This window comes from Triticum urartu, unplaced genomic scaffold, assembly GCF_003073215.2.
Source record: "Triticum urartu cultivar G1812 unplaced genomic scaffold, Tu2.1 TuUngrouped_contig_433, whole genome shotgun sequence".
In the NCBI taxonomy this organism is placed as follows: domain Eukaryota; kingdom Viridiplantae; phylum Streptophyta; class Magnoliopsida; order Poales; family Poaceae; genus Triticum; species Triticum urartu.
This window is the reverse complement of record NW_024114910.1, coordinates 10,986-80,182: the sequence shown is the minus strand read 5'-3', so window position 1 is coordinate 80,182 and position 69,197 is coordinate 10,986. Positions and strand designations below refer to the sequence as shown.

Genomic DNA, 69,197 nt, shown 5'->3' with positions numbered 1-69,197 from the left:
GTGATGAACTATAATATGCAAGGGATGAACAAGACTATTCCCGAGCTCTTCGCAATGCTGAAAGCTGCGGAGGTAGAAATCAAGAAGGAGCATCAAGTGTTGATGGTTAACAAGACCACTAGTTTCAAGAAAAAGGGCAAAGGGAAGAAGAAGGGGAACTTCAAGAAGAACAGCAAGCAAGTTGCTGCTCAGGAGAAGAAACCCAAGTCTGGACCTAAGCCTGAAACTGAGTGCTTCTACTGCAAGCAGACTGGTCACTGGAAGCGGAACTGCCCCAAGTATTTGGCGGATAAGAAGGATGGCAAGGTGAACAAAGGTATATGTGATATACATGTTATTGATGTGTACCTTACTAGAGCTCGCAGTAGCACCTGGGTATTTGATACTGGTTCTATTGCTAATATTTGCAACTCGAAACAGGGACTACGGAATAAGCGGGCACTGGCAAAGGACGAGGTGACGATGCGCGTGGGAAACGGTTCCAAAGTCGATGTGATCGCGGTCGGCACGCTACCTCTACATCTACCTTCGGGATTAATATTAGACCTAAATAATTGTTATTTGGTGCCAGCGTTGAGCATGAACATTATATCTGGATCTTATTTAATGTGAAACGGTTATTCATTTAAATCAGAGAATAATGGTTGTTCTATTTATATGAGTAATATCTTTTATGGTCATGCACCCTTGAAGAGTGGTCTATTCTTGTTGAATCTCGATAGTAGTGACACACATATTTCATAATGTTGAAGCCAAAAGATGCAGAGTTGATAATGAGAGTGCAACTTATTTGTGGCACTGTCGTTTAGGTCATATCGGTATAAAGCGCATGAAGAAACTCCATACTGATGGACTTTTGGAACCACTTGATTATGAATCACTTGGTACTTGTGAACCGTGCCTCATGGGCAAGATGACTAAAACACCGTTCTCCGGTACTATGGAGAGAGCAACAGATTTGTTGGAAATCATACATACCGATGTATGTGGTCCGATGAATATTGAGGCTCGTGGCGGATATCGTTATTTTCTCACCTTCACAGATGACTTAAGCAGATATGGGTATATCTACTTAATGAAACATAAATCTGAAACATTTGAAAAGTTCAAAGAATTTTAGAGTGAAGTTGAAAATCATCGTAACAAGAAAATAAAATTTCTACGATCTGATCGTGGAGGAGAATATTTGAGTTACGATTTTGGTGTACATTTGAAAAATTGTGGAATAGTTTCGCAACTCACGCCACCCGGAACACCACAGCGTAATGGTGTGTCCGAACATCGTAATCATACTTTACTAGATATGGTGCGATCTATGATGTCTCTTACTGATTTACCGCTATCGTTTTGGGGTTATGCTTTAGAGACGGCCGCATTCACGTTAAATAGGGCACCATCAAAATCCGTTGAGACGACGCCTTATGAACTGTGGTTTGGCAAGAAACCAAAGTTGTCATTTCTTAAAGTTTGGGGCTGCGATGCTTATGTGAAAAAGCTTCAACCTGATAAGCTCGAACCCAAATCAGAGAAATGTGTCTTCATAGGATACCCAAAGGAGACTGTTGGGTACACCTTCTATCACAGATCCGAAGGCAAGACATTCGTTGCTAAGAGTGGATCCTTTCTAGAGAAGGAGTTTCTCTTGAAAGAAGTGAGTGGGAGGAAAGTAGAACTTGACGAGGTAACTGTACCTGCTCCTTTATTGGAGAGTAGTACATCACAGAAATCTGTTTCTGCGACACCTACACCAATAAGTGAGGAAGCTAATGATGATGATCATGAAATTTCAGATCAAGATATTACTGAACCTCGTAGATCAACCAGAGTAAGATCCGCGCCAGAGTGGTACGGTAATCCTGTTCTGGAAATCATGCTACTAGATCATGATGAACCTACGAACTATGAAGAAGCGATGGTGAGCCCAGATTCCGCAAAGTGGCTTGAAGCCATGAAATCTGAGATGGGATCCATGTATGAGAACAAAGTATGGACTTTGGTTGACTTGCCCAATGATCGGCAAGCAATTGAGAATAAATGGATCTTCAAAAAGAAGACTGACGCTGATGGTAATGTTACTGTCTACAAAGCTCGACTTGTCGCAAAAGGTTTTCGACAAGTTCCAGGGGTTGACTACGATGAGACCTTCTCACCCGTAGCGATGCTTAAGTCTGTCCGAATCATGTTAGCAATTGCCGCATTTTATGATTATGAAATTTGGCAGATGGATGTCAAAACTGCATTCCTGAATGGATTTCTGGAAGAAGAGATGTATATGATGCAACCGGAAGGTTTTGTCGATCCAAAGGGAGCTAACAAAGTGTGCAAGCTCCAGCGATCCATTTATGGACTGGTGCAAGCCTCTCGGAGTTGGAATAAACGTTTTGATAGTGTGATCAAAGCATTTGGTTTTATACAGACTTTCGAAGGAGCCTGTATTTACAAGAAAGTGAGTGGGAGCTCTGTAGCATTTCTGATATTATATGTGGATGACATATTGCTGATTGGAAATGATATAGAATTTCTGGATAGCATAAAGGGATACTTGAATAAGAGTTTTTCAATGAAAGACCTCGGTGAAGCTGCTTACATATTAGGCATAAAGATCTATAGAGATAGATCAAGACGCTTAATTGGACTTTCACAAAGCAGATACCTTGACAAGATTTTGAAGAAGTTCAAAATGGATCAAGCAAAGAAAGGGTTCTTGCCTATGTTACAAGGTGTGAAGTTGAGTCAGACTCAATGCCCGACCACTTCAGAAGAAAGAGAGAAAATGAAAGATGTTCCCTATGCTTCAGCCATAGGCTCTATCATGTATGCAATGCTGTGTACCAGACCTGATGTGTGCCTTGCTATAAGTTTAGCAGGGAGGTACCAAACTAATCCAGGAGTGGATCACTGGACAGCGGTCAAGAACATCCTGAAATACCTGAAAAGGACTAAGGATATGTTTCTCGTATATGGAGGTGACAAAGAGCTCACCGTAAAAGGTTACGTTGATGCAAGCTTTGACACTGATCCGGACGATTCTAAATCGCAAACCGGATACGTGTTTACATTAAACGGTGGAGCTGTCAGTTGGTGCAGTTCTAAACAAAGCGTCGTAGCGGGATCTACATGTGAAGCGGAGTACATAGCTGCTTCGGAAGCAGCGAACGAAGGAGTCTGGATGAAGGAGTTCATATCCGATCTAGGTGTCATACCTAGTGCATCGGGTCCAATGAAAATCTTTTGTGACAATACTGGTGCAATTGCCTTGGCAAAGGAATCCAGATTTCACAAAAGGACCAAACACATCAAGAGACGCTTCAATTCCATCTGGGATCTAGTCCAGGTGGGAGACATAGAAATTTGCAAGATACATACGGATCTGAATGTTGCAGACCCGTTGACTAAGCCTCTTCCACGAGCAAAACATGATCAGCACCAAAGCTCCATGGGTGTTAGAATCATTACAGTGTAATCTAGATTATTGACTCTAGTGCAAGTGGGAGAGTGAAGAAAATATGCCCTAGAGGCAATAATAAAGTTATTATTTATTTCCTTATATCATGATAAATGTTTATTATTCATGCTAGAATTGTATTAACCGGAAACATAATACATGTGTGAATACATAGACAAACAGAATGTCACTAGTATGCCTCTACTTGACTAGCTCGTTAATCAAAGATGGTTATGTTTCCTAACCATGAACGAAGAGTTGTTATTTGATTAACGAGGTCACATCATTAGTTGAATGATCTGATTGACATGACCCATTCCATTAGCTTAGCACCCGATTGTTTAGTATGTTGCTATTGCTTTTCTTCATGACTTATACATGTTCCTATGACTATGAGATTATGCAACTCCCGTTTACCGGAGGAACACTTTGTGTGCTACCAAACGTCACAACATAAATGGGTGATTATAAAGGAGCTCTACAGGTGTCTCCAATGGTAGATGTTGGGTTGGCGTATTTCGAGATTAGGATTTGTCACTCCGATTGTCGGAGAGGTATCTCTAGGCCCTCTCGGTAATGCACATCACATAAGTCTTGCAAGCATTACAACTAATATGTTAGTTGTGAGATGATGTATTACGGAACGAGTAAAGAGACTTGCCGGTAACGAGATTGAGCTAGGTATTGGATACCGACGATCGAATCTCGGGCAAGTAACATACCGATGACAAGGGGAACAACGTATGTTGTTATGCAGTCTGACCGATAAAGATCTTCGTAGAATATGTAGGATCCCATATGGGCATCCAGGTCCCGCTATTGGTTATTGACCGGAGACGTGTCTCGGTCATGTCTACATTGTTCTCGAACCCGTAGGGTCCGCACACTTAAGGTTACGATGACAGTAATATTATGAGTTTATGCATTTTGATGTACCGAAGGTTGATCGGAGTCCCGGATGTGATCACGGACATGACAAGGAGTCTCGAAATGGTCGAGACGTAAATATTGATATATTGGAAGCCTATGTTTGGATATCGGAAGTGTTCCGGGTGAAATCGGGATTTTACCGGAGTACGGGGAGGTTACCGGAACCCCCCCGGGAGCTATATGGGCCTTAGTGGGCTTTAGTGGAAAGGAGAAAGGGGCAGCCCAAGGTGGCTGTGCGCCTCCCCCCTTCCCCTAGTCCTATTAGGACTAGGAGAGGTGGCCGGCCCCCTCTCTCTCTTTCCCCCCTCAAGGAATCCTATTCCAACTAGGATTGGGGGGGAATCCTACTCCCAGAGGGAGTAGGACTCTCCTGGCGCGCCCTCCCTTGGCCGGCCAGCCTCCCCCCCTCTAGTCCTTTATATACTGAGGTAGAGGCACCCTAGAACACACAAGTTGATCCACGTGATCTATTCCTTAGCCGTGTGCGGTGCCCCCAGCCACCATATTCCTCGATAATACTGTAGCGGAGTTTAGGCGAAGCCCTGCTGCTGTAGTGCATCAAGATCGTCACCACGCCGTCGTGCTGACGGAACTCTTCCCCGACACTTTGCTGGATCGGAATCCGGGGATCGTCATCGAGCTGAACGTGTGCTCGAACTCGGAGGTGCCGTAGTTTCGGTGCTTGATCGGTTGGATCGTGAAGACGTACGACTACTTCCTCTACGTTGCGTCAACGCTTCCGCAGTCGGTCTGCGTGGGTACGTAGACAACACTCTCCCCTCTCGTTGCTATGCATCACATGATCTTGCGTGTGCGTAGGAATTTTTTTGAAATTACTACGAAACCCAACATCCTCATCCATGTCACCACCACCATCCCACGCTCCAACTTTTTCAAATTTGAACTGGGCTGGGCCTCCTCACGGCCCTGCGGCGACATCATCAACCAAATTTGGGCCTCTCTACCCTCACCACCCTCCAACGCTACCGCTTCCCTTGTCTCCGCGCTCAAAAAATCACGTTCCCGCCTCAAAAAATGGGCGCGCTCGCGCATCCCCATCCCCCTCCGCGAAGCACGCTGCCACGCTGCCATCTCTGCCCTAGATCTCATGGAGGAAAACAGACCTCTATCTCCCTCAGAGTCTCTCACACGCAAAATCATCGTATCCTTACTCAAATGCACCATCCAGGAAAAAATGTCATACTGGCGCTGGCGTGCAAAGGTTTCACATGCCATACACGGTGGTGAGAACACTAAGTTCTTCCACATGTCCACCTCTCAACGCCTACGCAAAAACAAAATCCTTACCCTCTCTCGAGATGGTTCTGAATACTCTGCTCACCAACAAAAGGCTGAAATCCTACGTGACTTCTTCGTGTCACTAATTGGCACCGCCGTTCCAACATCCTGGGCCTTTGACCTAAATTCTATATACCCACCGGTGGCCGGACTGCACACCTTAGATGAGCCCTTCTCCGAAGAGGAAATCAAACTCGCCTTCTTCACAATGAACCCTCAAGCCAGCCCTGGACCAGACGGGTTCGGACCCTCTTTCTACATATCTTTCTGGCCTCTAGTCAAAAATCCAGTCCTATCCTTCTTCTCACTATTCCATCAAGGCCTAGCAGACACTGAACGCCTAAATCATGCCCACATCGTCCTCCTCCCCAAAAAGGAGGTGCCAACCATGCCGGATGCCTTTAGGCCCATCTCACTACAAAACTGCACGATCAAAGCGGTCGCTAAAGTGATCACTTCTCGTATAAAACCGCTCATCCCTCTGCTGGTTCATGGCAACTAGACTGGTTTCATCTCTGGAAGAAACATCGCCGAAAACTTTGTGTTTGCAGCAGACCTTATTAGCTCTTGTCACACGCGAAAAAAACCAACGATGGTCTTCAAGTTAGACTTCAAAAAAGCCTTCGATTCAGTAGCATGGCCTGCCCTCGACACAATTCTAGAAGTTCGTGGGCTTTCACTTCTCTTCCGCAGTTGGATACAAAATCTTCTCCACACAGGAAAAATGGCAGTACTTTTGAACGGGATCCCAGGCAATGGGATTCAATGCAAAAATGGGTTGAGGCAAGGAGACCCTGTCTCCCCCTACCTCTTCCTCATTGTAGGCGACCTTCTCCAATAGCTCACCATCCAGAACTCTGATCCGTCCCTCCACCACCCCATCTTCTCCCACCTGCCCCCCACTGTCCTCCAATACGCCGACGACACACTCATCGTCGCAGCTGCATCCCCCTCAGCCGCCTCAACCCTTAAAATTCTCCTAAACAATTTCGCTCACGCCACGGGCCTAGCCATCAACTTCTCCAAAACAACCCTAGCAACTCTGCATACACACGATGATACCACTGCTTCCATCGCCCTTGCCATGGGGTGTTCATGCGCCTCCTTCCCACAAATATACCTCGGCCTCCCTCTCGCTCCGACCAAACCTCTCACCAATGTTTTCAACCCCCTAGTAGAGCGTGCTAGGAAACTTCTTACCGGCTGGCGGGCCAAACTTCTCGACAAAGGCGATCGTCTCATACTCATTTCCGCGGTTCTCGACTCAATCCTCACCTACTTCATGTCTGTCTTTCGAATCCCAAAGAAAACAATCAAAACTTTGGACTCGCTGAGAAGAAGTTTTTTTTGGGCACGAGAGGATGCCTACTCAGGTGCTCAATGTCTTATTGCTTGGAAAAATGTCTGTTTACCAAAAAAATTCGGTGGTCTAGGGCTTAAAAACTTGCATGTTCAAAACAACTGCCTTCTCATGAAATTTGCAGCTAAAGCTCTCTCCACCGCCCAAACACCATGGCTTGAGTGGCTTGATCTTCAACATCCGAACGCCTTAGTATCCCCTCCACCACAAACCTCCTTCCTATGTCGCACCATTTCTCAGCAAATAACTACTCTCCAAAACATTTCCTTCGTGCTCACTAATAGCGGCTCACATACTTATTTTTGGTTAGACACGTGGCTCACCCCTCAACCGCTCGCCATCACCTTCCCCCACCTATTCTCACACTCCACCTTACAGCTGGTTAAAGTGGCTAACATTTTGCGTTTTGGTATTGAAGTTAACCTCCGTAATCGCCTCTCTCTAACGGCAGAACAAGAGCTTGTGTCGCTTCTGGCTATTTTGCAGGACTTCGTGCCGTCAGCGGAGGAAGATCAACGTTTCCTACGACATGGCATTTGCTTCTCCACCAAGCATGCATACGGTGTCCTCATGGCTCGGCCTGAGACCGATCTCATGGCCCCTCTCATATGGAGTGCCAAGGTTCCTCGGAAGCTCAAAGTTTTCGCATGGTTACTCTTCAAAGACTGCCTCAGCACTAGAGTTAACCTTGCACGCAAGCATGTCATCGACTCAGACATATGCCCTCGATGTGCTACGACAACCGAAGACTCCAACCACCTCTTCATCACATGCCCTCTTGCCAATAGAATTTGGCAACGGTTCGGGCTCCTACCAACTTCCAGTGACATCATAGATATATGGGACATCCCTACCCCTCCTCACCTCCCAACCCCAGCATGGCCTTCGATCCTACTGGCCTTGCTTTGGATGACTTGGACAACACGCAATGACATGGTTTTTAGATCAATAGATCAAAGCTCTGTAATAACCTTGAGGAACCTCATTGCTACCTTGGACCTTTGGTCACATCAGTCTTGTGAATCTCGTCTTGTGAGTTCACAAGACAAGGAGGACGTCTTCTCGTGGCGTTCCTACCTCTCTGCACGTTGCACCGTGCCTATGTAAATCTGTACTCACTGCCACGGCAGTCCTTTGAGTAATATATTCAGGTGGGGGAGCTCCCCCCCCCCCAGTGATTCTCAAAAAGAAAAAATACCCACAAAATAAGTAGCACTAGTACTGGTAGAGTGTACGATTCCATTATTTGATTATTCAACCATCAACGCTATCTGCCCCTAATTACTAGTATCATTTTTTTAAGACATAACTTACTAGTACTAGTAGAGTGCCCGTGCGTTGCCATGGGCTTTTGAAATAGTTTACAAGAGTTACATGTTAAATTCCACACGTACAAACAATAAAACACAAACACAATTATTTAATAACTAAAGTTCATTTTTCAATGTAAATTGATAACATGAAGAAAAATTAACGACATGTCCATGTAACAAACCAAGCGATGTTCCAACTAAACATCTATTACAAAACTATTAATATCTAGATGATGCGCTTAAGTAATTCTTTCACAATATCAAGAAAGTTTCCTTTAGCTTCATTCCCACGATGTTTTAGCAAGTGTAATAAAAATTGCTTCCTCAATTCATACCCATCCTGCACAAACAATACATTTAGTTAGTATGAAAATTTCACGCCGAAGGTCTTAAAACATGTAACTGACAATACTCACCCTGCAAATCGGCTTGACCAATTCTTTACCGTTCCACCAGAGCATAAAATGAAAAACAAAATAGCCAGGCACATTCCTGCAAACTTTAGATTAATAATATATAGAATATAGTGATAACAAAAGTAAATATTTTTGTTATGAATTCATTATCTGTCTATACTCGTGGGAACACCGAACGTAAATAAACGTTGCCATTTAGATATATCATAATTCCAACCAGGCAGCTTTATTTCGAGTGCTTCTTTGAAATCCCTTGCAAAACTTTTTAATTTCAGTGCATGCCTCAATTCTTTTCCTCTAACGATTGTGATGTTTGAATAGGATCCAGAATATATAGACGACGTGCCTCTTTCTCGATGACGTACAAGATGTATCGGCCGATGGATGCATAGGGAAGATAAATCTACAAGTGGAGCTATTAGAAACAACAATAAACCATGATAACAATGGACAAAATACTTTACTTACCTTGTTGCACGATGAGATGTCGTTGTCCATCCCAGGCCAGCTATCAAATAATGTTGCCAACGTCTGGATAGTTTCCTTCTCGCAAAACTTCTGACCTCGTGTTGACTCTAGCATCATGGACTAAGTAAAAAAAGAAATATTTCTTCAACATGTTGATGCTAATGACACATAGAATGAAGAGTTACAATAACTTACACAAAATCGTAGATCCATGTAGTGCACAGGAGGGTATGTGAACAATACTCCCTCGTCACATGCCAGCATACGCACGGCTGTGTTGAAGCAATCATTGTCCATGGGCTGCTCTATGTTAAGTATGCACTGAAGTTTATTAAGACTTAAGCCCATTGGATCGGGTGTCGAGCTCCGGACCCATACCTTCCTATAAATTGGATGGTAAGAAGAACAATAATATACAACCTCACATTAAATATTGATACCTGATACTTACTCCAAACAACCGGCATCATCGATCGACATGATGTAGTTGCAGAGGCCGGCAAGTAATTCACGTTGGTCCGTGGGTATGATAGTGATTGGTGCAGGACGTTTGTCTTTAACTACGTCAGATGGATTGTCCAATATATTGAGATCAGAATTAGCTAAAGTTTCTTGATCGTCAGGTTGATGGTATATGGGACCTCCTTTTAGCTTATTCAGCTCTGAATTGAGCAAAATGACAGCTAATTTTTGTCGAAAATGTTTCATATCCTCCTACAAGATATATATAAAAACAATTTATATATTATTTTGAGATAAAATAACGAGATAATGTATAAAAACGAAATACCTGGGTGAATTGGTCTGACAGTGCATGTGATGTCCAGTATTCCATATAATTTAGCATAAACAGTCCACATGATACGCTATAGTATTATAAAATAATGCTTTAGAATACCACACAGATGAATCAAATAAACAAACAATTGTAACAAGTGCTTACCCATCGGTTTGTATTGCCTCATGAAACTGCTCTACAACTGTCCATTTTGTAACATTCAGATCGGGCCACTTATGACCTCTGATAAAATCCGGTTTATGCTCTACAAGTTTCAGACACTTCTCGAGTCCTAGTAACTATTTTATATATAAGAAATAGTAGGGATCAAGGCAAACAAAAACATATGTTAAGATGAATAAAAATAATAGATAGTTACCGTAGTAGCAAGGTCATTGCGTTTGACCCGAGAACCAAGTGAGTCCAAAATACTTGAATCTCACGTTTTTTGGCATTGAAGACTGCTAGATACCAATGGTAGCCCGGTATGTTAATCGGAATGAATAACTGGTGTAAATATCATACAAGTCACGGTCGCAATTAGATATAAATATTAATAAATCATTATACATATGAATTAATAAAAACAATATATAATTATATGCATGGATAACGAGACAAAAACTAACCATGTCTTGCTGTAGATAAGTATTAACATGATGCACGATGTGGTGATATTTTGATGGGTCTATGTCTCTTTCCCCGTCTTCTTTTATCTGGCCAGATACAAACGTGCTAACAATGTGTACCTTTTCACCCGCTCTGTCTTGTAGATGGTCGTGAGCAAGCATGCAATATATGTAAGCATTTATCACCTGTAATCAACATTTAGATTATGTGTACATTTTATGATATTAAATATTGTTCATATTATTAATTACAAAGTTTGTGCAATTGGTCTTACACCGTCATGTAAGAACATATCATCTTTCATAAGGCATTCCAAATCGTCGGTTGATAACAAGGCATCTCCAATGTCCACGAACTGGGTATTCTTGGGGGCAGACTTGATTGATTCGATGACTGTAATATCCCTAGGGGTACAAACATAGTCTGCCGAATTCATAAATAAATGAGCCAATTTAGCAATCAAACTGAGCAAAAATAGTTGAATACAAGAGGCAATATCACAAAAATAAGATTGATAGTAATATTAAAAAAATACCTTGTGAGATAACATGTAAATTAGCATCCTTTTTTGGTTTGTTATGAGATATAACCTCTTCGACATTTTTATGTTGTGAATTTTTGTCCCCTTGCAGCAACATCGCATATGAACCCTCAATGGATTCTTTCCGTGCATCTCCAAAGTCCATATCCATGTCTCCTATATTCTAAAAAAACAAAAATATAAAAATAGACCTTTCGTGTTTTCATGTATAATATACATACAGAGGAAGGTTAGCTATATGCACCTCTTCTCGTGGTGTTTCAGTGCGGTCTGTCATCATTACATCAGTGCATATGTCGGAACCCATCACTTTGTATCTACGATGAAATATATATGATGAAATATAAATGATGTTTTCTACTGCATAATATAATCATATATAATATCTAAAAAAATAGTAATGATAATAACACACTATTTTCTCTATAAAAACATATTTGACATTATTAGGAAAAAATGTTGATTAAATAATTTAAATAATTGTACTAACACAAAATTAGGGGAAAACAACAAACTGTAATGTTCATATATAATGAGTAGTCATATGAAAATTATTTAAATTATTTATATAGGCCATGGAAATTTGTCAAACAAAAGAAAAAAAACATGCAAACAAACCTTCTTCAACCAAGTAGATTTATTTATACATCAACCAAGTTTTGTTGTGGTACCCTTAGTATATGAAAGATAAATATAAAAAATATTTATTTTTATGAACAATATTTAATGAATATATATACTTTTATTGTTTCTGTTTAATAAATAAATATAAATTACCTTATCCACATTATATTTTTTTCTGAGGGACTACATTATAACTGGACAAATGGGCCAGCACTTACCGGCCAGGAACGCGTGGTGGCCTCCACGGCCCATGCACTATAAAGTTGCCTAACGGGCCGGCTCGACGGCCCACCTGGCACGCTGGCGTCTGGGCCCAAACCCTAACACCATTCACTCACCACACTCCCCTCCACTCACTCATTTACTCTCGCCCTCTCCCCTTCCCCGCCGCGTGCCTCGACGACCCGGCGCCCGCGCGACTCCGCCCGCCGACCGCCGGATCCCATGCCGCGGCAAATCTTGGGGTGGCCTCACCGGCCCTCTCCACACCCACCAGCAGCTCGGCCCTCTCCCCTCCCCCCGCCGCATGGCCGCGCGCCTCGACGAGCCGGTGCCCGCGCGACTCCACCCGCCGGATCCATCCCATGTCGCGACAGATATTGGAGCACGTGTTTTTACCCCTCGCTACTACTAAGTTGATAGTAACCCGCGCTACTACTAAGCAGTCTCTATCGTGCCCCCCCCCCCCCCGGGACATGTCATAGTAGTAGCGAGGGGTATGAACCCGCGCTACTACTAAGTTGATAGTGGTAGAGCGGGTTTATACCCCTCGCTACTATTAAGTAAAAGGTAGGTGAAGTCCCCATATCCTCGGTTGAATCCCTCCTCTCTCCCACACTCTCCCATTCCCCTTCTCCTCCTACCCGTGATTCCCATCCTCGCCCACCGCCGCCGCCGATCTCACACCTCGGCGCCTTCCCCAAATTCGGTGACCTCTCCCATCGCAGCCCCCTCCCCGGCCCCTCCTTTCTCCTCCGTTGTTGGAAGGAGAGGGAAACCAGCAGAACATCGTCCATGGCGGCGACCAGATCCACCATGGATGCAACCACTTGCACCTCCTCGCTGGGACAAGGCCTCCTGAGGACATGCGAGCACCATGGTCAAGGGTCCTACAACAAGCAGTAGCAGGTCACCGGGCTTCATCTAGGTTTCAAGCGTCGGCTCCAACTTCGGCGGCCACCAGTGAGTCCTCCTCCTACTCCTCTCTATCTCTCTCTCTTCCTCATTCAAATAATTTTCTCTTCTTTTGTAGCAGATGAGAGGTGCGGGAACGAGTTGGGTGGGGAGCCACCATCACCATGGACAACTTCATCCCCTCCAGGACCAGCAACAACCATGGTTGGAGAGGACGATGACGCCCAGCAGCAACCATGGATGAAATTTATTTATTTTAATTCCCAATTAGTTTGTAGTAGCGCGGGGCCCTAACAATCTTCTTAATAATCAAGAAAACATGAAAGCTTTTGCCTTGTGTTTGAATTTATTTACTCATACTCATTTCCTCAACTAAAATTCAGATATATCAAATGTGTTTTTTACCGGTATTTTTTTCAACTTTTATAGATATTATTTATACAGGAAACCTTTTAAAGCATCAAATGATTAGGACTATAAAAATAATGGATTTTATTAGAACAATGTGAGGTAAATCAGACACGGCCGATAAAAAGAAGACAATCTCTCCCCCATCACTGCCTAGTACAGTAGTCTACGTAGTAGTATTAAGAAAAAACGTTAGATTTCTCAAAAAAAACGTCAGTCATCCTCTCCACTGCTGCCTCACATTCTTCTCTGGATAGTTCCCCACCACTGCCTCACAATCTCCTCCGTTCCCCATTCTCTCCACAACCAGCGCTCCCTAGTCAGGCCGCCCCCTCCCCTTCGTCACCACCGCCGGCGCTCCCTGGTCAGGCTGCCCTCCCCTTCGTCACCAGCGTCGCCGCTCCCTAGCAGGCCGCCCCTCCCCTTCGAATCAGATCACAAAAGTGGCCGGGGAGATCCTCGAGCTCGGCATGCTCGCGCCAGTGGTAGGCGCCGTTGGATGCGGACGCGGAGGCTCGGGACTTGCACGCCCTACTCTACCCTGTTCCTTCCAATCCGGCCCCGAAGTGCTCGAGGAGGCGCTCGAGGTCGGCATGCTCACCGGCGACGCTGGGTCCCTCCATTCTCCTGGTTCCCTCACCGTCGCCAACATGAGCCTCTCCACCCTCTCCCGCGCGATCGTCCAGGTCTAGGTAATCTCTCTCTCCCTGACCCTGCCGTATGCTCCTCCCCATCAATTCGGTTAGTCGCCAGGTGCATCGCCTCACTGAGATATCACAATGAATATTCCTTTTCAAGACTGTCCATATTTTGTTCTGTTAAAGGGCTTTGTTAAAAAATCTGATTTAACTGAGTATTATTCTGCTCTAAATTGCAGCCCCTTCTGGTTGTGAGTGGATCCAAGAGTTCACATGATGCAGTATCTTTTTGAAAGATGATACATTATCTTCATAAAAGAAAGGAAGTTGGAGAAGTTATTACTGAAGAGGAATTCAGTGGTATGTGCTTCTCAAGAGCTAAACTGGAACAAGAAGTGCATGACTCTCATGCCTACACTAACTAATCAGGTAGCATATGCAAAATTTTAACCATACTACATCCAGATATGACATTTGAATATAAAAACTGGCAATTCATATTATAAAATGGAACAAAAATGGGTGTCGCGTTTATTCTTTAGAGAGTGTGTTTTCTATTATAATGGTTCCTTTCAAGAATGTAATATGAGAAATCATCTGCTTAGTTGGTGGTTGTATTGATGATTCGGGCCTTAATGGTTCAGACTTCCCGAAGGAGAAGAAGGAGGTGCGGAAAGAGGATGGGAGCAACAAATCTGAATCAAAGAGTATGTTTTGTTGTGGATCTTCTATGGAATGTTGTTGCTAGTAACCAAGCATGCTTTCTCTTTAGTTCCTCTATGAAAGTAGCATCAAATTGGGATTTTGTTGATGATTTGCAAAGCTTAATTGAGACATAATTCTCTCAGTTCCCACTTTTGCAAATCGTGATTGTTAGTTGAAGTTAGTTGGTTCTCCCGATCCCAGTTGCTTCTAATGCAGGTCTGTAGTCCTGAGTTTAGTGGGTGATTCTGTACGATCTTGCGATGATTATAACTGCAACACTTGAGGGTTGGTAGTAGCACATGCCCAAGGCTTGATGAACTCGTATGGCTTTTGTTCTCTTTCTTTTGGAGGGGAGAACTCTTCCACTTGCTTCTGCCTTTTCATCAGCTTCCATGCTGCAGTTTGACAATTTTTATTTCGGTGTTATTTTTTGGGTTCCCTTTTCCCATCTTTTATGTTTGTCGATGGGTCATTAAAACAGAAAACGGTGATGTATGAACCATTTTGACCAATGATTTATTCATTGTGTCCACCAGTGATCTTTTGAGATACTGACGCTTGTTTTTTTTGGAATTAGGGGTGAGAATTACTTATCGATGACTCGGGCATCAACTCTTGATTTTCGGCGGAAGACACAGGGTCAGAACAACTGGTCTGGGCCGTTGCGCCCAGTAAATGCCATCAAAAATAAATTCCCTACCTACAAGAATGGTACGAATGGGATAGTCATCAAATTTGCTGATGAGCCAGAAACGCCATGACTTAAGGAGTCTGTTGCCAAAGAGACAGCAGATCTGCTTGATCGGCGTCAGCGTCTTTCAGTCCGCGAGCTCGCAATGAAATTTGAGAAGGGCCTCAGTACTGCCACATTATTATCTAACGAGGTATGGGTCTTCCTGATTCCTGAACACTCATTTAGCAATTGGTTCAGTTATTACAGACCTTAAGTTATAGCATTGGCTTCAACTCTCAGGTTAAATGTAAACAAGTGGCTTTATTGGAGCGAGACATCCTTCTGAAGAATCTAAAGAGTGTATTGGAGTCGCTGAGAGGTCAAGTAGCTGGCAAATATAAGGATGAAATTGAGGAATCGGTATCTATGGTTGGTTTTTCTTCTTTTGAACCATATTTACAGCCACGTGAAGGATTATTGTTCCTCAGTGCATTTTTAGAGTATCTTTAATGACGCTGCAAGTGTTCTAAACTAACCAATATGGTTTCTTAAAAGAAGTCTCCAGCTAATTATATATGCCTAAATCATCCCTTTGTTTGCGAGCACTTTAATAGTTTGACACTTTCTATAGGTGGATATTTTAGCAGTTCAGCTGTCCAAAACAGAAAATGAGTTGCTTCAGCAGAAAACCGAGGTCATGAGAATAGCGACTTCACTAAAACTGGTGAGTTGATCCTTGTACTTTGGAAGTATCTTTATTCTATGGACCTTTGTAAGCACATTTTAGTACCATGATCCATTCTGTGTTCTCTGTTTACAATGTACTATCAAATGTCATGTGTATTTTCCCTGCTTGCTACTGGCTTTGGAGGAAAACTTAGTTCCGTCGTTTTTAAATGTAAATTATCTGCCATGATTAAGCAAGCCAAGCTGAAGTTTTGCCTTTGTTGGGACTTCTGAAACAGACTATCAAACAGTACTACAAATTTGAAATGGTGTTCTTTTCTTGCAAATGCACAACAAATTTTCAGGGACCTGCCGATGGTTTGTTGAACAGCAAATTTTTAGGAGTTCTTCCTGATTTTCTTACCATGGTTAAGAAAATAACATGCTGGCAATGATTTGTGCGTAAAGCATGTTCCAATTCCTCTTGGATTGGCGCGTCGTTTTAGTATTTTTTATAAACATCATTTATCCATATCAAGTATGCTTAATCTTGGTATATTCCCATTTTTTCATTTTGACAAATCACTCTTTCTATATCGTTCACAGGCTTCTGAAGATGCTAGGAGAATTGTTGACGAAGAACGAACTAATGCACGCATGGAGATTGAAAATGCTAGAGCTGCTGTACAAAGAGTTCAAAAAGTACTTAAAGAGAAAGAGAACAGTTCACAAAGAATTAGAAAGCAGGTAAATTGTATATAATTTTATGAGCAGCATATTATCTTGTTTTCTGTACTTTAGTACCAAGCTTACCTGGAACTTATGCCTGAATCTGTATTCCTTATATATTCTTTTATTTATGTCATATACAATTACTCCCCTTGACTTCTGTACAGTTTTTCTGTTCAAAACCAGTGGTAGTTTATTTTAATTTGACTATGCAACCTTCTACGTACTGCATCATACAGCAACAGATCTTCCTGCCCAACTTTGCTTTTATTGCTTGCTTGTCCAGATGCTGTGCTTTGACACTGTCCTCAATTTGTTATACTCATTGTATTACTTGCTCTATCTTGAGAATGTAGATTCATTCGGTTGGGATATAGTTGGTATTAGAGTATTACATATCCATTGTGAATAATTTTAGACTATTCCATCGAAGCATTTTGTCCTCATGCAATTTCTATTACATGTAATGACTTAATATTATGACTCTGATGATATATATCTTCAAGCAGTCCTATTATATTTGTTTGTTTTCTGGCATGTTGAAACACTTAATAAGTTATTTGTTTGTTTTTCTGGCTCAAATATATATATATGAGATTTCATTAAAAAGTTAGGCAGTCAACTATGGTCATGACTTAAAAAGTTAGGTGTATGACACACATGCGATGTCCAGAATAGACTGTTAGCCTATAATATCTGAAAGAACTGTTTGTATTCAGTTGCAGCCCACCTAATAGGACTGCTTGATTCCGTCGAGTATGGAAAAAGCGAAAGGTATTTTACGGTCTCTTTTGCGTTCTTCTTCTGTTACTTGCATATTTTCTGTGGTATCATTCAAGTCATCTACTGATGTCTTCCTTGGGTTTCTCTCAAAAGCGAAAGGTAAAAACAACATGATAGCAAACGAGTATGGAAAAAGCACAATCATTTTACCTTCTATATTTTTATCTGCAATTACATCAGACGTGCCCGTAGCTTTAGGAGGATATGTTGATTCATTATGCGAGATTGATGTATCAACCGAGCTAGCTGGGTCATCTAATATAACATGCTTGGTTAGTATTTATTAAAATGGCTGAACCATGAATGCTAGGATCTAACATAAAATAATCTTACTTGAATTACAAAGGGGACAAAGATCAACTTTCCTGTGCTTATCATCTCACGTGGGTTTGATTAGCTGCCCCAACATATGATCTGCCCCAACATTAGTTCCTATTGTAATCCAGCATGGGCGTTCAGAAAGCAAAGAGAAGTTAAACATAATCACAAATAGTATGATTGACAAATACGCACATATAACTAACGACATTGTAAATCCACCAAATATGTACCATTGTAAATCCACCAAATATGTACCAGGGATCACATATGAAGATTGTTGAACATTTGTGATATCACATAGAGTACGGCGGTGAACAATCGGCCCATCGTCTAGATGGTTTATAAAACCATCTGACTTCTTAGTGCGATAAGATGCCCGCCTCCACGCGTTGATAAGATCCCTATGGTCTACCATTTTTACAACAGGTATGAGAGTTAGAGAACAAAAAAAGTATGTACAAATCACTTAGATAGATGTTTATACAACATCTATGAAACCAACACGGGGAACATCTATGAAGTCAGGTTACTATAACGATTAATTTGCATACTATAGGTATTCAGAAAAACCCAAGAGTAGTCAGCAAAATCACGCTTAAATACTTACCAGTCTTTGAAAGGGATGGCTGATTATCCTCTTGTAACCTGACCATATCCTCCTCTTTTTTCTTCCGATAAGATTCACGCCTCTATGCGTTGAACTGCTCCCTTGTTTTGCCAACGTTTTTTTCTTCATTACATACAGCTACTGTTGCATGCTGCTCGGAAGTTTTGTCATCTGCATTACGTTAAGCGTAAAAACCACAAAGCCCATTAAGCTCATCTGGGAAAATGGACTAAACCTCTCTGATCCGCTACCGGAGATGTCGATTTGGAAGCTGTATAAGCATGCCTGTGAATACCTTGACTATCACCTCGTAGCTTAGTCATACCATCCTTATTATTCTCAGAATACGACGGAATCCCGTCGTTTGAAGGTTCCCGCCCTACATCTTAGCAATCAACAAAATATACGCTATGCACGAAACATTAGCAGCAATCTTGACACACTCTTATACCTGCTCCCGTCGTGTAAATATCGTGAATATTTGCATGTAAGGGTATGAAGTTTGCATTGTAGTCTCCAACATTTATCCCGCTCGTAAGGACTGCAACACATAAAATGCATTCTGCCACTTTCAGAAATGCACGTGAGGCAACATTTATAACCAATCTTCGCACAGTATTATACCTGATTCCGTCGTGTAAACGTTATCAACAATTTCAGCTACGGGTATGATGCTCGCATTGTGTTCTGCATCACTTCTCCCGCTTGTAAGACCTGGAAGACATTATGCATACAGTCTGTCACTGTCAGATATTCAGGTCTCGCAACTAAACAAAAACATGGTAGACTGCATCATACCTATAGTTACGTCATCTTCTGGTTGATGTTCGCGTGCCGTGCTTTTTGAATTCCCCATATGCAACTATTGAATGGCAAAAATCATGAAGACAGAAATGGTAGTTCTTTGATGATCTTCACCAACATGGTAATTTCTTCTACATCTTTGACATTCTGCAAGGGTTATTGTTCTACATATATACTGCAACATGTTGCTAGCATATACTGCAATTGTATTTTATTCTACATATATACTGCAATGGCACTTTCATCTACATCTTCTACATCTCTGTACTTTATTAGAATGCAAGTGTTTTTGTTCTATCTTTAGTTCAGCACAAGTGGAAACATACTCTTGGGTCCTGTATGGTTTATGTTTTCTTTTTTGCCATATTCACTCAAGTGCAGGATGCAGGATACTCCTTGGTACAAAAAATGCCAATTGCCAACTGTAAACATGTGTACTTGAGTCTATTTTTAACATGAAAAAAACCTAAACTGTGTGCAACAGAAATCAATCTCGCAGGCGGATCCATCCCTGTGAAAGCACTTGCCATGGCTGTATGACATGCGATGGATGTATGGGCTGTGAGATGTATGAGATGCGATTGTATGGCATTTGAGATGTATGAGATGCGATTGACGTATGAGATGGTTTGTATACCTATTTTTCGGATCCAGGACGTGTTCTGGCCGGATCCTGGACGTGTCCGCATATACTCGTCTAGGATCAGCGCCGGATCCTGGATCAAGGGCGAGGAGTTCAGCGCAGCGGCGAAGTGATGGAGGGCGGCGGCGACCTGATCCAGGACCAGCGCCGGATCGTCGAGGTGTTCAGCGCGGCGGCGAAGTGATGGAGGGCCGCGGCGACCTTGTCCAGGATCGACGCGGATGGAGGACGGCGAGTGAAGCGGGGGCGGCGACCTCGACCACGATGGAGGGCGATGACGATGGAGGGTAGCGACTGAAGCGCGGCGGCGCAGGGATGTAGGGCGGCCACGAAGGGAGACCTCGCTCGATAACAGGACTCATCGCTCCTACGTGCGTCCGCATGGTTTTTCTGTCGCTGGTTAACCGTCGTAGGTTTTTTTTGTCGCAGGTTAACCTTCGTACGTCTATTGAGGGTCACATGTGGATAGGTGCGGGTTCGGGCCTCAGGAGGAGGTTTTTTTGGTTTGTGGTGGCTTAGTCAGAGGTGGGAGGAGGTACCAAAATAAACCATGAGAGGTGAGACTAAAAAAAATCTGGAAGCGAGACTACCAACTGCTCTCTTAGTAGAGATCAGTTAATTAGTAATACCCAATATATGAAAATTTAGGGCCCCAATGATTTCGGGGCCCTGTGCATGCACACACCCGGCACATGTGTGTGGTACGGGCCTGAACAGTACCATCAGAATGCAACCTTACATATACATGTGAATTGTTGGACAAAGATAAAGAGTCTTCATCTTCGTCAATATCCATCCAGCTCGGGAAAGTGTCAGAATAAGTGGTCGTAATAGAACTGCTGTAATAAGAAGGGCGGGGATAATAGCCGTAATAATAAGTGCGGGGAGCCGGGGATAATAGCCGTAATAAGTGGAGATAGTAAACCTTCTTGTTTGGTCTGTATTCCTCTCCAGTTGAGAAACCAAGAAACAAGAAACATTATTGGTAGCCTCGTTAGTAATGATCATATTATTATATCCTAGCCGTGCTCCAGGTAGCAGTGTACCACATGGTTCATCGAAGCTTTGCCAGAACAAGGATGAACTATTCACTTGGTCTCTTATTACCAAATTTCCGTTGTCAAGAACTTCAATTCGTATCGTGCACAAGTTGAGAGTCCTGGGCTTCTGCAACAAATTCACTCGTGGTTGTATGATTCATGTTATGGAACCAGTTAGCTGGTTGCCACGCAATACCAAACGTGTAAGGTTGGCAAACTTGCTCATGTCGGCCGGTAGCTCGCCAGAGAGAAGGTTGTTTGCCGCCCTGAACACCTGCAGCCCAGTTGCCGATGTTGGCAGGGGCCCAGAAAACTTGTTGTTCCCCATATCAATCCACCTGATGTTATCAGGTATCTTGGCCGGTAAGACCCCAGTGAAACCATTGCTCTCTATCACCAACGTGGTCAACTTCGGTAATGACCAAATTTTCTCGGGAAACTTGCCGTGGAAGCTGTTGTTGGAGATCATGAGGTTGTTCAGTCTTCAGTGAGACGCAGTCAATGAGGTTTTTCGGGAGCTCACCAGACAAGCTGTTGTTGGAGACCACGATGTCTTGGAGCATCCCGTTGGCGCAAAGTGATTTTGGGAGCGGGCCAGACAGGTTGTTGCTTGAAACCTCAAGGTTTGTAAGTGGCGAGTGCTTCCCGAGCTCTGGCGGGAGCTCACCGGAGAGCCTGTTTTCAAATAGCCTGAGGTCCCTGAGATTTGGGAGCATCGCTATGCTTGCTGGAATGATGGCGGTGAGCTGGTTGGTGTACATGAACAATATGCTCAGCTTCTTGAGGTTACCAAAGTCTTCCAGTATTTCTCCGGTGAGCAGGCTGTTGGACAGATCAAGCTCTATCAAATTCACCGCGGTTGTTTTGGGCGGCAGCTCGCCCGTGAGTCCGTTGTCGTACAGGTACAAGTACTCGAGCTTTTCATACTGCCATACCCACGCCGGGATCTGGCCGGTGAGCTCGTTATGGTACATGGCAAACACCGTGAGTTTCGCTAGGCTCGAGTAGGCCTTCGGGATCTCCCCGATCATGTTCATGCCAGACATCCATAGGTAGCTCAGGCCGGTCAGCTTGGCGAACTCCAGCGGCGCTGGCGCCAGGTCAAACGTGTTCGAGGCAAGCGCGAGCTGCTCGAGCCCGGCGAGCTTGCTTATCTCGGCAGCAGGGTACGCTCCGGTGAACTGGTTGGTCCCACGACACAAGCTGGCGTGGATTTCCCCACTGTTTCTTGATAGCTAGGAGGGTCAGGGTGGTTTGGTCGCCGGAGGTGGGCTGCGAGCTTGATTTGCAGGCCAGCAGGAGTAGGAGGACGGGGATGAGTAGAAGGTGGAGGCGATAGGGGCTCGACATTATTTTTGTCGGAAGCTAGTGAGCTTTGGTGAGGTGGGGACTGACGAGTCGAGCACTCATGTATAAAAAGGGTTGGAGCTCGCCGAGTCAAGTCGTCGGTCATCAGTCGTCGGTCATAGCAATTTCGATAAAAGTAGAGAGCGTGTCTAATGCATCAGTCCGCAGATGCTGATGCCATGTCGAAAAAGAGTCGATTTCTCTGAGTGCACTGTGATCCGGGATGAGAAAGTGACGCGTGGATGTGATGTATTCGCTTGTCCGGTGCATTGGTACTGGCGTGTAGAAAGTGATGAGCGGCCGGATTGGAAGAGTGTTCCAGTTTCTGAACTTCCTGTATTGACTGTTTACTTTGAACATTTTATATTTTGATAAAGGGTGTATGTTATTGACTAAAAGTAAAAGAAGCACAATGCATCGTTGCTGCACTGATCTCCTTCTTCACCGACAGAAATTCTTCTCTTGAAGGCCTATCCGTCCTCTTCTTTGGTCCAACTAGATCCCCTTCATATTTACGAGCACAACTCTTTCTCCTAAATGGGTATCGGATTGAGGAAAAGAAACGGTTCAATTCGTTATCAGATTGAGAGGCAAAGGCCGTGGGGACCGAGGACAAAGTGGTTACCGCCGCTACTCCTCACCTCACCGATCCCCTATGTTACGCCGCTGTTGGTCCTCACCTCAACGAGCATGTCTTGTTCGCTACGCTCGAGTGACGAGGTGATGGGAGGCAACAGAAACCGACGACCAGTGAGCAGTACTCTTGAGGCTAAATTTCATGTTCTGACCTTTTTTCGGAACTTGATCGAGATCTGACCCCACCTTGCAAAAAAATTGGGATCTGACCCTTTTTTTACTGCCAAGGTACATGGCGGTAGCGTACAACAGCCTACTGCCAAGGTTACTGGCGGTAGGGTTGCACACCCTACCGGAAAAATTTCCTAAGTATGAAATACAGTGCATACTCACACCTTGACGGTAGGGTTGTACAAGTTACCGCCAGCCTGCTTGGCAGTAAGGGTGTTTCCTACCATCAAGATCCCTGGTGGTAGGCTATACAACCCTACAGCGAAAGTGTCCGGCGGTGGCAAAAGGATTAGATCTTGAATTTTTTTTAAATTAAGGTTAGATCTCGATTAACTTTCAGAAAAGGGTCAAAACACGAAATTTTGCCGACGCTCGACATACACCCATGGGAGCCATGGATCGACGCCCGTGTGATCCTTGCATGTTGGCCCTATGCACATACATGCAACAAGCTTACGGCGATGGTGATGTATTGATGGTGATGTACTGAAACTTCGGAGCTGGATCAATTACTTTCCGAGACGGTGAATCTTCGGAGTTTACTCAGCGATGGATTGATTGATTCACTGCAAAGCTAGCTGTGCAACACATGCACGCGAGATACCAAAGCGATATATGGCCGCCGTTCTATATTTCTCAAAATCACGGGTGATTACACCAAAGTGATCTATGGCTGTTCTATTTTTTCTGGCTGCTTTTCTGAAAACAACTGGTGGTTCAGTTCATAGGGGAGCTTGATATGGATGTGTATTTTGATGACAGTGCACTCAAGAACTCACATGTTCGTGGATGAATTTACCTCCACAGGTATTGATAATTTTTGGTGTTTTTTTCCTCCTTAAGGGAGTTGGTATACTTCATCTTGCTCATATTGTTTTCAGGATGCATTTTTTTGTTCACGGTTGTTTCAAGATGGCAAAATTTTCCCAATGTGTGCCACAATATCTTTGAAATTAAAAACGACTTTGGGAAATTATGATTCTACTCTCAGACGTTCCGCTTGGAGCTCAGTCAAGACTCAAGAGATGCCATTGGTTGTTGGTGAGAATGCAAGCTCACCATAATGTTTATTTGATCACGATGTGTTTATGACGTGTCAACTATCCCCTGTCACTATATCGACATTCTTGCAAGTGGTTCAGATTCAAAATAATTTTACTCAGTGTATCATTGACAATTTCGTGATATAGTGCACATGTAAAGGATGTTGCACTGAACCTTCTCATATTCTTTTTCTAGACCAATTGAGAATATCACTAGACTTTTTCTGCACAACTTACACCCCTTCAGAATGAAATGCTAATCAGGGTGAATTGTAAAAAAAAAATCATTCACGTGAATTTTTGTTTGCTTATCTTATTTATTCCTAATGTTCAGGGCTTCAAGCTACCATGGTACAAAATGCAGGTCAGTTTTGGGGTCTGTAGATAGCAAATGCTTTCATATGTTGTTATTTTCTATTTTTAGGTCCTATGGGTCTTTAGATATTTTTTTTTAGAAAAGGAGGATGACCCCCGGCCTCTGCATCTGGGAGATGCATACAGCCACTTTATTGATTATTCTCGAGGACCTTACAAAGTATTACAACAATGTGCCTGAATCCACCATCTTGGCAACATATGCCGCTACTCCTATCCAAAATCATGAAGGGGTGCTAGCTGGGCCACTACCCAAACCACTCACCTAAGCCTAACATCAAAAGCCGGAAGCCGAAACTCATTCGGAAGCCCCAGCCGAGCCACATACCGGGTCTGGGGCACAATCCGGTCAGACACACTCGTGTGTCGTCGCCGCCATCTTCCATAGGTCTTCAGATCATATTGAGGCTTCTACCTTGTCTGGCCACTCTGCCATCGATGTCACCATGACGCCAGACAGCAACCTCCTCCTGCGCAAGCCCATCTCCGCGCATCGGACGCCGAGTCTCCACAGCGCCATGCCATCGATCTCCGCCGCCATCAATGTGTGAGATGAAACACCGCTCCACCATCCCTCCAGCCAGCACTTGCTCCAAGACGATGCCCCCAGAAGGGAAAGCGATAGAACGCCATCATCATCCGATCCGGAAGACCCAGATCTAGGGTTTCCCCCTGAGCATCCCGAACCTGATGGCGCAGACTGCCGACGATGTATCGGCAGTAGCTCCACCAGACGAGCGTCGCCTACGTCGCCGCCGCCTCCAAGATGAAGCTGACCAGAATGCATATGTCGACACCGAACCGCCGCCACTTCCACCGCCGCTTGAGTAGCCCCCGAGCAACGCCTTCAGGAAGGAGCACGCCACCGTGGTGTCGTCGTTGCTTGAACAGGGGGGTCTAAGGTTTTCACCTGAGCTCTTGGGAGGGGTGGAAGGAAGGAGGTCCTCTCCGAAGCCTCCAACGAGGGAAGCAACACCCAAAGGCACTGTCATCGGAGTGGCCGCCACGCCGGCCAAGAGATTCCCCCGGAACCCTTCCAGCCACCGGATCTGCAAGGCCAGCACCCAGAACGGTGACCGAAGCCACCAAGGGCCGGATCCGCTGCAGATCGGAGTAGATCGGGGTCAAGGACGAACATCACCATGGCCACCAACATCCAGCGAGGAACCGCCGCCGCAGCCGAAGCCCACCACCTCCCCGCCATCCACATGGCCAGGGAAGTGGCCCACCTGTCCACGCCGACGCCGCCCGCCGCCAAGCTGCGCCGCGTGCCACCAGCCATGGCCGCCGCCATGGATCCAAGCCGCAGGCGGGCCGCCAGCCGCGGGGCCCCGCGGGAGAGGAGAACCACGCCACGGGGGGAAGGCCCCGCCGCCGCCGCCACGACGCGGGCTTCGCCCGGTGGTGGCCTCCGGCGGCGGCGAGGGGATTAGCTGGAGAAGGGAGGCCCGGCGGCGGCGCGGTTGGGGGCTGCCGCCCGTGTCGCCTACCCTAGACTCATAGTTCCCCGGCCTCACGGTTGAGGACGTGAAGCAAGAATTAAGAAGGAAATCCCTTCCCTCTTGCCCGGCCGTGGGCAAAAAAGCCCCCGCGTCCCCCGCATCGCCCTCCCTGGCGGCGACGGGGGAACCCAGATCCGGCGCCTTACACCCTTCCCACCTCCCTCCCCACCTCGCCGCCACCGGAGGAATGGCCGGCGAAGCCGGCGCCGGCTCCCGGGATGGTGGCGGCGGGGCGAGACCGCTCCCTTTCGGTGGTGAAGGTCCGGTCTTTAGATATTGTATACTTTAATATGTTGTTATTAACATATACTCCCTCGGTTCCTAAATATAAGTCTTTTACAAATTCCAATATAGCCTACATAATGAGCAAAATGAGTGAATCTACACTCGTGTAGTCCATATTGGAATCTCTAAAAAAAACCTTGTATTTAGAAACGGAGGGAGTAGTTTTTATCGCACAATGACAAACACGACTTTTCTTTTTGACACAATGAGAAAAGAGACGAGCAAAGCTATAATTTCTCTCCGTTTGTTCATCTTTATAATTACACGTCCCTGAGAATTCATGATAGTCCCCGTCTATGATATGTCGGATCAGAATTGAAGATGTGGCATTGGCTTGCAAATGAACTATAAGTAAAAGATGTTTTCTTTGAAAATATATTTATTTATTGGGGGAATTAGAGAACACATGCGGTAAATTCTTCTCCCGTTTTAATGCACGGACATTTTTTGCTAGTAGATAAATAATGATTCTGGAGATTTAGTTGCAATCAAGACTATGCGATGGACACCAAGAATTCAGGTTGAACGCCCTCATCATCTTGGTTCGAGCTCTGTGAGGGACAAGTCGTTGGGCGACATCGCCTTTGGCCTGCTATCCCCAGTGAACCGGAACTGTGACGAGTAACCCTCCATGGCATCGATGCAGAACGTTGGCCTCGACGGCGCCTGCATAGACGACGTTGTGTTGCTGCTGAGCATGACGTGCACTGCCGACATGGTTGGCCGATCCGCGGGGTTGTCTTGGACGCAGAGCAGCCCGATGTTGACCAGCTTCAGCATCTGGCCTCCCGGAGAAGGGCCGCGCATGGACGGATCCACCAGCTTCTCGACTGTGCTAGAAGTCCAGTGCTCCCATACCTGCATGCATGTGCCAATATTGAATGTTTTATACTCACTCCGTCCGAAAAAACTTGTCCAAAACTTGTTTCTCAAATGGATGTAGGAGTATTTAGCAATAACTTGGTACTAGATACACCCATTTAAGGGATAAGCTTTTTCAAACGGATGTATATTGGTTAACACAGTTTTTGTGTTGGCTCCATGCTCATGTGATGAGGAGAGGAGCTTTTTAGTACTCACGAGGCTCAGGAGGTCAATGGATTGCTCCGAGTTAACGAAGCTGTTGCTCTTCCTTCCCGTGACGATCTCCAGGACCAGAACGCCGAAGCTGAATGCGTCCGACTTGACGGAATACTGCCCGCGCATCGCGTACTCCGGTGACATGTATCCGCTGCGTACGTCGTGTAAATAATACGTAAATAAATAAATGTTGTACTCTAATGGAGTAGAGTATTAACACATAACAGCCATCGTGCCAGCGAAATTCAGGCCGGATGTACTTACTATGTTCCGGCGATGTGGCTAGTGATGGCCTGCGACTGATCCCAACCGAACAGTTTCGCCAATCCGAAGTCCGAAATCTTAGGATTGCAGTCCGAGTCCAGGAGCACATTGCTGGCCTTGAGGTCCCGGTGCACGATCCTCGGCTGGGAGTCTTCGTGGAGGTACTGCAAGCCTCGAGCGATCCCGTTCACGATCTTCAGCCTCTTCCCCAAGTCCAGGTCTCTGCGTTTCTCATCATCTGCCAGCGAAGCAACCATCAAAATTCACTTCCCAAAACAGCTAGCTACGCTAGAGAGAGAGAGAGATAACTGATGCGATGGACGTAACGTACCAAAGAGAAGGGTGTCCAGGCTCCCATTCGGCATGTATTCATAGACGAGTAGCTTCTCCGGTTCTTCCAAGCAAACGCCAACCAGCCTGACAAGATTCCTGTGCTGAAGCTTAGCGAGTAGAACCAACTCCGTTTTCAGCTCTTCTATTCCTTGCGTGGAGCTCTGTGAGAGCCTCTTCACTGCTATTTCTTCACCTTCATGAAGGACTCCCTGTGCGATCCAACACACTTACTCCCCAATAAAGATGTTCAATTTGCATAATTCCCATGTTACTAAGAATGTATGATCGGCACCTTGTAAACCGCCCCGAACCCTCCTTCCCCAAGCTTGTTTCTTTCAGCGAAGTTATCTGTTGCAGCCCGTAGCATCGATAGGTCAAGGAGGAGGGAATCGATGCTTTGGATGTCATCTTGGTTAATTGAATCTGTTTCAAGAGGACAAGTGCACAATGATCAATATAGTTTTGGAGTAGAATCCACTGGCTCATCAAATATGTGTGCATATTTTTTCCTTGTATATAACACACTAACACACCTAATTTTTCAATGCTGGCAGGCCAAAGTAGAAATACTAGGAACTATGGGGAGCTTTTGTTGGGTAAAATAACAGTGTGCAAATAAAAGGACATTTGCATGCTTAAGAGAATCTACAACCATCTATAGCCATAGCCCCCATGTCTGCCCCAAACGTCTGAGCGGCCTGCCCGGTCACTGCCCGAACAAAAAAACGCCACCTAACCCGATGGGGCACATCCAGCCCAAACGTCTGGGCTGACCGACAACCCCCATACCCGATTCATATGTGAGGCGGATATGGGGACACCCAGACGCATCCGGACGGGTCCGTCACGTAGGACTGACCACAAGGGCCCGCACCAATTCGCTTGAAGATGTTCCCCTACTTGCCTGACCTGCCATGTTCCTGTTCTCTTTTTTGCCTCATCGACACAACTGCCACCGTAATTTCGCTGCCATTAGTGCTCCACCATTGGCCCCAACCCACAACACCGTCAACCGTGCCACCATCGGACAAGGTCGCCGCCACCGGACGCGCACCGGTATGTCCAACTCCCTCGGATATACACCTCACACTCTATGTGTCTGATGAAATGTCTGAGCAGTTTTTTGATTCTTTTGGTAATTTGTAGGTCACCGATGGATTCGTCGTAGAGTGATGGCTATGGGAACACAGACCTTGATGAATTCAGATTCAGCGAGTTCATCGGTTCGTCGTATGCAGACGAGGAAGATGCTCAAGTGATGATGATGACGAGCATCCAAACGGAAATGGAGAAGGTAGAGGAGCGTGTAATGAACTTCAATGGTTCCATAAAGGGCCGGAGAGTTATTCTCCAGGATAGGATTGCCGGTGCATGTCTTATGTACATGGAAAACTTCACGCTGGACTCAATATACTATGAAGGTTTCTTTCGACATCACTTCTGGATGAGTAGAGATTTCTTCTTCGGCGTAGTGACTATTGTGGAAAAGGCTGATGACAACTTCAAGCTGAGAAAGGATTGTTGTGGAAAACTTTCTCTCCCTCCCCTTAAGAAATGCACGGGTGCTCTCAGAATGCCTGCTTATGGTAAGGCCGCCACTGCCATTGATACTGAAATCTGGAAGGGAAAGACCACGGTCTTGAGCACCACGCTGCAATTTGCATGCATGGTGAAGATGTTTGACGCAGAGTACCTAAGAGGCCAATTGTGTAGGACACAGAAAAATTGCCCAAAAGGTTTCCAGGGTATGGATGGTTGAATTGGTTTCATGCATTGGCAATGGAAGAATTTCCCAAATGTTTTCATGGGCACTACCAAGGTCACATCAAAGAAGACACCGTCATACTTGAAGTAGCGGCATCAATGGACTTGTGGAATTGGCATGCTTTGTTTGGCATGGCTGGTTCTCACAATGATATCAATGTGCTCTAGCAATCTCTTTTGTTTAAGAGACTTTGTGATGGGGAAGCTCCGCCGTGCAACTACACCTCAAAGGCCACAACTACAATATGAGATACTACCTTGCCGATGGTAGCTGCTATGGAGCTACGATAGAGCATCATTGGACCGCCAAGGCTGCATTGGAGCATCAAAACTGGCTGCCAGATGTTGTGTGGGAGCATCGTCCATGGTACATACAAAGGTGAGGGCCGCTGAGACCAAAAGGACAGTCCGGTGAACGACGACACTACACTACCGGACACTGCCGGCCGAGGAGGAGCTTCTGTGACCAAAAGGACACTCCCGCGAACAACGACACTGCATTATCGGTCGAGGAGTAGTTCCTGCTTGAACGACTGGGCACTGCGATACAAGGTTGGAGGGAGCCTTCATCGCGCCTGCTGAGATGTGACGCGAGAGGATGATGTGAAGAGAGACAAGGAAGACGCGCTGGTGCTAGCACTAGTAGAAAAAGGGCCTTCAGTCCCAGTTCATAAGGGCCTTTAGTCCCGGTTCTGGAACCGGGACTAAAGGGTCGGTACTAATGCCTATCTCTTTAGTCCCGGTTCAATTCAGAACCGGGACTAAAGGGCGCGGCCATGTGGAGCTCCAACTTTAGTCCCGGTTGGTAACACCAACCGGGACTAAAGGAAATTTTATGATTTTTTTTTTGAAAATTTTTTTTGAATTTTTTTTTGAATTTCAAATTTCTGAATTATTTTAACCTCTAGTCTGTAATCATCACCCCCTCATCACTTCTCAATTTATCCTCTAATCACCCCTCATCATTCCAAATCATCTAACTTCCCGAACGGTCATCCATCCTTTCACTCCCCCAGCCTGAGCACGCTTAACTTCCGGGTTCTATTCTCCCTCGCTCCAAGTCTGCACTTGTTGTTTTCCTGACAATATTAAGATGTCAATCCTATTAACCTTCAGGAATTTTGCTTGAGCATGAAGTTACACATTTCATAGTTTTATTTTGAAACTATTGTTTTAAAAAACAATAATTATTTAGTAACACTAATATTTCTTGAATAATTAGTTTGACCATTGTTTGACCACAGTTTGACCACAGTTTGACCAGATTTGACCAAAATTGAAATAACAGAAATAATTATTTAGTAACACTAATATTCTAGAATAATTAGTTTGACAATTGTTTGACCACAGTTTGCCCACTGTTTGAATTTTTTTCGATTTTTTTCACTCTAGATCTTAAAAGCCCCGTAACTTTTTTTCGGTTTTCGAGTAGATGATTTTTCATATAATTTTTTTTCATCCGAGTTAGTATGCAAAAGTTATGCCCATTTTTACAAATTTCAGAGAGATTTTTCAAATAAAGTCAAAATTCATATTTGCAAATTTTCCCAACAACTAGACCACATATCAGATGGGAAACTTATTTTCTATTATTTTTTTGACATTTCCATCATTTTCTTTTATTTTTTTTAAAACTGAAAAGGCGATCCACGGGGGGGGGGGGGGGGGGGGGGGGGGGGGGGGGGGGGGGGGGGGGGGGGGGGGGGGGGGGGGGTAGAGTTTGAAAATGGGACCTTTAGTACCGGTTCGTGGCACGAACCGGGACTAAAGGTCTCAACCCCATTAGTCCCGGTTCGTGCCTCAAACCGGGACTAAAGGTCTAATCTTTAGTCTCGGTTTGAGGCACGAACCGGGACCAATGGTTGTGGGCCAGGAGCGAGGCCCATTGGTCCCGGTTCATCCCACCAACCGGGACCAAAAGGTCCAGATGAACCGGGACCAATGGCCCACGTGAAGGAAATATGCCCTAGAGGCAATAATAAAGTTATTATTTATTTCCTTATATCATGATAAAAGTTTATTATTCATGCTAGAATTGTATTAACCGGAAACATAATACATGTGTGAATACATAGACAAACAGAGTGTCACTAGTATGCCTCTACTTGACTAGCTCGTTAATCAAAGATGGTTATGTTTCCTAACCATGGACAAAGGGTTGTCATTTGATTAACGGGATCACATCATTAGTTGAATGATCTGATTGACATGACCCATTCCATTAGCTTAGCACCCGATCGTTTAGTATGTTGCTATTGCTTTCTTCATGACTTATACATGTTCCTATGACTATGAGATTATGTAACTCCCGTGTGCCGGAGGAACACTTTGTGTGCAACCAAACGTCACAACGTAACTGGGTGATTATAAAGGTGCTCTACAGGTGTCTCCAAAGGTACATGTTGGGTTGACGTATTTCGAGATTAGGATTTGTCACTCCGATCGTCGGAGAGGTATCTCAGGGCCCTCTCGGTAATGCACATCACTTAAGCCTTGCAAGCATTGCAACTAATGAGTTAGTTGCGGGATGATGTATTACAGAACGAGTAAAGAGACTTGCCGGTAACGAGATTGAACTAGGTATTGGATACCGACGATCGAATCTCGGGCAAGCAACATACCAATGACAAAGGGAACAACGTATGTTGTTATGCGGTCTGACTGATAAAGATCTTCGTAGAATATGTAGGAGCCAATATGGGCATCCAGGTCCCGCTATTGGTTATTGACCGGAGACGTATCTCGGTCATGTCTACATTGTTCTCGAACCCGTAGGGTCCGCACGCTTAAGGTTTCGATGACAGTTATATTATGAGTTTATACGTTTTGATGTACCGAAGGTTGTTCGGAGTCCTGGATGAGATGACGGACATGACGAGGAGTCTCGAAATGGTCGAGACATAAAGATTGATATATTGGAAGCCTATGTTTGGATATCGAAAGTGTTTCGGGTGAAATCGGGATTTTACCGGAGTACCAGGAGGTTACCGGAAACCCCCAGGAGCTATATGGGCCTTAGTGGGCCTTAGTGGAAGAAGAGGAGAGATGGCCAGGGCTGGGCCGCGCGCCCCTCCCCCCTAGTCCGAATAGGACAAGGAGAGAGGGGGCCGGCGCCCCCCTCCTTCTCTCTCTCTCTCTTTTCCACCTCGCGAATCCTATTCCAACTAGGATTGGGGGAGAAGTCCTACTCCCGGAGGGAGTAGTACTCCTCCTGGCGCGCCCTATGATGGTCGGCCGGCCTCCCCCTCTTGAACCTTTATATACGGAGGCAGGGGCACCCTAGAGACACACAAGTTGATCCACGTGATCAAATTCTTAGCCGTGTGCGGCGCCCCCTTCCACCATAGTCCTCGATAATATTGTAGCGGTGCTTAGGCGAAGCCCTGCGACGGTAGTACATCAAGATCGTCACCACGCCGTCGTGCTGACGGAACTCTTCCCCGACACTTTGCTGGATCGGAGTCCGGGGATCGTCATCGAGCTGAACGTGTGCTAGAACTCGGAGGTGCCGTAGTTTCGGTGCTTGATCGGTCGGGCCATGGAGACGTACGACTACATCAACCAAACGCTTCCGTTGTCGATCTACAAGGGTACGTAGATCACACTCTCCCCTCTCGTTGCTATACATCACCATGATCTTGCGTGTGCGTAGGAATTTTTTTTGAAATTACTACGTTCCCCAACACCACGTGGCTCGGCCGGCCCCCTGGGCTCACGAACCGGGACCAATGCCCCCACTGGTCCCGGTTCTGGACTGAACCGGGACTAATGGGCTGACCCGGCCTGGACCAAAGCCCTGTTTTCTACTAGTGTACACACACTTGTATTAGATGGCAGCGCAGGTGGCTGATCTTTCCAAAAATCAGCCGGCTAACGCATAGGAGCTGCCAAAAATAAATGTTCAAATAAGTGAAGTTTCTTCCAATTCACAGGAATGATAAGCTGGCCTGTTGGCGTCTTTCCTATCGACCCCGGTTCGAATCCGGTAGTTAACAAATAATTTTTTACTCACTTTAATATGAATAGCGGGTTATTACCTAAAAACAGAGAGGGTTTCTGTAAATATGCTAACAGTGAATGGGCAGAAGCAATTCATACTTTATTAATAGGTATAGATTAGGAGATCAACGTCAAATTTTTGTAAATTTAGGTAATCACTAGCTATGCCCGTTGCAAATGGAGAATTAATTGACATGTTCACAAAAATGTATATCAATGCAACATGACAACATTAGGACGGTTCCACTTGACGGAAGCAGTGATACGCATGTCGAGGTTGAAATCTACTCCCTCCTTTATTGTGGTTATCTCACGAAAGTATTAAAAAATGAAATATTAACACAAGATTTGTGGACTCCGGAAGGATTAATACATTAATTTTAGTGTCTCCTCATAGCAATAATCCTGAAATCCGGTCTTACTCACAAACCCGCTTAATTTATATTGACATAACCGTGCATGCAAATCCAACAATTTTATTTATATAGATCCAATCAGTCATGGTAGCCCGAATCCATTTAATTCCTTCGCTCCCTCTGTTCCTAGGTTCTTGAAGTGGCTTCCCGGTTTCCATACAATTTGCAAATGTATATAAATTGATGTATTCTTGTGCAAACAGTCGAAGCGAGACTTTTTAATTAAATAATAAACCTATTTTTTAGCATAAGCACATGCTAGGTCAGCTGAGTTCTAATCTCATAAAGCACAGACTTTTTGCTACTCCTTGCAGAAAAAGGGTGCAGTGCATGCTCCCCTAACATATTATATATATATATATATATATATATATATATATATATATATATATATCAAATTTAAATGGGGTAAACACACACACACACACATTGCTACTCCTTAGTCTTTAGAAAAAAAGAGGTGCACTGTAGGCCCTTCTGACATACTTTATTTAACATATGTAGCCAATTTAAATGAGGTAGAAAACATTTAATATTTGAATGCAATTAATTAGGTTAAATGAGGTCATGCCATAAAAATAATTTTATATTAGTTTACAGGAGAACTAATAGCATGGTTGGAACTAAGCATTTTTCTGGTCAAACGACATATATAAATTATTTTAATCCGAGGTACGGTTGCAAAGTGATAGCATTGATCATCTTAACATATTATCTGTAAATAATAAAGAGCAGAGACCTAAACGGGCTGAAAATAGAGTGAACTGGGCCTACGATAGCCGAATTGAAATACTAACCAGCGCCAAGATGCTCGCGATAGTGGATACAGAAGTTGTGCCGAAACCCAACAGATAGAGAGAAAGAAGAGGAACTTAATACTGGACCGCGGGTTATTTAAAAAACATCAGGAGCCTTTTATAAAACTAGGATGGCTGAAGTGTAGAAATACCCGGTACTTTATTAGTTATTAACTGTTGATTTTGGTAAATATTTTTCATATAAGGGTTACCTTAGCTTGCAATTCAATTGAATAAAAATAAACTCAGCTTACATTGTACTGACGGCTTTCTCTTTGCCAGTTTTCTCCTCCAAATGCAAACGCACGTTGCAATGAGAAGGAGTAGTGCAGGAGCTATAGGCAGTGTAATGGCCAAGACCAAATCTGTCCTCCTATGTCTAGTTTCTCCTGCAAACAAATACAGTAATATGTGGATTTCAGACGAGGCCCATCTTAATCATAGCCACCAATCATGCATGAAGGAACAACCATAAGTGCCAGCGGGAGGGGTCACTTGTGTTTCTGAAACTCACCTTCCCCGGTCACCGCGGGCGCCGGTGCCGGCGCCGGCGAAGGTGGCAACACGGCCGGGAGTTGTAGCAGTGGGTGCCCAGAGAAGAAAGAATACGTCTCGAACCGGAAGTTGCAGCGCACACCGAAGACTCTCCCGCCTGGCTTCCCGACAAAATACTCGGCGGTAAATTCCCCAATTATGTCCCGGTGGCAGGTCCGGCAGTCGGCCGCCGTCATGTCCGGCGTGCACTGCGCCAGCGAGTAAATCTTGGGGTAAGCCTTATCGTACCCCTCCCCCTCCTCCCCTGTGCCGAACCGCCGGGTCGGGTCCTTGGCCGCATAGTCGGCGGTGGCGTTGACGAGCCGGCCGGAGGCGGCGTCAAACGCCGCCGCAGCCCCCACGCTGACGTTGTTATAGTTAAACGCGATGAACACCTCCGCGCCGTCGTCCTCGTTGGCACTGGCGAGGAAGTCGTGGTTGGAGTAGTGGAGGATGCAGGGGTTGTCGAACATGGTGGCGCGCATGTTGAAGGCGCAGAGCTGCTGCGCGTTCTGGAAGGCGGCGGCGACGCACGCCGCGCAGGAGGAGGCGTTGGTGTCCCCGCGGCAGAGCGCGAGAGCGTAGACGACGTCTGGTGCCGTACCGGCGGAGCCCTTGCCGAAAAGGGCCGGGGACGCCGAGGCGTTCCTGGGGAAGCCGCTGGCGAGGACGCGTATGTTGGCTTGGTAGGCGCTGCCCTCCGTGTAGTTCCCGGCGGTGGTGTCGCAGAGCTGCCATGGCAGAGGCTGTGCTACGGTGAGCGGCGCGAGGAGGAGGAGAAGGGCGGCGAGGTAGCCGAAAAGAGCAAGGGGGCGTCGCTTGCGCATGAGCATGGCCACCATCGTCATGGAGCCGATGGGAGGTTATGGAAGAGCGAACAAAAAGGTATCCTCCAGTAACTAAATAGAAGAGCGACAACTGTGGGTTGACGTCCGACAGACAGCGAAGAACGAACTGTTGCTGCCTTGGCGCAGCAGGCGAAAAAAGTAGGATGAGTGCAGTGATCAGGAGAAAATGAGCGGACGCGGTTAGGCACATGGAATCGGTCAAGTGAGGTGGCTTCTGAATTTATTTCTTTGTATTCTGGTATAGCGTACTGATGATGGTACGGTGATGGATAGCTACGGCCTAACCTGACGGTCATGAATCATGATCCATCACAAAGAAAACTTGGAGACAAGGCAAATAACCAGGATGATTCACAATTTATCTCACTAGCACAGTGGCCCGCTCGATGCGCGGGCTGGAATTTTATGAAGTTTATATGTGTGGGCATTTGTGGGGCACCTCCTTTACTGTTCTGAAAATGTTAGGAAGTTAATGTTTTTATATTCCATTGTCTCTGCTAAATTGAATATCATTAGAATGCAAACTTATTAAAGGCCTCTTGGGTATGCATGATTTTAAAAGATAATTTTGTATGCAAGTTTAATATAGAGGACCGGTAAGCATAATATTTTTGTAAATATTTTTCTCGCCTACATGACATAAACCTAAGCCTACACCCACCCTATAGCACTGGTAGAAAGAGGGCCTATAGTCCCGGTTCGTAAGGGTCTTTAGTCCCGGTTCCTGAACCGGGACTAAAGTGTCGGTACTAATGCCCCGACCCTTTAGTCCCGGTTCAATCCAGAACCGGGACTGATGGGCCTTCATGTGGGCAGTGCGCAGAGCCCAGTCAGGAGACCCTTTGGTCCCGGTTGGTGGCACCAACCGGGACCAATAGGCATCCACGTGTCAGCATTTCTGTGGTTGGGGTTTTTGTTTTTTTTTGAAAGGGGGGGTTGGGGGTTTTGGGGGGGTTAATTTAGGTGTTTCATATATTGTGTTAGCTAGCTATAATTAATAGAGAGAAGTGTCCTCTCTTATGTCCGTGCTTGGTCGACGCTACGTACTATACATACGTATAGAGAGGACTAGACACGCTGGCTAGCTAGTAAGCAAACGAAGGAAACAGAAGATCGTCATGAACATATATGCATACAGAGAGAAGTGATATCGACCACCTCTCCTTCTCCGAGAGATTTGTCGAACAACAAGTTCTCGTATATCTATCTGACACTACCGGCTACATATATACAATAATTATCTCTTACAAATATAATCATACGGACTCAGGGTCCACATAGAATTCTCCGTCTTCAGGGATCACGTGGTCAAGAAAGAATGCCGCCAATTCCTCTTGAATTGCTCGCATGCGAGCTGGTGCTAGGAGTTCATCCCGCTTCCGAAACATCTAATTTGAAGAAGGGGGTCAATACATATATATATATATATATATATATATAAATGAATGAAACTCAACACAAATGATGGTAATAAAATAAAATTGTGAATGTTGTTATTTACGTACTTCATATTGTTCGTTAGAGTACCCGCCCCGCTCACAGGTCGTGTGGCGGATGGACTCGCAGATGTAGTATCCACAGAAATCATTCCCTTATTCCTGCCACAACCACTTTACAAGAAATAGAGGTCAATCAAACTGATAAGGAAGAATGCTAAATGGTATTGATGAAACTAGCGCTTGAATCACTAGGAGATGCACGGAACATGCTACTATAGTACTTACTTTCGGGTGTCTAAATTCCAACTCCTTCGGCAGTCCCGGAACTGTTTTGGTGAATTTTCTCCAAACCGTGCCGGACAAAGAAAACAATTACTTGATATCAGGAAATGAACAAAGTTGCTGATATGGTGGATAATGATCGATTTAACTTACTTCTGGAGTATTTGAGTCATGTCTGCATAGTCCTGGGGATCTTTTCGTTTTGAGTCTAAGACGGTTACTAGTCCCTGCTCAAGCTTAATCTCTAGGAGAATATAGTGGAAACTGCACACACATGCATAACTCATGAATTACATTACTATAACCTTGACTAATATATAAGGGAAACCGAATACGCACAAGACAGTAACACTCACCTGAAGTTGTAAGGAAAGAGTATTATATCTTTGTTTTGATTTATTACGAACGATCGTAGCAAGTTGGCCTCGGTAGCTGCGGCATGAAGTTTAACCTGAGTTGCATCTATGAGATATGTGTTAATGAACCCAATATCACCGACTTGTCTTTTCTTCAATTCGGCGATCTTCAATCTGCATAATATAGTGAGGATGATTATAAATACATGCAATGAAAGAGCTAAGCTATATAGAGAAACTTAATGACAGAAGTAGTACTACTTACAGATAGTAGCAGGCGACCGTTGTTTTATCGAGGCCAATTGATTGAAGAACTGATAGAACTCCTCAAATGGAACAGGCAACAGATCAATTCCAACGAGGTCATGCTCCTTTTTAACTTTCACATACAAAGTACTCCTCCCCCCAGAGTCTCTGCAGATTTTCAAGTACCAATCATGCAATCTTCGCATCATCGTTGATAGAGATCTTTCATCTTTGACGAGAGGCTTCCCGTACTCGTATCTTTGTATCTGCACGTCCATGGGTTCATAATGTACTTCGTCGGGCAGGTAATCTGCAAGATTGCTATAACCGGGCACCATCCTCGGATCATTAGCGACGTTGTGGCTAGGCACCTTGAGCGGGGGGCACGATTGCTTCGCTTGTTCGCCGAGCTGGGCAATTTGTTTCCCAGCTCGTCGTTCTTTCAGCCTTTGATCACTGACAGTACTTCCCGACCGCTCTGCTTCGGCAAATTCCTTTCCAATAATGCGGTCATAGTTTCCTTTCGGCGGATCAGACTTCGGTGGTTTTGTCAGGGCAGCCAGAGTGCGCTTCACTTTCACCCGATCTACCTTCTCCTCTGGAGGTGGATGTTTCTTTGCTTTCACCCCTTCAAAGAAGTTCCTCACTTCTTCTCGCGCGATCTCGGCGTTCTCCTCCAGGGTCCTCTCATATGGTAACTTCTCTGGAGTCTTCAGAGAAGGACCGAATCTATATGTCCTCCCGCCTCTGGTTGTACTTCTAGACGCCGACCGAGCAGACGGAGCGGTTGTCTTCTTTACTTGCTTAAGAGGCGGAGGAGAAGGACTACGACGCGCCGGAGCAGCTGGAGCGGCGGTAGGTCTCTTCCGCCCTTGCTAACGAGGCGGAGAAGGAGGAGGCTGGCTGCTCGGGCGCGTCGGCGCAGGCGGAGAAGGAGGCGGAGTGCCGCCACGCACCGGAGAAGGAGCCGGCCGAGGGCCCTGATCATCACTCGCCGGAGGAGGAGGCGGTGGAGGCGAAGTGCCCTGACTCGCCGGAGGAGGAGGAGGAGGCGGTGGCGTCCAGTTCGGAAGGTTGATGAGCTCCTTCCGCCATAGGCATGGAGTATTCAGAGCAGACCCCAGCCGAGTCTCCCCTTCACCGGTAGGGTGGTCAAGCTGGAGGTCCTCAAATCCCTCCGTTATCTCATCCACCATCACCCTAGCATATCCTTCTGGAATCGGCCGGCAGTGAAAAGTTGCGCCGGGTTCAGTAGGATAAACAGAGCCAACAGCCGCCTTGACCTTCAAATTCATCCATTGCGTCATAAGGTGGCAATTTTGAGACTCCGTTATAGCATCCACGGGATAGCTGGCAGGAGCCGTCAAGGCATGCTCCGGCTGAAGCAGCTCAGTGGAAGCCACGCTGCTTCTGCGGTGAGATGGCGGGGTAGCTTCGGGGGAGGCTTCGGCAGTACGTTTGCTGCATTTGCTTCTCGTTCCTCGCGTCTACCCTTGCTTGCAGCGCCTGTATTTGGGTCTGCTGCACTTTTTTCCTCCTCTCATGGGATTTGTAACCGCCTGCGTCCGGAAACCCAACCTTCCACGGAATGGAGCCTGGTGTGCCTCGTGTCCGTCCAGGGTGCTCAGGATTCCCGAGGGCCATTGTGAGCTCGTCGTTCTCTCTGTCTGGAAAGAACGCCCCTTCCTGCGCTGCTTCGATGTGGTATGTCCATTTGGTCGTTCGTCCAAATGCACTTCCCTGTTACAGGATCCAGGGTTCCGCCAGCCCCGAAGAACCAAGTCCGGCAACGGTCTGGCCAGTTAATTGTCTCTGGTTCGATCCCTTTATGAACCAGATCATTCTCAGTCTTGGACCACTTAGGCCGGGCTACGAGGTAGCCACCTGACCCCGTGCGATGGTGAAGCTTGTTCTTTGCAGCATTTTGCTTGTTTGTCGCTGACATCTTCTTACTCTTTTCTGATGTCTTGTCGGCCACAAATGCGGGCCAGTGATCTCTGATCTTCCCATATTGGCCCTTGAATTCTGGTGTCTCATTATTTTCGACAAACTTATTCAGCTCTTTCTTCCACCTCCTGAATAGTTCTGCCATCCTCTTCAGAGCAAAAGACTTGATTAATTTCTCTTTAACTGGGTTCTCTGGATTATCCTCAGGCGGTAGGGTGAAATTTGACTTCAGCTCAGTCCAAAGATCATTTTTCTGCATATCATTGACATAAGACACCTCAGGGTCTTCTGTAGCTGGCTTAAACCATTGCTGGATGCTTATCGGGATCTTGTCCCTAAACAGAACCCCGCACTGAGCAACAAATGCGCTCTTTGTCCGGAGGGGTTCAATAGGTTGGCCGTCGGGCGCGATTGCTATGATCTCAAACTTTTCATCTGAGCTCAACTTTTTCTTTGGGCCTCGTCTCTTTACCGAAGTTGTGCTCGATCTGGAGGGCTAGAAAAAAGAACAAAGACTTAATTAATATGTGTACATACCAAAACAATGAATGCATCAATAAGCTAGTCAGCATAGGCTTAACTAATATATATACCTGGCCGGACTCGGTTCGGTCACAGGAGCCGTCATCACGGTCTCCTTCTTGCACCGGCATTGGGTCACCGGAGCCGTCCTCATGTTCTTCTTCTTGCACCGGTATTAGGTCACCGTAGCCAGCTTGTTCACCCTCTCCTGCCAAACCATCGGTTTCGTTGAGAAACAACGAGATGGCATCACTTCCTTCTGCGATTATGTCCCTCAACAACGCTTCTTTTGTTGCTTCGTCTAGGGCGGTGTCCATAGTTTCTACAAATATTTACAACATGGCAATTATTATTCAAACATGACAGATGGATATATTAGTGCCAAACATAGAACTAGCTACCTAATCATAGTAAGCTACCGGGAGGGGGTATATATCGACAACGACGACACTACATCTTCTCCCTCTTTTTTTTCTTCTTCCTCTTCTTTTTTTATCCTCTTCTTCCTCTCATGTTCGAGAGGATCGCCGAGGGGTCGGGAGGTTGCCTAGTGTCAAAGGATTCAACAAAACCATGTCTTCATCATTAGGCGAAAGTAACATGTGCATGATGGTACGAAGCTCTTCAAAGTTGTTCTGGAACGGAGTCCCAGATAGGATAATTCGCTTTTTGGTACAAAGTTCAGAAAGAGCCTTCCGAATATCGCTATTTGGAAGGCCTTTGCTGAATTCGTACCAAAAGGCGGATTATTCTATCCGGGACTCCATTCCAGAACAACTTTGCAGAACTTCGTACCAACATGCCCTGGTTACTTCCGGCTAATGATGAAGGCATGGATTTCTTCAATACTTTGACACTAGGAAACCTCTCTCGACCCCTCGGCGATCCTCGACCCCTCGAACCCTCGACGACCCTGGAACCCTCGACCCCTAGACGACCCTCTTCTTCCTCTCATGTTCGAGAGGATCGCCGAGGGGTCGGGAGGTTGCGTAGTGTCAAAGGATTCAACAAAACCATGTCTTCATCATTTGGCGAAAGTAACATGTGCATGATGGTACGAAGCTCTTCAAAGTTGTTCTGGAACGGAGTCCCAGATAGGATAATTCGCTTTTTGGTACAAAGTTCAGCAAGATCCTTCCGAATATCGCTATTTGGAAGGCCTTTGCTGAATTCGTAACAAAAGGCGGATTATTCTATCCGGGACTCCATTCCAGAACAACTTTGCAGAACTTCGTACCAACATGCCCTGGTTACTTCCGGCTAATGATGAAGGCATGGATTTCTTCAATACTTTGACACTAGGAAACCTCTCTCGACCCCTAGGCGATCCTCCACCCCTCGAACCCTCGAACCCCCGATAAAAATTAAGAAGAAGAAGAAGAAGAAGAAGAAGAAGAAGAAAAAAGAGGAGAAGAAGAAAGGAATAGCTAGAGGAGAAGAAGAACTGACAAAGTCTTCTCCTCTATTCCTTCTTCTTCTCCTCTTTTTTTTCTTCTTCTTCCTCTTTTTTTCCTTTTCTTTTTTTTCTCCTCTTCTTCCTCTTCTCTTCTTCTCCTTCTTCGGGTAAGCCCTAGTTTCCCGACCGCTCGACGACACTCTCGACATGCCCTCGTTCCCGATAAAAAAAAGAAGAAGAAGAAAAAAGAAGAGAAGAAAGAATAGAGGAGAAGAACTTCTTCTCCTCTATTCTTTCTTCTCCTCTTTTTATTCTTCTTCTTCCTCTTCTTTTTTTCCTCTTCTTCCTCTCCTCTTCTTCTCCCTCTTCCCCGCCTCTCTCATGAATGTTCGCCGTCCCCCCCCCTCGACCCCTCGACGACCCTCGTTCCCGATAAAAAAATAAGAGGAAGAAGAAGAAAAAAGAAGAGAAGAAAGAATAGAGGGGATCTTTTTTTATCCTCTTCTTCCTCTCCTCTTCTTCTCCCTCTTCTTCCCCTTCTTCCCCGCCTCTCTCATGAATGTCCGACGTTCTTGACCCTCGACCCCCTAAACTAGTTCTCGACCCTCGACCCCCTAAACTAGTTCTCGACCCTCGACCCCCTAAATATCCATATATGAACAAAAATTTCTACAAATGAAAATAACCTAAAAAAATCATATGATCATCTATGAACAAAAAAAACATCATTTGACATCTATCATCTATGAACAAAAAAATCATCATTTGATCATCTATCATCTATGAACAAAAAATATTCCTAGATACATAAAAAATTTCTACAAATGAAAATAACCTAAAAAAATTTGCAAAGGGAGGGCGGCCGGACCAAGCTAAGGAGAGGTCAGCGGCGAGGATGGCGTCGGGGCAGGGGTGCGGGCGACGGCGAGGGCGGGCCGGGGCGGCGCGCGGGCGACGGCGACGAGGGCGGGCCCGGGGCAGGGGCTCGGGAGAGGGCGGGCGACCGGGCGACGGCGAGGGCGCGGGCGAGGGCGGGCGACGGCGAGGGCGCGGGCGACGACGGGCACGGGCGAGGCGACGACGACGGCGGGGCAGCCTGGCGGCTTCGTGTCGGGGCGGCAACTGCGAGAGACGAGAGTGAAAATTTCCAAAGTGTGAACTTACATAGCAAAGCCTTTAGTCTCGGTTCATGGCACAACCCGGGACTAAAGGTGGGCATTAGTCCCGGTTGGTGCAACGAACCGGAACCAAAGGCCAATTTTCGGCAGCCGAAAGGGCGGGAAGCGAAGGCCATTGGTCCTGGTTGGTGGCACCAACCGGGACTAAAGGGGGGCAATGGTCACGGTTGGTGCCTTCGTGGCACAACCCGGGACTAAAGGTGGGCATTAGTCCCGGTTGGTGCGATGAACCGGGACCAAAGGCCAATTTTCGGTAGCCGAAAGGGCGGGAAGCGAAGGCCATTGGTCCCCGTTGGTGGCACCAACCGGGACTAAAGGGGGCAATGGTCACGATTGGTGCCACGAACCGTGACCAATGCCTTTAGTCCCGGTTGTGCACCAACCGGGACCAATGGCCTTGTGCTGCATCGCTAGCTGAAGTTTAGTCCCACATCGGCTAGCTGAAGGGCGCCGACACTTGTTTATAAGCGCTGCTGTGCCTCCCCATTCGAGCTCCTCTCTAATGCAGGCTTTCGGGCCTAAACTTGTTACTGCCTGTGGGCCTATTGGGCCTCTGCGGCCTGAATCCTGGCCCATGTAGGGTTTCTAGTCGTATTCAGGCCGTGGAGGCCCAGTAGGTGGCATTTTTTTTGGTTTTTTCTTTTTATTTCTACATTTTTTGGTTTTTTTATTTTTTTATTTCTACTTAAAACTAAATACTTACAGTTTTTTAGTGATTTCTTTTTGCTTTTAGGTCACAAAAATTATAAACTTTCTGTTAGTGCCATTAGTTTTAAATTTTGAATAGTTTAAATTTGAATTTTTAAAAATTTGTGTGAATCACTAGTTTATGAATAACTTTACTATAAAAATAGAATTTTTTTCTATTTATTTTTTATTTATACTTACAACTAAATACTTATAGTTTTTTAGTGATTTCTTTTTGATTTTAGGTCACAAGAATTATAAACTTTCTGTTAGTGCCATTAGTTTTAAAATTTTGAATAGTTTAAATTTGAATTTTATAAAATTTGTGTGAATCACTAGTTTATGAATAACTTTACTATAAAAATAGAATTTTTTTCTTCTTTGCTATTTATTTTTTATTTATACTTACAATTAAATACTTATAGTTGACTTTTTAGGTCACAAAAAATTATATTCTTTTTGCTATTGAAGAATATTATAGTTTTTATTTTTAGTTGATCATAAACATTAATATTTTAATGTGGTTGTTTTTTATTTTCATAAAAGTTTTGTAGTTCATTCTGTTGCTATTAATTCATTCTTTGAGCTAAATGACTCTGAAATTGGAAAGCATTTCAAAATGAACTCTGAAAAGGTTGAAAGTTGGCATGGTATCATAATTTCACCCACATAGCATGTGCATGTATAAAACGGACAATGGTAGCATGTTCGTCTGTTACAAATTTGGCATGGTATCATCATAATAGTTGCGGGAGAAAGTCTTCACTTTTTCTTCGCTTGTGTCATTTGCTTATTGCGCCGTAACCATGGATAATCTTCATTGTTTATCAGGATGCTTGGGTCAGCCTTGACATTGAAGGGAGGAATTTCATGAAAACTTTTCATAATCTTCAGACATGTCTGTCTTGCCCTCCACTCCCACGATGTCCCTTTTTCCTGAAAGAACTATGTGGCGCTTTGGCTCATCGTATGATGTATTCACTTCCTTATCTTTTCTTTTTCTTGGTCTGGTAGACATGTCCTTCACATAGATAACCTGTGCCACATCATTGGCTAGGACGAACGGTTCGTCAGTGTACCCAAGATTTTTCAGATCCACTGTTGTCATTCCGTACTGTGGGTCTACCTGTACCCCGCCGCCTAACAGATTGACCCATTTGCACTTAAACAAAGGGACCTTAAAATCAGGTCCGTAGTCAAGTTCCCATATGTCCACTATGTAACCATAATATGTGTCCTTTCCGCTCTCGGTTGCTGCATCAAAGCGGACACCGCTGTTTTGGTTGGTGCTCTTTTGATCTTGGGCGATCGTGTAAAATGTATTCCCATTTATCTCGTATCCTTTGTAAGTCAATACAGTCAAAGATGGTCCCCTGGACAACAAGTATAACTCATCACAAACAGTGTTGTCACCTCTGAGACGTGTTTCCAACCAACTGCTGAAAGTCCTGATGTGTTCACATGTAATCCAGTCGTCGCACTGCTCCGGGTGTTTGGAGCGCAGACTGTTCTTGTGTTCATCGACATACGGGGTCACCAAGGTAGAGTTCTGTAGAACTGTGTAGTGTGCTTGAGACCAAGAATATCCGTCCCTGCATGTTATTGAGTCTCTTCCAAGAGTGCCTTTTCCAGTCAGTCTCCCCTCATACCGCGATTTAGGGAGACCTATCTTGTTAAGGCCAGGAATGAAGTCAACACAAAACCCGATAACATCCTCTTTTTGATGGCCCATGGAGATGCTTCCTTCTAGCCTAGCGCGGTTACGGACATATTTCTTTAGGACTCCCATGAACCTCTCAAAGGGGAACATATTGTGTAGAAATACGGGCCCCAGGATGACAATCTTGTCGACTAGATGAACTAGGACGTGCGTCATGATACTGAAGAAGGATGGTGGGAACACCAGCTCGAAACTGACAAGACATTGCGCCACATCACTCCTTAGCCTTGGTACGATTTCTGGATCGATCACCTTCTGAGAGATTGCATTGAGGAATGCACATAGCTTCACAATGGCTAATTGGACGTTTTCCGGTAGAAGCCCCCTCAATGCAACCGGAAGCAGTTGCGTCATAATCATGTGGCAGTCATGAGACTTTAGGTTCTGAAACTTTTTCTCTGGCATATTTATTATTCCCTTTATATTCGACGAGAAGCCAGTCGTGACCTTCATACTGAGCAGGCATTCAAAGAAGATTTCTTTCTCTTTTTCGTACGAGCGTAGCTGGCAGGACCATTATACTGCTTCGGAGGCATGCCGTCTTTTTCGTGCAAACGTTGCAGGTCCTCTCGTGCCTCGGGTGTATCTTTTGTCTTCCCATACACGCCCAAGAAGCCTAGCAGGTTCACGCAAAGGTTCTTCGTCACGTGCATCACGTCGATTGAGGAGCGGACCTCTAGGTCTTTCCAGTAGGGTAGGTCCCAAAATATAGATTTCTTCTTCCACATGGGTGCGTGTCCCTCAGCGTCATTCGGAACAGCTAGTCCACCGGGACCCTTTCCAAAGATTACGTAGTGTAAATCATTGACCATAGCAAGCACGTGATCACCGGTGCGCATGGCGGGCTTCTTCCGGTGATCTGCATCGCCTTTGAAATGCTTGCCTTTCTTTCGACATTGATGGTTGGTCGGAAGAAATCGACGATGGCCCAGGTACACATTCTTCCTGCATTTGTCCAGGTATATACTTTCAGTGTCATCTAAACAGTGCATGCATGCGTGGTATCCTTTGTTTGTCTGTCCTGGAAGGTTACTGAGAGCGGGCCAATCGTTGATGGTCACGAACAACAACGCCTTAAGGTTAAATTCCTCCTGTCTGTGCTCATCCCACGTACGTACACCGTTTCCATTCCACAGCTGTAAAAGTTCTTCAACTAATGGCCTTAGGTACACATCAATTTCGTTGCCGGGTTGCTTAGGGCCTTGGATGAGAACTGGCATCATAATGAACTTCCGCTTCATGCACATCCAAGGAGGAAGGTTATACATACATAGAGTCACGGGCCAGGTGCTGTGATTGCTGCTCTGCTCCCCGAAAGGATTAATGCCATCCGCGCTTAAAGCAAACCATACATTCCTTGGGTCCTTTGCAAACCCATCCCAGTACTTTCTCTCGATTTTTCTCCACTGCGACCCGTCAGCGGGTGCTCTCAACTTCCCATCTTTCTTTTGGTTCTCACTGTGCCATCGCATCAACTTGGCATGCTCTTCGTTTCTAAACAGACGTTTCAACCGTGGTATTATAGGAGCATACCACATCACCTTCGCAGGAACCCTCTTCCTGAGGGGCTCGCCGTCAACATCACCAGGGTCATCTCGTCTGATCTTATACCGCAACGCACAGCATACCGGGCATGCGTTCAGATCCTTGTATGCACCGCGGTAGAGGATGCAGTTATTAGGGCATGCATGTATCTTCTCCACCTCCAATCCTAGAGGGCATACGACCTTCTTTGTTGCGTATGTACTGTCGGGCAATTCGTTATCCTTTGGAAGCTTCTTCTTCAATATTTTCAGTAGCTTCTCAAATCCTTTGTCAGCCACATCATTCTCTGCCTTCCACTGCAGCAATTCCAGTACGGTACCGAGCTTTGTGTTGCCATCTTCGCAATTGGGGTATAACCCTTTTTTGTGACCCTCTAACATGCGATCGAACTTCAGCTTCTCCTTTTGACTAATGCATTGCGTCCTTGCATCGACAATGACCCGGCGGAGATCATCATCATCGGGCACATCGTCTGGTTCCTCTTGATCTTCAGCAGCTTCACCCGTGGCAGCATCATTGGGCACATCGTCTGGTTCCTGTTGATCTTCACCAGCTCCCCCCGTTGCAGCATCACCGTATTCAGGGGGCACATAGTTGTCATCGTACTCTTCTTCTTTGCCGTCTTCCATCATAACCCCTATTTCTCCGTGCCTCGTCCAAACATTATAGTGTGGCATGAAACCCTTGTAAAGCAGATGGGAGTGAAGGATTTTCCGGTTAGAGTAAGACCTCGTATTCCCACATTCAGTGCATGGACAACACATAAAACCATTCTGCTTGTTTCCCTCAGCCGCATCGAGAAACTCATGCACGCCCTTAATGTACTCGCGGGTGTGTCTGTCACCGTACATCCATTGCCGGTTCATCTGCGTGCATTATATATAATTAAGTGTCCAAATTAATAGAAGTTTATCATCACATTAAAACCAAAGTGCATACATAGTTCTCATCTAACAACATATAGCTCTCCAGAGCATCTAATTAATTAAACCATACATTGAAACTATGTAAAACATTTCAATGTGAAAACAAATGCGATCATAATCGCAACCAAGGTAACAATTGATCCAACAACATAATGATACCAAGCCTCGGTATGAATGGCATATTTTCTAATCTTTCTAATCTTCAAGCGCATTGCATCCATCTTGATCTTGTGATCATCGACGACATCCGCAACATGCAACTCCAATATCATCTTCTCCTCCTCAATTTTTTTTATTTTTTCCTTCAACAAATTGTTTTCTTCTTCAACTAAATTTAACCTCTCGACAATAGGGTCGGTTGGCATTTCCGATTCACATACATCCTAGATAAATAAAATCTATGTCACGTTGGTCGGCATAATTTTCATAAACAATAAATGAACCAATAGTTATAAAGATAATATACATACCAAATCCGAATCATAGACAGGACGAGGGCCGACGGGGGCGGATACCAAAACCATCGCACTATATAAGATGCAATAATAAATCTAAGAAAATGATACAAGTATCTACCTAAACATACAAGTAAGAATATTTTTCCTTTTAGAAAGAAGATAAGAACAAGAGGCTCACCACGGTGGTGTCGGTGATGAGATCGGCGCGGGTGATCGACGGCGGTGAAGACGGGGACGGGGCGTGACGGACCGCTAAATCTAGACAAATCTCGAGGAAAATGGAGCTTGGAGGTCGAGCTTCGAGAGGAGAAAGCTTAAGTAGTGTGGCTCGGGCATTCCATCGAACACCTCATGTGCATAGGAGGTGAGCTAGAGCACCACAAAGCCCTCTCCCCCTCGGCCAAAAAAAACAGAGCATTGTGCTCTGCTCTTGCGTGAGGGGGTATATATAGGCACCTCATTGGTCCCGGTTGATGACATGAACCGGGACTAAAGGGAAGCCTTTGGTCCCGGTTCAAGCCACCAACCGGGACCAATGATGGTGGGCCAGGAGCGAGGGCCATTGGTCCCGGTTCGTCCCACCAACCAGGACCAAAAGGTCCAGACGAACCGGGACCAATGGCCCACGTGGCCTGGCCGGCCCCCTGGGCTCACGAACCGGGACCAATGCCCACATTGGTCCCGGTTCTAGACTGAACCGGGACTAATGGGCTGAGCCGGCCTGGACCATAGCCCTGTTTTCTACTAGTGTAGTTGAGAGAATAAATTTATCATTTATTTTAGAAGAATCACCAAATGTAGGAATATTTGGGCAATTCATATTCTAATTAGATCCATGGTTTAGTGAGAGACATATGTGGCTCAATATTAGCTAATTTAGTTGGGTTCTGACCATGACCAAACAGCACTATCAACATTTAATTTGTGTTAATTAATTAATGAACTAATCTCCGTGTTGATTTCAAATTTGATATTGTGTGGTATAGTAAACATAGTCGAGAGAATAAATTTCTCATTTATTCGGATTTCCACATTTTTTATTTGGGTATTTCAAGGCATTGAATACTGGATGCGACCTGAATTAGAAGACTCCTCGAGCAAATATATGTATTGGTTTGCTATTTAATTGATTGAAGTATGACATATATGTTTTTGAGTAGCCAGTAAAAAAACACTTCAGACGTTTCAATCTTCTAAACACATGCGGTCCAGCCTCACGTGCCGGTCTTTGTTCTTGAATCATGTATGACTATGGTACAAAAAATACATGTGAAAAATCTATGTTTGCAGTTAAGGAACTAATTATCTGGATTATAGAAAGAGTAAACCGTGATCTCAGCCATGGTCGACCAACGAACAAAGATCATGTCTTGTAGCTTGACCAGTGCACAATAAAACATGGTATTTATACCTATTAGTATGGTCAGACATTGAGCAAAAGAGAATAGGAAAGCGCTTGTATGGTACCACAATTCATATCAAATTGGTATGCTGAGTAAGGACCGATGAATGTAAAGAATAACATTTAGTAATAAAAGTAACCTTTAAAAAGAATAATTAAAATATATTCTAGGTCTAATGGACTAATTAGCCGGTGTTTATATACTAACTCGGCAATGTTTCTATTGGATATGTTATATTAGGTTCCTGAGTAAACGTTTTGATTGTGGAACTTCAGTTGGAATAAAAATACGATTCTTTTGTCTCGTGATAACTATGTTGTTAGTAGATTAAGTCGCCAACCTATGTGTCATGCGTATATGGAATGTTGAATTAACATTTTTAATCATGGCATCTTATTCAATATATAAAAAGTTACATTTAAGGAAAATAGTAACTTATTTGGGACTGCTGAATAATTTATCCGGTGTCGCAACCAAGTCACCAATTTGTTTGTAATTAATGTTATTTTAATCTGTTTACTTATAATATTCTAATTTGTTTGTGGCTTGATTAGTCCTTTTAACACGAGGGTCAAGTAAAAATAGGCCTCATACAATCACATGTATATATAACAACACCAAATTTTTATGTATGCTGCTGCTGAACTTTATCGATGGACTTGTGAGCATATGCGGATAACTTACTCCCGTAAGCACCTCCTGTTCGTCATGCTAGACCTAACAAAGGTCTTTGGAAACACAAACTGGTATTAGTTATTGTACGGGAGATCTAATACTCAATTTTTTCAGATAACTGTAGCTCTTTTTTTTTGGTCAAAGTTGTCTCTCCTATTTGTAATCATTATAGTCCAGATACGTGAGATTGATGTAATAGTTTTTTTCCTTTCGATGAAGATCTGGGATTTTTTTTCTTTTCTCAAGGGACGTGTAGATCATGCAAGCTGCATATATCTGTACCGTGGATCAATTAAATCGTTGTAGTTTTCTTTTTTAGTCTTTTTTCCTTTTGTGGGATGCGAGATCTGGTCATTTTTTCTTTTTTTAGGGACGTGTACATATATTTAAGGTGTATACATGTGTAGATACATTCTTCTTTTTTAGGAAGGGTGTACATATATTCAAGGTATGTACGTGGGTGAGTTTTTCCTTTTAGTTTTTTCTTCTTTGAGGGATGCGACATCTGGTATTTTTTTAAGGGACATGTAGATAGATGCAAGGTTTGTACGTGGGTGTAGATATATTTCTTTTTATGGAAGGGTGTAGTATTCAAGGTCTGTACGTTGGGCGAGTTTTTCCATTTAGTTTTTTTTCTTTGGCGGATACGATATCTGGTATTTTTTTTCTTTTGTATTCTTGAAGGGACATGTAGATAGATGAAACGCAAGGTGCGTACATGGGTGAGCTTTTTCTTTAATTTTTTTTGTTTGAGGTATGCGAGATCTGGTACTTTTTTTTGTATTTTTCAAGGTACGTATATAGATGCAAGGCAAGGTGCGTACGTGGGTGAGTTTTCTCTTCTTTTGAGGAAGGGAGATCTGGCAGTATTATTATTTTTTTGGATCTGATGGTTATATTTCATTGGTCCATCAGATTAATTTTTTTTCGAAAAGAAGAGACTCCCCGGCCTCTGCATCAAAACAATGCATACAATCACATTTATAGATAAATAAAAAGGTTCAACAAGGTCTTATAGTCTGAAAACAAAATAATGGCAAGCTCACAAAGAGCCACAACGCTAAAAACAATAGGCCCAAAAGCCACAACCGGTTGGCATAACAAAGATAGGTAAACTAATCGCCTATCCTATTACATGACCGCAATCCAAATCGGTTGAAAATATCCCGCGCTATCATCTCCCATCGGACAGATCCAGTAACCAAACGCTCCCTGGCCTCCGTTGGAGTGAGTAACGACAACATATGGATCAGCGCAGTAGCCCGGAATAAAACCTGCAAAAAATGAATGTTTGTTGTTCTGTTAAAAGACAAATCATTTCTGCAGTTCCAAATTGCCCACAACAAAGCACATACTCCTGCGCGAATGTGTCTAGCTGTTTCAGACTCTATCCCAACCAGCCACGTTCCAAATAACGTACTGACTGAATTTGGAGGAGTAATATTAAAGGCAATATGCACCGTGTGCTACAAAACTCTCGCCAACGGGCAGTCAAAGAAGAGGTGCTTGATAGTTTCGTCCCGATCACAAAAACTACATCTAGTAGATCCTGTCCAGTTGTGCTTAACCAAATTATCCTTTGTTAAAATGACTTGTTTATGTACAAACCACATAAACACTTTAATATTCAAAGGAACTTTGACTTTCCAAACATCTTTGGAACTAAGAATAGCACTAGAGTTAATGACATCGATATACATCGACTTAACTATGAACTCTCCGGACCTAGTAAGCATCCAACACAACTGATCGGGCTGATGAGATAGCTGAACCTCCATCAGTCTACTCACCAAATGAAGCCATGTTTCCCACCGGTCGCCAACAAGCGCCCTCCTAAACTGAATATTAAGGGGAATGGACTGCATAATCGTTGCAACAAGAGCATCACGTCGTTGAACAATACGCTACAGGGACGGATAGTGAAGCGCCAACGGCATTACAAAGCCAAGTATCCTCCCAGAAGCGAGTGATGTTGCCATTACTGACTATAAACTTTGTTCTATTAAAGAAGGCAGCTTTGACTCTCATAAGCCCCTTCCAAATTGGCGAGTCAGTCGGTCTCACTGTCGCCTAGGACAAAGTCTTGGACTGCAGATACTTACTATGGAGAATCTGTGCCCACGTGGCCTCAGTCTCAACTGATAACTTATGCAGCCACTTACTGAGAAAGACATCCGTTCTTGACTTCAAGATTCTCAATACCAAGGCCCCCCTAGTCCTTTGGTCGACAGATGATATCCCATTTGGCGAGCCGGTATTTTCTCTTTAGTTCATCACTCTGCCATAAGAATCGGGATCGATAGAGGTCCAGCCTTTTCCTAACACCAATTGGGACTTCGAAGAAAGATAAGAGAAACATAGGCATACTCGTGAGCACCGAATTAATAAGAATCAACCGGCCTCCATATGACATGAGTTTGCCCTTCCAGCAACTCAGTTTCTTCTCAAACCGATCCTCGATGCACTTCCATTCTCTGTTTGTCAGCTTACAATGGTGAATGGGTATACCTAAGTACGTGAAAGGTAATGCCCCCAATTCGCATCCGAACAATTGCCTATAAGCCTCTTGTTCCTCATTGGCTCTACCAAAACAGAACAACTCGCTTTTATGAAAGTTAATCTTCAATCCGGTCAATTGTTCAAATAATCGTAACACCAGCTTCACATTTATCGCTTTTGCCAAGTCGTGCTCCATAAAGATGATTGTATCATCAGCGTACTGCAGGACAGACACACCACCATCAACTAGATGAGGCACCAAGCCACCCACCCGACCGGCCTCCTTTGCCCTACCTATCAGAATTGCCAACATGTCAACCACAATGTTGAACATAATAGGAGACATTGGATCACCTTGTCTCAGGCCCTTGTGTGTCTGGAAATAATGACTTATGTCGTCATTCACTTTAATTCCAACACTCCCTTTTTGCGTGAAAGATTCTACCTGGCGTCGCCAAGCTTCATCAAAACCCTTCATCCGTAAGGCCTGTTGAAGGAAAGGCCATTTGACTTTATCGTACGCTTTCTCGAAATCAACCTTGAAAACAACTCCATCTAGTTTTTTCGTGTGAATCTCATGGAGCATTTCATGAAGGACCACAACCCCTTCGAGGATGTTCCTGTCCGGCATGAAAGCAATTTGGGTAGGCTGCACCACAGCATTCGCAATCTGTGAGAGCCTATTAGTCCCGACCTTGGTAAATTTTTTGAAACTAACATTAAGAAGACAGATGGGCCTGAATTTCTCAATTCTCACAGCCTCTGTTTTCTTAGGAAGCAGGGTTATCGTTCCATAATTCAGTTGAAAAAGCTGAAACTGTCCAGATAATAAATCATGGAACAACGGCAACAGATCCCCTTTAATAATATGCCAGCACTTCTTATAAAACTCAGCCGGGAATCCATCCGGGCCGGGAGCCTTATTATTTTTCATCTGGGATATGGCCTCAAACACCTCTTTCTCAGAAAAAAGGAGCAGCTAAAATATCATTCTCAACAGCAGTAAGTTGAGGAACATCCTCAATCCTAGACTCATCCAGAGAAACACAGTTATCCTCTGGAGGCCCAAACAACTGCTTGTAATACTCAGTAATGTATAATTTTAGGTTCTCCTGACCTAGAATCGTTCCTTCATCTTGTTCAAGCTGAAAGATCCTCTTCTTTCTGTGCTTTCCATTAGCAATCATGTGGAAGAATTGAGTGTTCGCATCCCCCTGGACAACTCGTCGGACCTTGGCCCGCAGCGCCCACTTGTTCACGAAGAAGCTCTTTCAGCCTCATCTCCGCGTCAAGCTTGGCATGAAGCTGTGAGGCTGGCAGAACCATGGTTTCTGCTTTTACATCTAGGGACTGAATAAGGGTAAGGAGCCGTTCCTTTTCGACCTTATAAATCCTGCTAGGATGCTTAGCCCACCCACGTAGGAAACTTCTCAAGTGCTTAATCTTATTCTGCCAACGCTCAAGTGCAGTCCTACCTCCTACATCCTTAGCCCACTCTCTGGCTACAAGATCAAAGAAGCCTTCTCTTTCAAACCAAGCAAGCTCGAACGAAAACACTAGTAGAAAAAGGGTCAAACGTGAAGCACATTAGTGCCGGTTTGATTTTGGCCCGGTACTAATGGTACCATTAGTGCTGGTTCGAACGGATTTGCATTAATGCCGGTTCGTGTTGAACCTTTAGTACCGGTTCGTGCCACGAACCGGTACTAAAGGGGTGGTGGCAGGCTGGCGTCAGGCCGGGGCCCCACGAGCCTCTTTAGTCCCGGTTTGTGGCACAAACCGGTACTAAATGGCCAACCTTTAGTACCGGTTCATGCAACGAACCGGCACTAAAGGGGTCTAAGCTATAGTCCCGGTTGGAGACACAAACCGGGACTATAGGGCAATTTTCAAACTTGAAAAAATCATAACTAAATCATCGTAATTCAGAAAAATACATATTATATATCAAAATTTGCAGAACAAAAAGATTGATCCGCTGAGTTTTGGCAATTTTCCGTTTTCATAACCAGTTTTCCGTTTCGACAATTTTTTAAAATCATAAAATTCCAAAGGGAAAATAGAGTTTTTGGGCGTTTTAGACGTTTTTAGCGTTTAGTGCTAGGGTTTAGATTTTAGAGTTTAGGGTTAGGTTTTATGGTTTAAACCCTTAGTTTTTACTGTTTAGCATAGAGTTTCCGACGTTTTAAGTCCCGGGTTTAGGGTTTAGGACAATTTTTGAAATGACAAAATTATAAAAGGAAAAAAGATATGCTCTAATTTATGTTTTTTTGAATTTTGGTTAAATCTTGTCAAACCAGTCAAACAACTGATTCAAGAAATATAGTGTTACTAAATAATTACGTAATAATATTAGTGTTATTAAATAAGTATCTCAGTTTTTTTGAATTTTGGCCAAATCTGGTCAAACTGTGGTCAAACTATGGTCAAACTACTTATTCAAGAAATATTAGTGTTAATACATAATTACTGTTTTTTAGAATAATAGTTTCAAACTCAAACGGTGAAACGTGTGACTTCATGCTCAAGCTAAACTACTGAGGGTTAATAGGATTGACAGCTTACATTTGTTAGGAAAACAACAAGTGCAGACTTGGAATGTAGGGGGAATAGAACTCCGAAGTTAAGCGTGCTCAGGCTGGGGGAGTGAGAGGATGGGTGATCGGCCGGGAAGTCAGGCGATTTGGAATGAGTGATCCACACTTGAGCAGTTAAGAGACGTGATTAGAGACTAAATCATCAAATAATTCAGAAAAATTAAAAATCGAAAAAAATAAAAAAAAATTCCAAATTTGTCAAAAAAAAAATTCAAAAACAAAAAACCTTTAGTACCGGTTGGTAACACCAACCGGTACTAAAGGTCCCCCATACCAGGGCGCGAGCTCACGCCACGTGGTGGCACTTTAGCGCCGGTTCGTGCCGAACCGGTACTAAAGGGGGGGGGGCTTTAGTGCCCACCCCATAGTGCCGGTTATGGAACTGGCACTAAAGGCCCTTACGAACCGGCGCTAAAGCTCCGTTTTCTACTAGTGAAATGAGTTTTTGTTCCCCAACTGGGTGGCCTCACCAGAGTTAATAAATAAAGGCGTCAGAAATACCACGAGAAAGTGCCTGAACTGTTACAAAGGGAAATTTCTATTCCCATTTGACACTAGCCAGTACTCGATCCAATTTTTCAAACGTTGGATTTAGCATCGCATTAGCCCAGGTGAACTTTCTTCCCAAAAGCTCTATCTCTCTCAGATCCAAGCTTTCAATGATAGTATTAAACATGAACGAGACCATCGGCCGTCAAAGTTATCATTGTTCTTCTCATCACACCTTCTAATGATGTTAAAATCACCCCCCACCAGGATTGGAAGCTGCTCAGAACCGCAAATCCTAACCAGATCAGCCAAGAAATCAGGTTTGAGTTCAGGCTGTGCGGCACTATATACCGCCACCAGAGCCCAATTAAACCCATCAGCCTTCGACCGTACCCTAAACTTAACAGCAAAATCTCCCATGACCACACTTCGGACTTCGAGCGAATCGCATCTAACTCCGAGTAAGATCCCACCAGATCTTCCTCGCGGTGGCAGACAATGCCAGTCAAAATCAATACCGCCTGATAAAGTATTGAGAAATTCTGGTGAAAAATTATCTCTACCAGTTTCCGACAATGCGATAAAGTCCAACCTATGCTTGATAGTCGCCTCTGCAAGAAACCTTCTTTTAGCCAAGTCTTTTAGACCTCGGCTATTCCAAAAGATTCCTTTCATATCTTGTCATGGAGTTTTTTAGCCGTGCGGATTCTAGCACTCCTACGCATAGCGGAAGTCGGGTAGATCTTCTGCTTCCATTTGCTTTTAAGAATTTTCTTACTCTCCAGCCGGTCCTCACAACCAAGCTCAGAAGGTCTGACTACAACATTCTCAAAACTCTCATCCTCCTCCTCAGGCTCATGTGGGGGAGGAGCAAGATCCGCACAAAAATTATCGAGCACCCTGACCCCCAAAGCATCAATATCGGAATCATTCATGGGTTTAACCGCTACTAAGTTACGAATCATCTCTAAAGCCCACTCTACCTCTAAATCCAGGATATCATTAACGGAATTTGAAATTTCACTATCATTACTACCTAGTGAAATTCCTAATTGGTTTGCATTATTAATAATCTCATCATTAGAAAAATGCAAGATGGAATTTGAGGTATTAACCGACATACCAGTAGTGACCTCAACGTCACGAAGCTTGGCCGCCCTCATGGCGCACCACTGTTGTATGTCGTCAACATCCGGATGATCCTGGAGACGGCAGCTCAACCGTCGCCCCTCAGACACTGGATCTGGAATCCCACCGAACACAATCACCTCCTCCCGAGTGACCATGCTCGGGGTGAGGCCTCCTGCCTCACCCCGAACACGCAGCCGGTCAGCATCCATCGACGAACCAGCTGGACCGCCGAAAGCGGTGGGGCGCTCAACGGCACCGCCGACGTCGGTCCCGCCCCACGGCAGAGAGACGGCACCATGCCGGGGGAGGAGGGAGCAAGGGCCACCTGCCCGAGCTCCCCACCCACCCCGGCCCGCCGGCAAGATGGGCTCACCGGTGCCACGGGAGGGCCGGCCACCCTAGGCGCCCCAGGAGAAGAGGGCCCCGAGGCCACCTGCCCCGAGCCCCCTCCAGAATGTGGAACCGCCGCCTGCAGCACCAGCCTCACGAGAAGAGAAGAGGGTGCCAAGGCCACCTGCCCCGGACCCCCTCCCGAAGATAAAACCTCCACCACCGAAACCTCATCCACCGCGAGAGGAGAAGAGGGCGCCGAGGCCACCTGCCCCGAGCCTCCTTCATAAAGCCGAACCGCCACCTACAGCTCCAGCATCGCGACAAAAGAAGAGGGAACCGAGACCACCAGCCTCAGACCCCCTCCCGAGGGAAAGACCTCCACCGCCGGACCCTCGATCTGAGGAGAATCAACGAGTAGTACATGAGGGGGAGCCACCTCCTCCTCTCCCCTAACCGAGATTGGCAAAGCCCCAAGGATGGGAGTCACAACATCCTCAAAATCCAAAGCAGGTAACGTGTGCTCAAAAACCTCGTCAGACTCCACCCGCTCACTCCAAAGTCTCGGAGGCGCAGAAGCCGGCTCGAAAGATCCAAATCTCAGAGAAGTCGTAGGCACCAAGGAGGGTGGCACCGTCCCATCCCCGGACGTCTGAGAAACGGATCTCGGTCCATTGGACAACTCTCGTCCAGTGTCATCAAACGGTGCCTCCTTAGCTCCCGAGCTGTAATCTCCCTCGTGCATATCAACATCAGTCTTGTTAGCCGCCTCGGCGAACAGACTGTCATCCTCAAACTCAATCACGAGGTTATAAATTTGGCCTCGATATGTCCACTTGACCACATCAGGCACGAACTCAATATCCAGAACATTGACCAGCAGTCGGGCAATCCCGTGAGCTCTGGTATAAGCCATATCCACTGTCTCAGTCTGTTGGGTTTCGTAGTAATTTCAAAAAATTTCCTACGCACACGCAAGATCATGCGATGCATAGCAACGAGAGGGGAGAGTATTGTCTACGTACCCAACGCAGACCGACTGTGGAAGCGCTGACACAACGTAGAGGAAGTAGTCGTACGTCTTCACGATCCAACCGATCAAGCACCAAAACTACGGCACCTCCGAGTTCGAGCACACGTTCAGCTCGATGACGATCCCCGGACTCCGATCCAGCAAAGTGTCGGGGAAGAGTTCCGTCAGCACGACGGTGTGGTGACGATCTTGATGCACTACAGCAGCAGGGCTTCGCCTAAACTCCGCTACAGTATTATCGAGGACTATGGTGGCAGGGGGCACCGCACACGGCTAAGGAATAGATAACGTGGATCAACTTGTGTGTTCTAGGGTGCCTCTGCCTCAGTATATAAAGGACTAGAGGGGGGAGGCTGGCCGGCCAAGGTGTGGCGCGCCAGGAGAGTCCTACTCCCTCTGGGAGTAGGATTCCCCATCCCAATCCTAATTGGAATAGGATTCGCGGAGGGGGAAAAGAGAGAGAGGGGGCCGGCCACCTCTCCTAGTCCTAATAGGACTAGGGGAAGGGGGAGGCGCGCAGGCCATGTAGGGCTGCCTCTTCTCTTTTCCACTAATGCCCATCATGGCCCATTTAGCTCCCGGGGGGTTCCGGTAACCTTCCCGGTACTCCGGTAAAATCCCGATTTCACCCGGAACACTTCCGATATCCAAACATAGGCTTCCAATATATCAATCTTTATGTCTCGACCATTTCGAGACTCCTCGTCATGTCCGTGATCACATCCGGGACTCCGAACAACCTTCAGTACATCAAAATGCATAAACTCATAATATAACTGTCATCGTAACCTTAAGCGTGCGGACCCTACGGGTTGGAGAACCATGTAGACATGACCGAGACACGTCTTCAGTAAATAACCAATAGCGGGACCTGGATGCCCATATTGGCTCCTACATATTCTACGGAGATCTTTATCGGTCAGACCGCATAACAACATACGTTGTTCCCTTTGTCATCGGTATGTTACTTGCCCGAGATTCGATCGTCGGTATTCCAGTACCTAGTTCAATCTCGTTACCGGCAAGTCTCTTTACTCGTTCTGTAATACATCATACCACAACTAACTTATTTAGTTGCAATGCTTGCAAGGCTTAAGTGATGTGCATTACCGAGAGGGCCCAGAGATACCTCTCTGACAATCGGAGTGACAAAACCTAATCTCAAAATACGTCAACCCAACATCTACCTTTGGAGACACCTGTAATGCTCCTTTATAATCACCCAGTTACGTTGTGACGTTTGGTAGCACCCAAAGTGTTCCTCCGGCAAACGGGAGTTGCATAATCTCATAGTTATAGGAACATGTATAAGTCATGAAGAAAGCAATAGCAACATACTAAACGATCGGGTGCTAAGCTAATGGAATGGGTCATGTCAATCAGATCATTCAACTAATGATGTGACCTCGTTAATCAAATAACAACTCATTGTTCATGGTTAGGAAACATAACCATCTTTGATTAACGAGCTAGTCAAGTAGAGGCATACTAGTGACACTTTGTTTGTCTATGTATTTACACATGTATTATGTTTCCGGTTAATACAATTCTAGCATGAATAATAAACTTTTATCATGATATAGGGAAATAAATAATAACTTTATTATTGCCTCTAGGGCATATTTCCTTCAGTCTCCCACTTGCACTAGAGTCAATAATCTAGATTACACAGTGATGATTCTAACACCCATGGAGCTTTGGTGCTGATCATGTTTTGCCCGTGGAAGAGGCTTAGTCAACGGGTCTGCTACATTCAGCTCCGTTTGTATCTTGCAAATCTCTATGTCTCCCACCTGGACTAGATCCCGGATGGAATTGAAGCGTCTTTTGATGTGCTTGGTTCTTTTGTGAAACCTGGATTCCTTTGCCAAGGCAATTGCACCAGTATTGTCACAAAAGATTTTCATTGGACCCGATGCACTAGGTATGACACCTAGATCGGATATGAACTCCTTCATCCAGACTCCTTCGTTTGCTGCTTCCGAAGCAGCTATGTACTCCGCTTCACATGTAGATCCCGCCACGACGCTTTTTTTAGAACTGCACCAACTGGCAGCTCCACCGTTTAATGTAAACATGTATCCGCTTTGCGATTTAGAATCGTCCGGATCAGTGCCAAAGCTTGAATAAACGTAACCTTTTACGACGAGCTCTTTGTCACCTCCATATACGAGAAGCATATCCTTAGTCCTTTTCAGGTATTTCAGGATGTTCTTGACCGCTGTCCAGTGATCCACTCCTGGATTACTTTGGTACCTCCCTGCTAGACTTATAGCAAGGCACACATCAGGTCTGGTACACAGCATTGCATACATGATAGATCCTATTGCTGATGCATAGGGAACACCTTTCATATTCTCTCTATCTTCTGCAGTGGTCGGGCATTGAGTCTTACTCAATTTCACACCTTGTAACATAGGCAAGAATCCTTTCTTTGCTTGATCCATTTTGAACTTCTTCAAAATTTTGTCAAGGTATGTTGTTTGTGAAAGTCCAATTAAGCGTCTTGATCTATCTCTATAGTTCTTAATGCCTAATATGTAAGCAGCTTCACCGAGGTCTTTCATTGAAAAACTCTTATTCAAGTATCCCTTTATGCTATCCAGAAATTCTATATCATTTCCAATTAACAATATTTCATCCACATATAATATCAGAAATGCTACAGAGCTCCCACTCACTTTCTTGTAAATACAGGCTTCTCCAAAAGTCTGTATAAAACCAAATGCTTTGATCACACTATCAAAACGTTTATTCCAACTCCGAGAGGCTTGCACCAGTCCATAAATGGATCGCTGGAGCTTGCACACTTTGTTAGCTCCCTTTGGATCGACAAAACCTTCCGGTTGCATCATATACAACTCTTCTTCCAGAAATCCATTCACGAATGCAGTTTTGACATCCATCTGCCAAATTTCATAATCATAAAATGCGGCAATTGCTAACATGATTCGGACAGACTTAAGCATCGCTACGGGTGAGAAGGTCTCATCGTAGTCAATCCCTTGAACTTGCCGAAAACCTTTTGCGACAAGTCGAGCTTTGTAGACAGTAATATTACCGTCAGCGTCAGTCTTCTTCTTGAAGATCCATTTATTCTCAATTGCTTGCCGATCATCGGGCAAGTCAACCAAAGTCCACACTTTGTTCTCATACATGGATCCCATCTCAGATTTCATGGCTTCAAGCCACTTTGCGGAATCTAGGCTCACCATCGCTTCTTCATAGTTCGTAGGTTCATCATGATCTAATAACATGACTTCCAGAACAGGATTACCATACCACTCTGGTGCGGATCTTACTCTAGTTGATCTACGAGGTTCAGTAGTATCTTGTTCTGAAGTTTCATGATCATCATCATTAGCTTCCTCACTAACTGGTGTAGGTGTCGCAGAAACAGTTTTCTGTGATGTACTACTTTCCAATAAGGGAGCAGGTACAGTTACCTCATCAACTTCTACTTTCCTCCCACTCACTTCTTTCGAGAGAAACTCCTTCTCCAGAAAGTTTCCGAATTTAGCAACAAAAGTCTTGCCTTCGGATCTATGATAGAAGGTGTATCCAATAGTTTCCTTTGGATATCCTATGAAGACACATTTCTCCGATTTGGGTTCGAGCTTATCAGGTTGAAGCTTTTTCACATAAGCATCGCAGCCCCAAACTTTTAGAAACGACAACTTTGGTTTCTTGCCAAACCACAGTTCATAAGGCGTCGTCTCAACGGATTTTGATGGTGCCCTATTTAACGTGAATGCGGCCGTCTCTAGAGCGTATCCCCAAAACGATAGCGGTAAATCAGTAAGAGACATCATAGATCGCACCATATCCAGTAAAGTACGATTACGACGTTCGGACACACCATTACGCTGAGGTGTTCCGGGTGGCGTGAGTTGCGAAACTATTCCACAAATTTTCAAATGTACACCAAACTCGTAACTCAAATATTCTCCTCCACGATCAGATCGTAGAAACTTTATTTTCTTGTTACAATGATTTTCAACTTCACTCTGAAATTCTTTGAACTTTTCAAATGTTTCAGACTTATGTTTCATTAAGTAGATATACCCATATCTTCTTAAATCATCTGTGAAGGTGATAAAATAACGATATCCGCCACGAGCCTCAATATTCATTGGACCACATACATCTGTATGTATGATTTCCAACAAATCTGTTGCTCTCTCCATAGTACCGGAGAACGGCGTTTTGGTCATCTTGCCTATGAGGCACGGTTCGCAAGTACCAAGTGATTCATAATCAAGTGGTTCCAAAAGTCCATCAGAATGGAGTTTCTTCATGCGCTCTACACCGATATGACCTAAACGGCAGTGCCACAAATAAGTTGCACTATCATTATCAACTCTGCATCTTTTGGCTTCAACATTATGAATATGTGTGTTACCACTATCGAGATCCAACAAGAATAGACCACTCTTCTAGGGTGCATGACCATAAAAGATATTACTCATATAAATAGAACAACCATTATTCTCTGATTTATATGAATAACCGTCTCGCATCAAACAAGATCTAGATATAATGTTCATGCTTAACGCTGGCACCAAATAACAATTATTTAGGTCTAATACTAATCCCGAAGGTAGATGTAGAGGTAGCGTGCCGACTGCGATCACATCGACTTTGGAACCGTTTCCCACGCGCATCGTCACCTCGTCCTTAACCAATCTTCGCTTGATCCGTAGTCCCTGTTTCGAGTTGCAAATATTAGCAACAGAACCAGTATCAAATACCCAGGTGCTAATGCGAGCATTAGTAAGGTACACATCAATAACATGTATATCACATATACCTTTGTTCACCTTGCCATCCTTCTTATCCGCCAAATACTTGGGGCAGTTCCGCTTCCAGTGACCAGTCTGCTTGCAATAGAAGCACTCAGTTTCAGGCTTAGGTCCAGGTTTGGGTTTCTTCTCTTGAGTAGCAACTTGCTTGCCGCTCTTTTTGAAGTTCCCCTTCTTCTTCCCTTTGCCCTTTTTCTTGAAACTAGTGGTCTTGTTGACCATCAACACTTGATGCTCCTTCTTGATTTCTACCTCCGCAGCTTTCAGCATCGCGAAGAGCTCGGGAATAGTCTTGTTCATCCCTTGCATATTATAGTTCATCACGAAGCTCTTGTAGCTTGGTGGCAGTGATTGAAGAATTCTGTCAATGACGCTATCATCCGGAAGATTAACTCCCAATTGAATCAAGTGATTATTATACCCAGACATTTTGAGTATATGCTCACTGACAGAACTGTTCTCCTCCATCTTGCAGCTATAGAACTTATTGGAGACTTCATATCTCTCAATCCGGGCATTTGCTTGAAATATTAACTTCAACTCCTGAAACATCTCATATGCTCCATGACGTTCAAAACGTCGTTGAAGTCCCGATTCTAAGCCGTAAAGCATGGCACACTGAACTATCGAGTAGTCATCAGCTTTGCTCTGCCAGACGTTCATAACATCCGGCGTTGCTCCTGCAGCAGGCCTGGCACCCAGCGGTGCTTCCAGGAGGTAATTCTTCTGTGCAGCAATGAGGATAATCCTCAAGTTACGGACCCAGTCCGTGTAATTGCTACCATCATCTTTCAACTTTGCTTTCTCAAGGAACACATTAAAATTCAACGGAACAACAGCACGAGCCATCTATCTACAATCAAACATAAACAAGCAAGATACTAATCAGGTACTAAGTTTCATCATAATTTTAAGTTTAGTTAATCAAGTTAATTAAAGAACTCCCACTTAGATAGACATCCCTCTAATCCTCTAAGTGATTACGTGATCCAAATCAACTAAACCATAACCAATCATCACGTGAGATGGAGTAGTTTTCAATGGTGAACATCGTTATGTTGATCATATCTACTATATGATTCACGCTCGACCTTTCGGTCTCCGTGTTCCGAGACCATATCTGTATATGCTTGGCTCGTCAAGTATAACCTGAGTATTCCGCGTGTGCAACTGTTTTGCACCCGTTGTATTTGAACGTAGAACCTATCACACCCGATCATCACGTGGTGTCTCAGCACGAAGAACTTTCGCAACGGTGCATACTCAGGGAGAACACTTCTTGATAATTTAGTGAGAGATCATCTTATAATGCTACCGTCAATCAAAGCAAGATAAGATGCATAAAAGGATAAACATCACATGCAATCAATATAAGTGATATGATATGGCCATCATCAACTTGTGCTTGTGATCTCCATCTCCGAAACACCGTCGTGATCACCATCGTCACTGGCGTGACACCTTGATCTCATCGTAGCATCGTTGTCGTCTCGCCAAGCTTGTGCTTCCACGACTATCACTACCGCTTAGTAATAAAGTAAAGCATTACGTCGCGATTTCATTGCATACAATAAAACGACAACCATAAGGCTCCTGCCAGTTGCCGATAACTCGGTTACAAAACATGATCATCTCATACAATAAAATTCAGCATCATGTCTTGACCATATCACATCACAACATGCCCTGCAAAAACAAGTTAGACGTCCTCTACTTTGTTGTTGCAAGTTTTACGTGGCTGCTACGGGCTTAAGCAAGAACCAATCTCACCTACGCATCAAAACCACAACGATAGTTTGTCAAATAGACTCCGTTTTAACCTTCGCAAGGACCGGGCGTAGCCATACTTGGTTCAACTAAAGTTGGAGAGACAGTCGCCTGCAAGCCACCTATGTGCAAAGCACGTCGGGGGAACCGGTCTCGCATAAGCGTACGCGTAATGTTGGTCCGGGTCGTCTCGTCCAACAATGCCGCCAAACCAAAGTATGACATGCTGGTAGGCAGTATGACTTATATCACCCACAACTCACTTGTGTTCTACTCGTGCATATAACATCAACATAAATAACCTAGGCTCGGATGCCACTGTTGGGTTTCGTACGTAGTAATTTCAAAAAATTTCCTACGCACACGCAAGATCATGTGATGCATAGCAACGAGAGGGGAGAGTGTTGTCTACGTACCCACGCAGACCGACTGCGGAAGCGTTGACGCAACGTAGAGGAAGTAGTCGTACGTCTTCACGATCCAACCGATCAAGCACCGAAACTACGGCACCTCCGAGTTCGAGCACACGTTCAGCTCGATGACGATCCCCGGACTCCGATCCAGCAAAGTGTCGGGGAAGAGTTCCGTCAGCACGACGGCGTGGTGACGATCTTGATGCACTACAGCAGCAGGGCTTCGCCTAAACTCCGCTACAGTGTTATCGAGGACTATGGTGGCAGGGGGCACCACACACGGCTAAGGAATAGATCACGTGGATCAACTTGTGTGTTCTAGGGTGCCTCTACCTCAGTATATAAAGGACTAGAGGGGGGAGGCTGGCCGGCCACAAGGGGTGCGCCAGGAGAGTCCTACTCCCTCCGGGAGTAGGATTCCCCCCCCCAATCCTAGTTGGAATAGGATTCGCGGAGGGGGAAAAGAGAGAGAGGGGGCCGGCCACCTCTCCTAGTCCTAATAGGACTAGGGGAAGGAGGAGGCGCGCAGCCCATGTAGGGCTGCCTCTTCTCTTTTCCACTAAGGCCCATCATGGCCCATTTAGCTCCCGGGGGGTTCCGGTAACCTTCCCGGTACTCCGGTAAAATCCCGATTTCACCCGGAACGCTTCCGATATCCAAACATAGGCTTCCAATATATCAATCTTTACGTCTCGACCATTTCGAGACTCCTCGTCATGTCCGTGATCACACCGGGACTCCGAACTAACTTCGGTACATCAAAATGCATAAACTCATAATAACTATAATCGTAACCTTAAGCGTGCGGACCCTACGGTTCGAGAACAATATAGACATGACTGAGACAAATCTCTGGTCAATAACCAATAGCGGGACCTGGATGCCCATATTGGCTCCTACATATTCTACGAAGATCTTTATCGATCAGACCGCATAACAACATACGTTGTTCCCTTTGTCATCGGTATGTTACTTGCCCGAGATTCGATCGTCGGTATACCAATACCTAGTTCAATCTCGTTACCGGCAAGTCTCTTTACTCGTTCTGTAATACATCATCCCGCAACTAACTCATTTAGTTGCAATGCTTGCAAGGCTTTAATTGATGTGCATTACCGAGAGGGCCCAGAGATACCTCTCCGACAATCGGAGTGACAAAACCTAATCTCGAAATACGCCAACCCAACATCTACCTTTGGAAACACCTGTAATGCTCCTTTATGATCACCCAGTTACGTTGTGACGTTTGGTAGCACCCAAAGTGTTCCTCCGGCAAACGGGAGTTGCATAATCTCATAGTTATAGGAACATGTATAAGTCATGAAGAAAGCAATAGCAACATACTAAACGATCGGGTGCTAAGCTAATGGAATGGGTCATGTCAATCAGATCATTCAACTAATGATGTGATCCCGTTAATCAAATAACAACTCTTTGTCTATGGTTAGGAAACATAACCATCTTTGATTAACGAGCTAGTCAAGTAGAGGCATACTAGTGACACTCTGTTTGTCTATGTATTCACACATGTATTATGTTTCCGGTTAATACAATTATAGCATGAATAATAAACATTTATCATGATTATAAGGAAATAAATAATAACTTTATTATTGCCTCTAGGGCAATATTTCCTTCAGTTCACGTGGGCCATTGGTCCCGGTTCATCTGGACCTTTTGGTCCCGGTTGGTGGGATGAACCGGGACCAATGGGCCTCGCTCCTGGCCCACAACCATTGGTCCCGGTTCGTGCCTCAAACCGAGACTAAAGATTAGACCTTTAGTCCCGGTTTGAGGCACGAACCGGGACTAATGGGGTTGAGACCTTTAGTCCCGGTTCGTGCCACGAACCGGTACTAAAGGTCCCATTTTCAAACTCTACCCCCCCCCCCCCCCCCCCCCCCCCCCCCGTGGATCGCCTTTTCAGTTTTAAAAAAAATAAAAGAAAATGATGGAAATGTCAAAAAAATAATAGAAAATAAGTTTCCCATCTGATATGTGGTCTAGTTGTTGGGAAAATTTGCAAATATGAATTTTGACTTTATTTGAAAAATCTCTCTGAAATTTGTAAAAATGGGCATAACTTTTGCATACTAACTCGGATGAAAAAAAATTATATGAAAAATCATCTACTCGAAAACCGAAAAAAAGTTACGGGGCTTTTAAGATCTAGAGTGAAAAAAATCGAAAAAAATTCAAACAGTGGGCAAACTGTGGTCAAACAATTGTCAAACTAATTATTCTAGAATATTAGTGTTACTAAATAATTATTTCTGTTATTTCAATTTTGGTCAAATCTGGTCAAACTGTGGTCAAACTGTGGTCAAACAATGGTCAAACTAATTATTCAAGAAATATTAGTGTTACTAAATAATTATTGTTTTTTAAAACAATAGTTTCAAAATAAAACTATGAAATGTGTAACTTCATGCTCAAGCAAAATTCCTGAAGGTTAATAGGATTGACATCTTAATATTGTCAGGAAAACAACAAGTGCAGACTTGGAGCGAGGGAGAATAGAACCCGGAAGTTAAGCGTGCTCAGGCTGGGGGAGTGAAAGGATGGATGACCGTTCGGGAAGTTAGATGATTTGGAATGATGAGGGGTGATTAGAGGATAAATTGAGAAGTGATGAGGGGGTGATGATTACAGACTAGAGGTTAAAATAATTCAGAAATTTGAAATTCAAAAAAAAATTCAAAAAAAATTTTCAAAAAAAAAATCATAAAATTTCCTTTAGTCCCGGTTGGTGTTACCAACCGGGACTAAAGTTGGAGCTCCACATGGCCGCGCCCTTTAGTCCCGGTTCTGAATTGAACCGGGACTAAAGAGATAGGCATTAGTACCGACCCTTTAGTCCCGGTTCCAGAACCGGGACTAAAGGCCCTTATGAACTGGGACTGAAGGCCCTTTTTCTACTAGTGCTAGCACCAGCGCGTCTTCCTTGTCTCTCTTCACATCATCCTCTCGCGTCACATCTCAGCAGGCGCGATGAAGGCTCCCTCCA

General features: G+C 44.8%; 3 protein-coding genes and 1 pseudogene across 3 annotated transcripts; 1 reads left to right on the top strand and 3 right to left on the bottom strand.

Moving 5' to 3' along the window:
* Positions 1 to 8,573: 8,573 nt before the first annotated feature.
* Positions 8,574 to 11,042, bottom strand: LOC125527670. The gene is made up of 9 exons (XM_048692184.1): positions 10,914 to 11,042; positions 10,175 to 10,824; positions 10,022 to 10,097; positions 9,683 to 9,945; positions 9,427 to 9,613; positions 9,232 to 9,351; positions 9,066 to 9,166; positions 8,764 to 8,839; positions 8,574 to 8,687 (listed from the first exon to the last, which is right to left on the bottom strand). Exons 3-9 carry the CDS (start codon positions 10,076 to 10,078, stop codon positions 8,574 to 8,576), a joined length of 918 nt encoding a protein of 305 aa, XP_048548141.1. The 5' UTR covers positions 10,079 to 10,097; positions 10,175 to 10,824; positions 10,914 to 11,042.
* A 3,655-nt stretch (positions 11,043 to 14,697) lies between these two features.
* LOC125527667 lies at positions 14,698 to 19,759 on the top strand (annotated as a pseudogene).
* Positions 19,760 to 21,070: 1,311 nt separating this feature from the next.
* On the bottom strand, positions 21,071 to 25,519 carry LOC125527669 (receptor-like protein 52). Its single transcript, XM_048692183.1, is given in 3 exon segments — positions 21,071 to 21,445; positions 21,447 to 22,176; positions 25,305 to 25,519. Coding segments are annotated over 3 exon segments (1,278 nt in total). The 3' UTR covers positions 21,071 to 21,112.
* Positions 25,520 to 26,720: 1,201 nt separating this feature from the next.
* On the bottom strand, positions 26,721 to 36,334 carry LOC125527671 (cysteine-rich receptor-like protein kinase 10). The gene is made up of 7 exons (XM_048692185.1): positions 35,482 to 36,334; positions 35,222 to 35,356; positions 28,284 to 28,414; positions 27,990 to 28,200; positions 27,659 to 27,896; positions 27,395 to 27,545; positions 26,721 to 27,172 (listed from the first exon to the last, which is right to left on the bottom strand). The coding sequence occupies exons 1-7, from the start codon at positions 36,332 to 36,334 to the stop codon at positions 26,849 to 26,851; spliced, it is 2,043 nt and encodes a 680-aa protein (XP_048548142.1). The 3' UTR covers positions 26,721 to 26,848.
* Positions 36,335 to 69,197: the final 32,863 nt, after the last annotated feature.

What these genes read in the sequence shown, in the direction of transcription:
- LOC125527671 (XM_048692185.1), bottom strand. Translation starts at nt 36,334, where the DNA reads ATGCTCATGCGCAAGCGACGCCCCCTTGCTCTTTTCGGCTACCTCGCC. An exon ending in GGTTCGGGGCGGTTTACAAG is followed by an intron (nt 28,201 to 28,283) that starts GTGCCGATCATA and finishes TGGATCGCACAG; the next exon opens with GGAGTCCTTCATGAAGGTGA. An exon ending in CCATTGACCTCCTGAGCCTC is followed by an intron (nt 27,173 to 27,394) that starts GTGAGTACTAAA and finishes ACATGCATGCAG; the next exon opens with GTATGGGAGCACTGGACTTC.
- LOC125527670 (XM_048692184.1), bottom strand. Translation starts at nt 10,078, where the DNA reads ATGCTAAATTATATGGAATACTGGACATCACATGCACTGTCAGACCAA. An exon ending in GATGATGCCGGTTGTTTGGA is followed by an intron (nt 9,614 to 9,682) that starts GTAAGTATCAGG and finishes TCCAATTTATAG; the next exon opens with GAAGGTATGGGTCCGGAGCT. An exon ending in ACATCTCATCGTGCAACAAG is followed by an intron (nt 9,167 to 9,231) that starts GTAAGTAAAGTA and finishes CTCCACTTGTAG; the next exon opens with ATTTATCTTCCCTATGCATC.